The sequence below is a fragment of the Ovis canadensis genome, chromosome 8 (assembly GCF_042477335.2).
Source record: "Ovis canadensis isolate MfBH-ARS-UI-01 breed Bighorn chromosome 8, ARS-UI_OviCan_v2, whole genome shotgun sequence".
Taxonomy (NCBI): domain Eukaryota; kingdom Metazoa; phylum Chordata; class Mammalia; order Artiodactyla; family Bovidae; genus Ovis; species Ovis canadensis.
The window spans coordinates 53,601,405-53,673,493 of NC_091252.1; positions in this window are offsets into that span (position 1 = coordinate 53,601,405).

The window sequence follows — 72,089 nt, forward strand, 5'->3', positions numbered from 1 at the left end:
CATAAGTTCTATTCTTTATGTTTGTTTCTCCACTAATGCCCTGTAAATAAATTCTTCAGTACCATTTTTCTAGATTCCGTATATATGCATTAGATTATGATATTTATCTTTCTCTTTCTGACTCACTTCACTCTGACTCTAACAGGTTCTGGGTTCATCCACTTCATTAGAACTGACTCAAATATGTTCCTTTTATGGCTGGGTAATATTCCATTGTGGAGATGTACCACTGCTTTATCCAGTCATCTGTCAATGGACATCTAGGTTGCTTCCATGTTCTAGCTATTGTAAACAGTGCTCAATGAGCAATGGGATACACGTGTTTTTTTCAATTTTGATTTCCTCAGGGTATATGCTTAGCAGTGGTACTGCTGGGTCATATGGTGGTTTTATTCCTAGTTTTTTTAAGGAATCTCCATACCATCTTCCATAGTGGCTATATAAATTTACATTCCCACCAACAGTGCAAGAGTGTTCCCTTTGCTCCACACCCTCTCCAGCATTTATTGTTTGTATATTTTTTGATCGGAGAAGGCAATGGAAACCCACTCCAGCACTCTTGCCTGGAAAATCCCATGGACGGAGGAGCCTGGTCATTCTGACCAATATTCCTAGCACCATTTATTGAAGAGGCTGTCTTTGCCCCATTGTATATTCTTGCCCTCTTTGTCAAAAATAAGGTACCAGTAGGTACATGGGTTTATTTCTGGGCTTTCTATCTTATTCCATTGGTCTGTATTTCTGTTTTTGTGCTAGTACCATAGTGTCTTGATGACTGGAGCTTTGTAGTATAATCTGAAATCAGGAAGGTTGATTTCCTCCAGTTCCTTTCCTCTCTCTCAAGACTGCTCTGGCTATTCATGGTCTTTAGTGTTTCCATATGAATTGTGAAATTTTTTGTTGTAGTTCTGTGAAAAATACCATTGGTAATTTGATAAGGATCACATTAAATCTGTAGATTGCATTTGGTAAGATAGTTATTTTCACAATATTGATTCTTCCTAACCAGGAACATGGAATATCTCTCCATCTGTTTATGTCATCTTTGATTTCTTTCATTAATGTCTTATAATTTTGTGTGTACAGATCTTTTGTCTCCTTAGGTAAGTTTATTCCTAGATATTTAATTCTTTTTGTTGCAATGGTGAATGGGATTGATTCCTTAATTTCTCTTTCTGATTTTTGATTGTTTGTATATAGAAATGAAAGTGATTTCTGTCTATTGATTTTGTATCCTGCAACTTTGCTAAATTAATTGATTATCTCTAGTAATTTTCTGATACTATCTTTAGAGTTTTCTATGTACAATATCATGTTATCGGCAAACAGTAAGAGCTTTACTTCTTTTCTGATCTGGATTCCTTTTATGTCTTTTTCTTCTCTGATTGCTATAGCTAGGACTTCCAGAACTATGTTGAATAATAGTAGTGAAAGTGGACACCCTTGTCTTGCTCCTGATCTTAAAGAGAATACTTTTAGTTTTTCACTATTGAGAATAATGCTTGCTGTGGCTTATAATATATGGTCTTTACTATGTTGAGGGATGTTCCGTCTATGCCCATAAATGGGTGCTGAATTTTGTCAAAGGCTTTTTCTGCATCTATTGAGATCATCATATGTTTTTTATCTTTTAATTTGTTAATATGGTACATCACACTGATTGATTTGCATATATTGAAGAATCCTTGCATCCCTGGAATAAACCCAGCTTGATTATGGTGTATGAGCTTTTTGATGTGTTGAATTCATTGGTTAATTTTAGAGATTTTTTTTGAGTAAATTTCTTAGGGCTTTCTACATAGATCATCATGTCATATACAAATAGCAACAGATTTATTTCCCCTCTTCTGATCTGTGTGCCTTTTATTGTCTTTCTTGCCTTATTATCCTGGCTAAAATTATAGCATAGAATAGAAAAGATGAGAATGAGCTTTGATACGTTTTTCTCTACTTAGAAGAAGAGTGTTCAATTTTTTGCCATTCAATCCTACATTATCAGATGTGGCAGTTCTTTAAAAGTTTTTTTAAAAATCAAGTTAAGAAAGTTCCCTCTATTACTACGTTTCTGATAGTTGGTTTTTTTTTTTTTTTTAATGAGTGCTATTAAATTTTGTCAAATACTTTTTATGCACCAGTTTATTTTATCATGTTACTTTTTTTTAGTCTGTTAATATATATATTTTTTCTTGACTGATTTTCAAATATTGAGCCATCCTTGACTCTCTGGAATGCATATTGCATTTTTTACAGATTGAAGGTTTGTGTCAACCATGCATTCAGCAAGTGTGCTGGTGCCTTTTTTTCCAATACTATTTGCTCACTTCCTATCTTTGCATCACATTTTTGTAAGTTTCACAATATTTCCAAATGTTTAATTGTTATTATATTTGTTATGGTGATTTGTGATCAGCAATATTTGTGTCACTACTTTGGTGTAACTTTGGTGTACATGTGATTATTTTGGGTCACCATGAACTGCTGAGAGTCCCTTGCAAGGAGATCAAACCACTCAATCTTAAAGGAAATCAATACTGAATTATTCATTGGAAGAACTGACATGAAACTCCAATACTTTGGCCACCTGATGTGAAGAGCTGACTCATTAGAAAAGACCTTGATGCTGGGCAAGACTGAGGGCAGGAACAGAAGGGGATGACAGAGGATGAGATGGTTGGATGGCATCATCGACTCAAAGGACATGAGTCTGAGCAAGCTCCAGGAGTTGGTGATGGATGGCCAAGCCTGGCATGCTGCAGTCCATGGGATCGCAAAGAGTCAGACATGACTGAGTGACTGAACTAAATGGAACGGCAAGATGATGGACTTAAAAAATGTCTGTCTCCTTCAGTTCAGCTCATCCTATTCCCTGAGACATAACAATGTTGAAATTAGGCCAACTAATAATCTTATAATTCAAGACTTAGATGTCTGACTTTAAATCAAAAGCTAGAAATGATTACCTTAGGGAGGAAGGCATGTTCAAAGCTGAGACAGGCTGAAACAGTCAACCACACTGTGATTGCAAAGGAAAACTTCTAAGGGAGATTAACAGTGCTACTCCAGTGAACATATGGATGATAAGAAAGCAAAATGGCCTTATGACTGATAATGGAGAACATTTTAGTGATTTGGAAAGAACAAATCAGCTACAACTTTCCCTTAAACCAAAGCCTAAATCCAGAGCAAAGCCCTGACTCTCTTCAATTCCATGAAGGTTGAAGGAGATAAGGAAACTTCAGGAGAAAATTTGAAGCGTTTCTTTCTTGAAATTTAAGGGAAAAAGCCATATCTATAACATAAGAGTGCAAGGTGAAGCAGTAAGAGCTGATGGAAAAGCTGAAACAAGCTATTCAGAAGATCTAGCTAAGAAAATTAATAAGGGTGATTACACTAAACAATGTTGGATTCCCTGGTAGCTCAGTCAGTAAAGAATCTACCTACAGTGCAGGAGACACAGGAGACATGGGTTTGATCCCTGGGGAATATCCCCATGAGAAGGATATGGCAACCTACTCCAGTATTCTTGCCTGGAAAATCAAATGGAGAGAAGAGCTAGTTCATGAGGTCTCAAGGGTCAGACACAACTTAATGACTAAACCCACACTAAGCAATAGATTTTCTTTAGTTTTTCTACAAAGCACAAGAGAAACTATATTTGTTGATCAGGAATAAGAAAAGGAGGGCTCCTGCTCTAAAGACTACCTTTCCTTGGGTGGAGGGCAGGGAATAGAAAACTTTTATTTTTATTATTTTTTTATTTGTTTATTTTAATAGAAAACTTTTAAAGGGTAAGAAGTGAGTGAGCCATCAGAATTTGTGGAAAGGGGCAGCGATTTCCAGAAACAGCCAGAACATGTGCAGTCCATAGCACTCCATTGTACAAGACACTAATCATGTCTAGAAAAGCTCCAGTTCCCCCTTTTGGGGTGGAAATTTTAGCATGGTAATGAGGCAAAGACAACTTCTGGACACTTTTGGGTCTCATCACAATAGAATTTCAATGTAGACAAAACATTTTTCCATTGGAAGATGCCATCTAAGACTTTTATAGCTAGAGAGGATAAATTGATACCTGCCTTCAAAGTCTCAAAGTACATTCTGACTTTCTTGTTAGGGGCTAATCCAGCTGACGACTTTAAGTTGAAGCCAATGTTCACCTACCATTGTGAAAACTCTTAAAATTATAATGTTTATTCTTCCTGTGCTCTATAAATGTAACAACAAAGCCCAGATGACAGCACATCTGTTAACAATATGGTTTATTGAATGTTTTAAGGCCATTGTTTAGATCTACCATTGATCAGAAAAAATAGATTTCTTTCAAAATATTACTGCTCAATGACAATGCACCTGGTGACCCAATAGCTCTATGGCAGCTATATCCTTACAAAATGTATTTCATAAATAATGTCTTGCTTGTTCTTTTAAAATGTTCTTTCATAGCTCTCATCAGCTTCAAACATAGTAAAAATTAATTTGATGACATAATTTATCATGAATTTGGGACACTTGGGTCTAAAAGTGCTCATTAAAACAAGATCAGAAAATTAAAAGATAGGTTTATTGACCAATTGGTTCTGCTATATTAAAGTTATCTACAAAATAGGTACTGGGTGAGGTACATGACAAATATAAATAGAGTGCTCATATTACAGGTGATATTTGAGTGAAGACTTCAAGGTGAGGATATGAGTTATGTAGGTATCTGGGAAGAGAGTGTTCCAGATAGAGGGAGTTGTCATGGCAGAGACCCTGTGGCCTGATGTGCTTGAAGATCGGCATAAGGTTAGTGAGGAAAAGCATAAGATATCAGTATAAGGTTAATGGAAAAGAAACAATAGTGGGGCAGGAGGGCAGGTGGTTAGAAAGAAATGACATTAAACAGATAATGAAAGCCACAGTGGTAAATCAAATTTCGTGGGGCTAAATGGGCCATTTTAAGGACTTCATTTTTTTCTTTTTTTTTTCACTTTGAAAGGTTTTTTTTTTTAAGCAGAGTTGTGTAATGATCTGATTTATTTTATTGAGACATTCTGTTTCTGTTTTTAAAATAGGCTGTAGAACTGTTAGAGCAGACAGATAGCTAGATATGAGCAGGAAAAAGGGAGTGGGCACAGACCATGTGGAAGGAAACCATAAGTCTTATGAACAAAAGGGGTCCTTGGGCAGACAAAGAGAAGCCAGAACCTCTGGACTGACAAGAAACCATAAATTTTGAAGTGACAAAGGTCATAGAGGCAGATAAAGAAGGATGGGAAAAGGCAGGAATCTCCAGCATTAAAATGTAACCCCTTTGCTCATTATGCTCTCATTACAATAAAATTAGCCTTGTAGATAAGAATTACCTATCATCCACCAACATCTTGACACTTCCAATCAAAACTAAATAAGGGATAACCAATAAGGACCACTATATAGCACAGAGAATATGTTCAATATTTTGTAATAACCTAAAAGGGAAAATAATCTGAAAAAAACCCATATATATATATATATATGTATATATATATATATATGTATGACTATATATATATACAAATATATTTATAAAATAATTGCTTTTCAGTATACCTGAAACTAACATGATATTGTAAATCAACTATGCCTCAATTTAAAAAAAAGTGCTTTAGGGAAAATAAAGACTAAATAAGGATAAAATTCTTCCTCTTTTCAGGAAGGTGGAGCTGGGAGGAAAAATCAGGAAAAAAAATCAGGAAATATCAGACCCCAAACCCTTTCCTCTCCAATGAATATTCTGTGCATTCATTTTCACACCCCATATTACCAACTTGCCAAAGACACCCAGCCTCAGCATAGCTACTCACTTGAGTCTGCCTGCTCTTCCCTTAAGAACACACTATGGTTTAACAAGTTCTTGCTTTGCTTTTCTTATATCCATCTCTGAATTCTTTCTCAATAAAACAATAACTTGATCTCTGGGAACAGAATGACGTGTTAGCAGTTTATTACTCTAACTCAGAGAAGAGGATGAGAGAGGTAAAATTTGAAAATTATAGGCTCCACTGGACACAAGCCAGAGCCTAGACAAATGCTTTCTTCAGGAAACAGTCTAGGTCACCAGTCTGGTTAGACTCCAATTCTTAATGGAGAATCGCTCTCAGAGAGTCTCATCCTGCCCGTTCTTTTATGAAAAGCAGCCTCAATTGAATTCTCCTTCCCCGCCAATAAGATTATATTTAATGTATACATTTCAAGAGTAATCAGATTCCTTTCCTCTTACTCTAGTAAGTAAGTATATGGGTAAGTGAAAGTTGCTCAGTCATGTCCTGAGTCTTTCTGACACCATGGACTGTAGCCTGCCAGGCTCTTCTGTCCATGAAATTCTCCAGGTAAAGCCTGGTGGGCTGCAGTCCATGCGATCGCTAAGAATCGGCACGGCTGAGCAGCTTCACTTTCAATTTTCACTTTCATGCATTGCAGAAGGAAATGGCAACCCACTCCAGTGTTCTTGCCTGGAGAATCCCAGGGACGGGGGAGCTGGGTGGGCTGCCGTCTATGGGGTTGTACAGAGTCGGACACAACTGAAATGACTTAGCAGCAGCAGCAGCAGCAAGAAAACTGGAGTTGGTTGCCATTCCCTTCTCCAGGGGATCCTCCCAACCAAGGAATTGAACCTGGATCTCCTGTCTCCTGCCAGGCTGATTTTTTACAATCTAAGCCACCAGAGAAACCCTAACTAGCCCCAAAATTTTTGCTAAAATAGTATTATCATTTTGGCAGTTTGGATACAGGAATAATGAGAATTAAAATAAAAATATTCAAATGTTCACTATTGCTGTAACAGTTACCTTTCCTGTTTATCATAGCTTAAACCCTTTGCTCCTGTGTATCTATCCATTTCTTTCCTTCCTATGTCACAAAAAGACACATAGCATGTCATGAAGATGCAGTTCTGTTTGATCATAAGGAACAATTGATAATATAAATTATTGTACCTAAGTGACAACAACTTTTATGGTTTATGAGAACCACAAGAACACAGTTTTTGAAAGGAACATGATTATAGTATTGGCATTTTAAATTTCTATAACCTGCTATTAAGTTCTGTCTCAGTGGTGTATAAAATGATAATATTTGCATTTATACTAATCACTGTCCTACAGTTGACCTATATGCAACCTTCCTTTATATTCACTTAAAATCATCCTGAGTGAATAAATAATGTTCTGGTCAGTCTTCTTCAACTTTGTAAAAATATTTTTGCCTGCTTCAAAGCATTCCTCTCCTCTATTCCAATCCCAAAGAAATACAATGACAAAGAATTCTCAAACGACTGCACAATTGCACTCATCTTACACGTTAGTAAAGTAATGTTCAAAATTCTCCAAGCCAGGCTTCAGCAATATGTTAACCATGAACTTCCAGATGTTCAAACTGGTTTTAGAAAAGGCAGAGGAGCCATATAAAATTACCAACATCCACTGGATTATCGGAAAAGCAAGAGAATTCCAAAAAAACATCTATTTCTGCTTTATTGACTATGTCAAGGCCTTTGATTGTGTGGATCACAATAAACTGTGGAAAATTCTGAAAGAGATGGGCATACTAGACCACCTGACCTGCCTCTTGAGAAACCTGTATGCAAGTCAGGAAGCAACAGTTAGAACTGGACATGGAACAACAGACTTTTTCCAAATAGTAAAAGAAGTATGTCAAGACTGTTTATTGTCACCTGCTTACTTAACATATATGCAGAGTACATCATGAGAAACGCTGGGCTGGACGAAGCACAAGCTGGAATCAAGAATGCCAGGAGAAGTATCAATCACCTCAGATATGCAGATGATACCACCCTTATGGCAGAAAGTGATGGAGAACTAAAGAGTCTCTTGATGAAAGTTAAAGAGGAGAGTGAAAAAGTTGGCTTAAAGCTCAACATTCAGAAAACTAACATCATGGCATATGATCCCATCATTTCATGGCAAATAGATGGGGGAAACAGTGTCAGACTTTATGTTTTTGTGCTCTAAATTCACTGCAGATGGTGATTGTAACCATGAAATTAAGACACTTATTCCTTGGAAGGAAAGTTATGACCAAACTAGACAGCATATTAAAAAGCAGAGACATTACTTTGCCAACAAAAGTCTGTCTAGTCAAGGCTGCAGTTTTTCCAGTAGTCATGTATGGATGTGAGAGTTGGACTATAAAGAAAGCTGAGCACCAAAGAATTGATACTTTTGAACTGTGGTGCTGGAGAAACTCTTGAGAATCTCTTGGACTGCACGGAGATCCAATTCATCCTAAAGGAGGTCAGTCCTGGGTGTTCATTGGAATGACTGATGTTGAAGCTGAAACTCCAATACTTTGGCCACCTGATGCAAAGAGCTGACTCATTTGAAAAGACCCTGATACTGGGAAAGACTGAGGTCAGGAGGAGAAGGGGACGACAGAGGATGAGATGGGTGGATGGCACCATCGACTCAATGGACATGAGTTTGGCTAAACTCTGGGATTTGGTGATGGACAGGCAGGCCTGGCGTGCTGTGATTCATGGGGTCACAAAGAGTTGGACACGACTGAGTGACTGAAATGAACTGAACTGTTGGTAAAATGTATGGCTTGGGAGAGACAAAATGGGAGGAAAATAATGGTCTGATTTTATACTCTTCTATTTCTTCCTCAGCATTTGCCTACAGGATGGGGATATGGAATTCAGATAGAGGAGACAAGACTCCAATTTGTTAAATTGCATACCAGTGATGGGACAAGATCCTTGCTTGGCTTTGGCTTGGTCCTGTTTCATTCTAGTGGTTTATCAATGTAGAAAGGAGTGGGTATGTGTTTGGGCTACTCCTCAACTTCTCACAATCATCCTATCTTTTAATAAGGTCTCTCTCATACAGAGTGGCTTTGTCTCCCAGTGATCCTATGTCTCCACTTCTCTTTCCTGTTGAGGCATGACCTTACTTGAACTAGTGGCCACTTGAACAGCTCTATTTTCTTCTTCCTTTTATGATCTGCTAGCCCATTAGAGATTTTTCTTTTCTATTTGGACTCCACATTGTTAATCCCTTTCCATCCTACTGCTCATGTGTCACTCCAATATTCATGGCTCTGAAGACTTAGAAATTCAATCAGGTAGTCTCTCCTTTTATAGGCATTATGCAACACAAGTTATTCTCTTGGAGACTTTCCATTTGTCCCTTTTCTCACATTCCTCAACTTATTTTAGGCAAAGACAATAACTCTTACTATAAACACTTCATTTTCTTTAAAATATATGGTTTTCTACTTCTGTTGTCTTTTTCCACTCATTTTTCTTATAAAGTCAGAAGTAGAAGCAGTTGAGATGGTGTCTGATATTTATAGAGATGGTTCCAACATCTCACAGTAAGTCTTGGGAGGACATTTCCAGTAACATCTGTTATCTCTGTTTAAAATTAGTGTGCATTTAACATGGTAATAAGTAAAGTCCACTTAGCCTGGTAAATTTATGTGCAGGTATTATTTTTTAATTTTGTATGGATCCATATAAAATTATGGCTATTTGCTTTGTCTCTAAAAACAAATAAAACTTTTAAAATGAAGATTAATTAAAACAACTAAATTTACTAATATTTGAACTAACTTGGACACAATTTCTATAAAACATGAGAAACATAAAACTTAGAGTATATAAGTTGGAAGTATATTTAAGGTTTGACATCATTTGACAAGAAATTTTTAAGATAATTTGACAAGAAAAAGTTCAATGTCCTGAAGTCTTCCTGTTTGTGTGAGGTTGGCATCTATCAGGCAATAAAGTAATCAGTAGATTTCAAATAATGCACAAATAATGCAGTCTCACTGTCACTGCAAAGCTTTGTTGGTTACCGTATCATTTTGCAATTAGGAAAAATGGGATTTTGGCATGAAATAAAGCTCAGTGAGAACAAAGAGCATTCAAATTTCAGTTAATATTGTGAAAATTTGCCCTACATTTAATTAATGCAGACAAATAATCACCAACAGCAATTATAAAGCACTGATGGAAAAGTAAAGGGGATTTGGCATTAGATATGTTTTATCCTGATTCTGTCAATTACTAATTGGCCTTTAAAGAATTAAAGCCATTCCATGGCCCATTCACCTAGCTATGAGACAATGATATCTGCTTGGCAAAAAGATTGTGGGAACTACAGATAAAATAAGTAAGGAACATGGTACAGAATATCACTTTCTAGCAACTACTAGTACTGTTATCTTTAGAAATTTAGACAGAAAACAGAGAAGAGACATGTTCAGAGGAAAACATGGAGGGCTCCTCTTGTGAGCAACTAGCATTGAAGGTCTAGGCAAAGAAGTTACCACAGAAGGACACTTTGGAGCTTTGATCCAGCTTCACTTAGTTTAATTTTTCTGATCTAGTTTAACTAAGGTGTACTACTGTTACTAACTAGGACTCTATTGGAAGGAGTAGAGAACAGAATCAAGGACAAAATCCCATTCCCCGTGCCCTCCATCTGCATCTTATTTATAGAGAAATTTTAGCCTTCTAGGCCTTCCCTGGGGGTCGAAAATAAATTTACTCAGAGAAGTGAGAAAAAATGCAGCAACAAAGGAAAACTGTTAAGCAAGACAAAATAATAGTTTAGCCATTAAACAAAATCAAGGATCTTTAGTTCCATCTCAAGGGCTGTAGATAATATTCTGAGACATATTCTTTGAGCTGTTTTGAAGATACTGAAACTACTTACCCCTAAAATAGAAGAATTTAACTCTATGCTACTTGTAGGTATGTAGATTTCAGACTGGTTGAAACCAGAAAGTTGATGATGTTGACTTCCAATTACCTCACCACCAATCAATCAGAAAAATGCCCATAAGGTGACAACAAGCCCTAACCCCATCATTAAAAACATTTCCCTGAAGCCATAGGGAGTTCAGGTGTCTTTAGCATTAGCTCCTTGCTTGGCACCCTACAATATATAGTGTACTTTCTTTCACCACAATCTGATGTCAGTAGGTTGGTTTTATTGTGTGAAAGTGAGTAAACCCAAGTTTGGTTTGGTAACACTATTATTAATGAAAATTATCATTCTACCCTGAAAATGAGATCACGTTGTCATTAATTCCCAAAGTATATTTCTACTATCAAGTTACCAGCAGGATTTCTATTTTTCAGACTACTATTCTTTAATAGTTTTTTAACCACATTTTTGAGGCAGCTTGAATGACAGAGACCTATAAATGGTAGTGTCTAATACATCATCTAAGAACACAGCTGTTGGTTTCTTTTGCAAGTTACTTTGAATTGTGGTTCTTTCCCAGACAAAGGTTAAATTTAGAGCATCTCCTTGAATGAAATTGAGGGAGAATACTGATGCTATTCAAGAATTTTATCAACTACTAGTCTCTCACACTTTTGGTGGGTTTAAATGAAACAAATGTATCATAGAGTGAAATTATTTGGACAGATGTCAGAGTAAACCTAAAGAAAAAAAGCATCCCACTGTGAAGGACTTCTTACTTACCAAAGGAGTGCACAGGAGGTTTGCAGACAAATCCTATTACTGGGTAATGGGATTTATCCGCATGTCCAGACACCAGTTTGAAAATGTGATTCTGCTCAAGACATAAGCAAAAGAGTTCTTAAATGGGACAAAATTCTGTCTTCAGGAAAGATGGAATATATTTCACTAGAGTCAATCTGATTCCTGCTTTAATAAATTGCTTGAAGCAAAAAGAAAGTCTTTGCTGACACAGGAAATGCTGAAGCTTTCTGAGCTTAGTCTTTTGAAGTAAGGTCTATGGTTGGCAGTAGACAAGAGAACAACAGTAGGGAAGAGTGGACTCAGAAACATTAGGGATTTCTGGCTAAGTGGCATCACTTAGTCTTCCCAAGTAAGGCCTAGGATATTTATAATAGAAGATATTAAAGTACTGCATATTTTGTAGTACATAGATAGTGCAATATTTATAAGATACAACATCAAAATCTACTCATTTCCCCCAAATAAAGCCACATGACTGGCAACCTATTTTTCTCATTGCTCATATATTTACAATGATTATTTATCTTAAAAAAAAAAGTACATTATGTAGAATTATGCTATCTTAAAATAGGGATTGGAAAATTTTTTCTTTGAAAAACCAGATAGTAAATATCTTAAGCTTTGTTGTCCAAAAGGTCTCTGTCACTACTACTCCACTCTGCTAGTGTAGCACAAAAGTAGCCACAAACAAGTCAGGAATGAATGGCCATGGCTGGATTTGGCCAGAAGATTGTAGTTTGCTGATCCCTGATGCTACTCATTCAGCATCTTTATCAATACTTTTCTAACATATATTGCAATTCCTGTCATGCAATATGGATTAATATAAATAATTCATTAAAAAGAAATGAATTTATGTTTCTGGCAGTTTATCCTCTCTGCAGAGTAATCTTTTATACATTACTTCTCCTTTCATGATTCCAGTTAATTAGTTCTGAGACCACCTGAACTATACAAAAAATTTCCTCAAAATATGTAATAGACACATCATTTCTATGTTATCATTGCCTCCATCCCCAAAATATAACATGAATCTAATCATGAGAGAAAATTAGAATTATTCAAATTGTGGGATCTTCTACAAAAATGTTAAAGTGAAGAAAGACAAAGAAAATCTGAAACAATGTTCCTAATACTCTGGCTACCCGATGCAAAGAACTAACTCATTGGAAACTACCCTAATGATGGGAAAGATTGAGGGCAAGAGGAGACAGAGGATGAGATGATTGGATGGTATCATTAGCTCAATGGACATGAGCATGAGCAAACTCAGGGTGATAGTGAAGGATAGAGAAGCCTGGTGTGTTGCAGTTCACTGGGTTGCAAAGAGTCAGACATGACTGAACAGCAAGAGCAACATGAAAAACAAATCTGATGAGTAGTCCTGGAACAGACCCTGAGTCAGAAAAAAAAAGAGCTAAATATTAAAAAATGGAATATACATTATGGCTTACATAAGAGCAATGTTAAAGTTCATTAATGGCGTTTTGAAAAAGAATGACCTTGTTCTTATATAATACACCATGAATTATTTAATAATGGAGTTTGGGATAATGATGTCTCCATTTCACTCTCAGTGCTTCAGATAAAGCAATATACATATATGTTAATTGACAAAGAGAATAATAAAGCAAATGGGGGCAAATAAAGCTAAAGGATAACAGCAAAGTTCCTTTTAAAAAGAATTTAATACTACTATTGCCTACCTCTTTGTGCTCTCCAGATTTTGATACACTGAAATAAGAAACATCAAGATATTTTCAGATGATTTTTTAAGTCTACCTAATATTTTTGTTTTGAGCAGATGAATGGATACAATAATAGATACTTGCTTAAAGCTCAACATTCAGAAAACAAAGATCATGGCATCTGGTCCCATCACTTCATGGCAAATAGATGGGGAAACAGTGGAAACAGTGTCAGATTTTATTTTTGGGGGCTCCAAAATCACTGCAGATGGTGACTGCAGCCATGAAATTAAAAGACGCTTACTCCTTGGAAGGAAAGTTATAACCAACCTAGATAGCATATTCAAAAGCAGAGATATTATTTTGCCAACAAAGGTCCGTCTAGTCAAGGCTATGGTTTTTCCAGTAGTCATGTGTGGATGTGAGAGTTGGACTGTGAAAAAGGCTGAGCACCGAAGAATTGATGCTTTTGAACTGTGGTGTTGGAGAAGACTCTTGAGAGTTCCTTGGACTGCAAGGAGATCCACCCAGTCTATTCTGAAGGAGATCAACCCTGGGATTTCTTTGGAAGGAATGATGCTAAAGCTAAAACTCCAGTACTTTGGCCACCTCATGCAAACAGTTGACTCTCTGGAAAAGACTCTAATGCTCAGAGGGATTGAGGGCAGGAGGAGAAGGGGACAACAGAGGATGAGATGGCTGGATGGCATCACCGACTTGATGGACGTTGAGTCGGTGTGAACTCCGGGAGATGGTGATAGACAGGGAAGCCTGGCATGCTGCAGCTCATGGGGTTGCAAAGAGTCTGACACAACTGAGCAACCAAACTGACTGAATGCAATTAAACTTTTGGAGAGCCCTCAAAAAAAGTCTGTAAGTTTTTCCTCTAGGAAAATCATTATTAAGGAAATTCTAATAACTAAAACTATCGTGATTTTAAAAATCCAACCAAGGAAATTCTAAATAATTCTCAAAGGACTCAATCAGCAGGAAATACTTAAAATACTTCCTTCAGCTCTTATAAATTAGAATATGTTTTGGCTTTAAACCAGATTAACAAAAACAAGAACACAGTGTTTGAGCTGACAAAATAATGTGTTGAGTAAGAGCACAACAAAATAATTTGATGCGTTTGGAATACAAGTTTCCAACATGAGACTGAAAGGAAGGAGTTTTCTGACAGATGAAGGCTGAAAGAATAAGGCAATGAGAAATTAGATATTTCTGAGAGTCCAGGTAGAAGCTGGTTAGAAAGGCAAATACTTTTTTGTTGGGTTAGAAGAATATCCCTTCTCTGGGCAATTTTAGAAGTATTTTGTGTTCATCCTACATGACTTTGCCTTTTGAAGGGTTACTTTGCCTATTTTCTGTTTAGCATCTTTAACTATTATAAACATCTAAAGCTGTGTAACCTCTAAAGCTCTACATGATGATTGACAGTAAGCTCTTCCAACTTAGATTACTGAATATATATGGAAAACTTTGAATTATTTTAAACTATTTTTAAAAATAACACTTTATTGAAAGATATTTGAGATTTTAAAAGTTACAGATATTTAACTTTATAAATTAGACGACAAGTGTACCCCTGTGAAATCATCACCACAATCAAGGCCATTAATTATCCCTCACTTCTACAAGATTCCTATAAGATACTTCATTCCTCCTTTACTTATTAGTTTATTTTTATATCATTTGTGTGCGTGTGGTAAGAGCATTTAACATAAACTCTACCTGGTTAGTAAATTTGTAGGTATGTAATACCGTACTGTTACATATAGACCTATGTTGTACAGTACATCTCCAGAACTTGTTCATCCTGCCTTGTTGAACTAACTTCTATTTGTAAGTTTAAACCTAAGTCCAGACCAATTACAGAAATCATGGGTACCAAGTCTAACTATTTATAAAACAGGGAAACAGAAAGACCTTCACAGAACATTACCAGGTTTAAATGAAAAATATCCATGTTAAAAGAAGCTAACTTGTAAAAACATACTCATTATTACTGTTTCTACGTTTTGAATCATGGAATGACCTGAGACTCACAGGTCATTATATAATGTCATTTCAGCAAACCTGAAAATAGATCAGTTTCTCTAGTTACATTTTTTAAGAGCCAGTCTATTCTATTGCTGTGCACATAGCTGAAAGCAGGAAATGCCAAAGTTATAAGATTAGCTTTACAGATAAAGCAATTCCAGAGTGACTAGTAAAACAATTTCTTGAAAATTAAAGTATCCTCAGATTGTGATTTCTCCAGAAATTGCATTGATATATTTACTGGTTTGTAGCAATATCAACTATTTTGATCTGAAATTGGCCAACTGACCTCTATAAATTGCCATTTATCTTACTCCAGACCTTGCAACATTTCTTCCTCTACAAACTCTTTTCAAATTATAGATATTGTTATCACAGTGGAAGGTCATTTTAAATCTGTTTGTTGGTTCAAATAATGCTTAAAATCAATAGTATTTCCTGTGTATCTCTACACTCTGCTTGATTCAGCGGGCAAAGTGGTTGCATTCTACAGAATATAGAATTTTTGCTGCTGAAAGTCACCTTTATCAAAAGAAGTAGCATTAGGACCTTATTTATTTTTGTTTTGAGGCTCTACTTTGATTTATATCATCCCAATACCTGTTTCTGACTGATGTTTCTTGAATATTAAAACTATTAATATAATTATGGAACATAATTTGGTATAAAGAATTTTTTATAGATCATTTTGAATCCTTCTTGTAGCATTTTTTCGCAAAGGCAGGTAGTCACTAGAAATCAGAAAGTTAACTATTTATTATCAATTGCAAGTATATTTTTATACACAGAACACACACACATGCACACTCCTACATGTAACTGTAGGGAGTCATATTTTCAAAGATTCCTGTTCTTTATTCCAGTTCCAAAGGCATTTTGATCTCAGCTGTTGAAACATGCCATTTACAGCACTTGGACTCCAACCCGTGATTTGTCATTTTCATCAGTAACAGCAAGTATGGAATTACAGTGGTTGTTTCTCCTTAATAAATTGCATAAAATTATTTTTTATTATATATTCTTTGCTCCAGGATCAGAAATGCACATAGATATGACATTTTCATTATACATGAGAAATGTATAATGTGTATAAATTTTAGATACACAAAATGTATACAATTGTTTCTATACATTTGTACTGAGGAATCAGAGAGAGAGAGATGTATGTATATAAAATACCTGTTTTTGATTATTTAATTATACCTACTTTTTATCTCAAAATTATGATAATGAAACTATTTATCATCTGATTTTATAATTAGTTTCAAAGTATAATATTTCATTTTTATAACAAACATAAACACTTATACAGCCTTATTTTTCCAAATAAAATTTTTGAGATATTATCTAGTATTAATAATAGAATGATTCATCTTTTTATGTACAATTTTGTGGCTTTTTTGTTTCAGTCACCAACTTTTGTAGCTTTTTTAACAGCTTTTTCCAAGTCAATAAATAAGTTTCTCCAGTATCACTGGTAGTTTTCAGTTTAATGGGTATGCCATAGGCTTGGTCAGATCCCTGCCACCAGTTTTGTTTGATTTTGTTGCTTTCATTTTTCTCTTGACCACAAGGAGTCTTATTTTTTCTATTATACTAATGTAGAGTGAAAACATGAGAAGAAAGGGCATACTTGCAGACCTGAAGCTAGTTTGCAAAGATTTGGTTTGCAATATACACCTGGGCACTGCACAGTTGCCCAGTAATAATTAGTAATATAATACCACAATATATAAAGTACATCTTCAGAAGTGTAAGACTCTACTTTTAAAATTATGTATATATTCTTCTACATTGTGCCAATAGTGTTAGCAAACTGACCTTGGGTTTGATTGCCCAACATGCAGCAAAAGTAATCTGCTGATACGGGCTTGTGGTAAAGGAAAGTACAGGGCTTATTGCAGGTACCATTCAAGGAGTATGGGCAGCTCAAAAGTCATGCTCAAAAGACACACACTCCCAGATGGCTTTCAGTGAAGGGTTTTTAAAAAACTAGTGAAGGACAGAGTCACAGGGTGTGTGATTGGTTAGTACACAATTCTCAGCCTGTTTGATGGTGAAGTAACAGGGCGATCTTTTGAGAATCTCAGTAATCAACCTTCTGGTTCCAATTGGTCTAGGGTCTACATGCTTGCCATTGGAGTCAGTAGTTTCCATCTGGTGAGAGTCTGGCTTCCATAAAAACCAACTTATATATGTGTGTCAGACATTGTTATCTATGTCCTTCAGGTAGGAACTAAAGGTCCTGTAACTGTGCTATATGGCTAATCTATTGTATAAAATGTTACCTGTTCTTCTGCCAGACTGCTATTCTTTGTCTTTACATGTTGTCACTCATCTGATTATTAACACTTGAGCCAGACTTTTTGAAACTCAGGGAAGGTTCAGGAACCTAAAGATTTCGTTAAGCAAGAGATGAGAGACAAAAAGTGGTCTGTTACTGAGAAAACCCCATTAGGGAATTACTTGGTTGCAATCTCTCCTTCTCTTTGTTACTTTTAATCCTGAGAGTAACAGGGGCAGGACAAGAAAATGAATAAAGTATTGGATAGAGAGGTTAATCACAAAATCAGCAGGAGAAATCAATTTCATTAGTGTTGGTAATGAGATGATTTATATATCAATATCTATATCTATATATATTTTTTTAATTTTAGTTTTTTATTTTTTAAATTTTAAAATCTTTAATTCTTACATATTTTTAAGAAGAGAAAAGCATTTAAGTCTCTCTCCCCTTGCTAACCAGGTACCTGGGCTGAACCAAGACTATGTCTGTGCAGGTGTGCCTTTGGGGGCAGGCTGAGATTTCTAAATCCATTCAGTTCAGTTCAGTTCAGTCGCTCAGTCGTGTCTGACTCTTTGCAGCCCCATGAATTGCAGCACGCCAGGCCTCCCTGTCCATCACCAACTCCCAGAGTTCACTCAGACTCACGTCCATCGAGTCAGTGATGCCATTCAGCCATCTCATCCTCTGTTGTCCCCTTCTCCTCCTGCCCCCAATTCCTCCCAGCATCAGAGTCTTTTCCAATGAGTCAACTCTTCGCATGAGGTTGCCAAAGTACTGGAGTTTCAGCTTTCCTTTACTCATCTAATTTCTGGGGAACTGATATAGATAATCAAAGTCAAAGACCTTGAGGTTAAGGTTATTATTTCAGGACAAAATTCTATAAAATCAGAATCCTGTTTAGCTTTGTGTCACTTATATTGGTCACCTTGAAATTCAGTCATCTCAATAAAACAAGTAAAATATTTTAAATATTCTTTTTAAACTCAAAAATGAGACAGGAGGCCCACTATCATCACTTCTATTCAACATTGCATGTAAGATCTTAGCCAATTTAGTAATATGAGAGAAATAAATTAGAGGCATAATGATGGGGATGTAAATATTTGTTGTATATTCAATAATGGTATTTTTTTAACTTGCTCTTTCTTATGAAATAATTGCAATCACAATGAACATATGTTTGGCTTATAAAGAAAGGTTATTCCTTTTCAAGGATTTATCTTTAATATAGGCAAAGTTGAATATATTTCAAAACAAAGTATGCTAAAAAGTGTTAATGGACTATAAATCAAGTGCAAGTGATTGTTTTCTATGTCTAAATTTAACTTTTCAAATTCACTTATCATTTGATGCCATGCATAGGAAATTGCCTGGTGGCTCAGACGATAAAACATCTGCCTACAATGAGGGAGACTGAGTTTGATCCCTGGGTCAGGAAGATCTCCTGGAGAAGGAAATGGCAACCCACTCCATTACTCTAGCCTGGAAAATTCCATGGACGGAGGAGCCTGGTAGGCTCCAGTCCATGGGGTAGCAAAGAGTCAGACAGGACTGAGCGACTTCAATGTCAATGTCAACAGGAAGTTGTGTTTAACTGATTATCTGAATCTTTTAAAACATCTCTGTTTCTTTATATCGCTATTTGTGACCCCATGGACTGCATCCCACCAGGCTCCTCTGTCCATGGGATTTTCTAGGCAAGAGTACTGGAGTGGGTTGTCATTTCCTTCTCCAGGGGATCTTCCCAACCCAGGGATTGAACCTGCCTCTCCCACATTGTAGGCAGACGCTTTTACCGTCTGAGCCACCAGGGAAGTCCTATTGGGTACATTAACTGAAATTAAATATATAAATAGGAAACTAAACTTGCTTAATTTTAAAATATGGCAAAAAATAAATCTGAAAAAAACAACAGTTTCTGTTGATCATTTAAGCTTCCAACAGTATGATGCATATTTAGGATTAGCATAATAATATCAGCTAAGGGCAATGTAACAGAAGAGTTTTCCTTTTCAAGTCTTTCATTTAAATTTAAATCAGATCACCATTGAGGTATCTCTTAGTATTACCAGTAAACTAATTTTGGACACAGAACTCAAAATGAGAATGGAGTCCTTTTTCTTTGCTAGCAGTCTCACAATGATGTGCCAGATTGAAATAATGACAGTTACAAACATTACACAACAATAAGTAGTACAGATGTTATTAACTGTTATTTTCTATTAGGATTTAAGGTTATTTAATTGCTTAAACATATATATTGAATTCAAATCAAAAGTATCCTGCAGTAGCAAGCTTTAGGGTAATTGCAGTCAGGGACATAAGTGTGTCTGTCCATAAGGAGTTCTCAGTCCAGTAAATGAAGTAACATTTATCTTCCCACATGGAAATTCTACATGATCTGTTAAAACAGTCACAACTTGACTTTTTAGTTGTGTGAATATAATTAGAGGAAAACAGCACTTGATTCCATTCAGTTCAGTTCAGTGCAGTCACTCATTGATGTCCAACTCTCAGCAACCCCATCAACTGTGGCATACCAGGCCTCCCTGTCCATCACCAGCTCCCAGAATTTACACAAACTCATGTCCATTAAGTCGATGATGCCGTCCAACCATCTCATCCTCTGTCATCCCCTTCTCCTCCTGCCGTCATCTTTCCCAGCATCAGGGTCTTTTACAATGAGTCAGTTCTTCACATCAGGTGCCCAAAGTATTGGAGTTTCAGCTTCAGCCTCAGTCCTTCCAATGAATATTCAGGACTGATTTCCTTTAGGATAGACTGGTTGGATCTCCTTGCAGTCCAAGGGACGTTCAAGAGTCTTCTTCAATACCACAGTTCAAAAGCATCAGTTCTTCAGTGTTCCACTTTTATAGTCCAACTCTCACATCCATACATGGCTACTGGAAAACCATAGGTTTGACTAAATGGACCTTTGTTGGCAAAGTAATATTTCTGCTTTTTAATATGCTGTCTAATTTGGTCATAGCTTTTCTACCGAAGAGCAAGTGTCTTTTAATTTCACGGCTGCAGTCAACATCTGTAGTGATTTTGGAGCCCAAAAACTTAAAGGCTGTCACTGTTTCCATTGCTTCCCCATTTATTTGGCATGAAGTAATGGGACCAAAGCAAAGTAATGGGAGCAAAGCCATGGCTTTGCTTTACTGAATGTTGACTTTTAAGCCAACTTTTTCACTCTCCTCTTTCACTTTCATCAAGAGGCTTTTTAGTTCTTCTTTGCTTTCTGATATAAGGGTGGTATTATCTGTATATCTGAGGTTATTGATATTTCTCCTGGCAATCTTGATTTCAGCTTGTGTTTCTTCCAGCCCAGCATTTTTCATGATGTGCTCTGCATATCAGTTAAATAAGCAGGGTGACAATATACTACCTTGACATACTCCTTTTCCTATTTGGAACCAGTTTGTTGTTCCATGTCCAGTTCTAACTGTTGCTTCTTGACCTGCATACAGATTTCAGAGGAGGAAAGTCAGGTGGTCTGGTATTCCCATCTCTTTCAGAATTTTCCAGAGTTTGTTGTTGTCCACACAGTCAAAGGCTTTGGCATAGTCACTAAAGCCGAAGTAGATATTTTTCTGGAACTCTTGCTTTTTCATTGATCCAGTGGATGTTGGCAATTTGATCTCTGGTTCCTCTGCCTTTTCTAAATCCAGTTTAAACATCTGAAAGTTCACGGTTCATGTACTTTTAAAGCCTGGCTTGGAGAATTTTGAGCATTACTTTAGTAGCATGTGAGACAAACGCAGTTGTGTGGTAGTTGGAACATTCTTTGGCATTAACTTTCTTTGGGATTGGAATAAAAACATACATTTTTCAGTCCAGTGGCCATGGCTGAGTTTTCCAAATTTATTGGTATATTGAGTGCAGCACTTTCACAGCATCATCTTCAGGATTTGAAATAGCTCAACTGGAATTCCATACCTCCCCTAGCTTTGTTTGTAGTGATGCTTCCAAAGGACCACTTGGCTTCTGATTCCAGGATGTCTGGCTCTAGGTGAGTAATCACACCATCATGATTATCTGGCTCTTGAAGATCTTTTTTGTATATTTCTTCTGTGTATTCTTGACACCTCTTCTTAGTATCTTCTGTTTCTGTTAGGTCCATACCATTTCTGTCCTTTATGGTCCCCATATTTGCATGAAACTTTTCCTTGTTATCTCTAATTTTCTTGAAGAGATCTCTAGACTTTCCCAATCTATTGTTTTCCTCTATTTCTTTGCATTGATAGCTGAGGAGGCTTTCTTATCTCTCCTTGCTATTCTTTGGAACTCTGCATTCAAATGGGTATCTTTCCTTTTCCTCTTTGGTTTTCACTTCTTTTCTTTTCACAGCTGTTTGTAAGGCCTACTCAGACAACCATTTTGCCTTTTTGCATTTCTTTTTCTGGGGGAGGTTCTTGATCCCTGCCTCCTGTACAATGTCATGAACCTCCATCCATAGTAGTTCAGGCACTCTATCAGATCTCCTCGCTTGACTCTATTTGTCACTTCAACAGTATAATTATAAGGGATTTGATTTAGGTCATACCTGAATGGTCTAGTGGTTTTCCCTACTTTCTTCAATTTAAGTCAGAGTTTGGCAATAGCAATTTTATGGTCTGTGCCATAGTCAGCTCCTGGTCTTGTTTTTGCTGACTATATAGAACTTCTCCATCTTTGGCTGCAGAGAATATAATCAATCTGATTTTGATATTGACCATCTGGTGATGTCCTCGTGTAGAGTCTTCTCTTGTGTTGTTGGAAGAGGATGCTTGCTTTGACCAGTATGTTCTCTTGGCAAAACTCTATTAACCTTTGCCCTGCTTCATTCCGTACTCCAAGGCCAAATTTGATTACTTGAGCACTTTATTACTATTTATCTAATAATGCATTAAATAAGAAACATCTAAAACTGTTTTAATGCATCTATATATGCATTAAAAAACTAGTTAAGACTGATGAGCTAAGAATAATAGAATTCACTGAAGAGAAGGAAAGAGAAAATATGGGTTATGTGCCTTTTCTGCAGAGTAATGGCATTTGGAGAGAGGAAGGTCAAGCTATAGCAGAAACAAACCAGACCATCGAGGAAAGAAGACTGAATACACACCAAATCAAACAAAAACTTTGCCTATTGAATACTTTCCAGAGAATTGGCCTTGAGAACATGTCCTAGCATCTTCCCAAGAATATGGACTATCTACCATTTATTTTTATTTAATTCTACATGTTACCTTAAGTAATGTTCTTTGTAATTGGCTCCATTTTTCTGAAATATGGAGATATTAATTTCTTCATTCAATGAACATTTACTAATTATGCCAAGCAGATTTTTCTTTTTAATTTGGAAAAGAAGATATGAAAAGTTTGATTGTTGTTTTCAAGTATCTTAAACTTTTGTGGCTATTACAGAGACATTTATAGACTACTTTATGAAAGGCACAAACAAATTTAAAAAATTATGTTAGCAGGCAGCATCAGATCTGTGCTCAAAAAATCATGATTACCTGATTGAAGAGTAGAAATACATTACACTTATTTTTCTAAGTTAATCATTAAATCTAAGGATATAGATGATTAGTTTTAATTGTACTTTACCAAGGATTTATGTTTTAAAATTAGCATTATTAACAACTGTGAAGAACATTAGTGTTGCTGAAATATTATCAAAATTTATGAATAAACTATAATCGTCATCCATCCTAAAAGAGCATTCAGTTGAGTATGTAAAAGCAATGTTTGTCCTGGCACTTGAAAACCATGCAGAGAGATTACCACTGTGAAATGCTGTTGCTTTGATTGTGGGTTAAACTGCTACCAACTTTGAATGTTTGCACCATTTGTTGTGGGAAAATTCAAGAAACGATTTAGTATAAGAAGCCATACCTAGCTCATTGACATCAGTGACTGGCTGAAGAAGTTCATTCCCTACTCTCCATACCTCACCAGGAACAAATATATGACAACTAAAGTTTTGACAAATGTATAATTTCAGACTTTGGAACTAAATATAAAAGTGTATTTTGACAGTTCAAGTAAATAAAAATAAAATCTCTTTAATAAAAATAAATAAATAAAGTTGTATTTGAAAACTCTATTTCATTTGTGGGAGAAGAAAAATGATTAAATAGTATCATATTTTTTTCATCTATAGCAACTCATGTATACACAAACATATGAATATAAACTAAACAGTCATTATAATTATATATACACCAGGAGTATACATATACATGTATATTATATGATATGCATCATATACAAACACATAATATAATTTAAACACATAAACATAGACATGTGGGATATATAACTATGTAATAAAACCTGCTGTTTAGATATGTTAGGGGAGTGTGTATTTCCTCAGTTCTGTCTCACTGCAGCAAAGATTTAAAACAGTACCAGTGTTACAGCTCAGATACAATTCAGTTTTAAGTAAAGGGTAGTACACCCCTGAGGCCTGAGGGCAGGCCATCCCCAAAAGAAGAAGCATCAATCCTTCTTGGCTTCTTGCTTTTATATGCTTCTCTCCTCCCCCATTTGAGCCTGCCCTATGCATGTTATGCTAGCCAAGAAAGGGACATGTTTGTTTCACCTGAAGTTCTCACACTCCAGTCTATGGATTTTCTTTTGTTCCATTTTCATGGGCTTTCCCCTTTCTTTGTCTTTTAGCCACTGCCATTTTGGATTCCTTTTTCCTATTCTAACTACTTAACACTTTCCATGAGATAGCTCATTTCATGTTTATAATAAAACTATGAATCATTAAGTCTTTAAGTAAATAAGTATGCTATTCTTATTCTCTTGATAATGAAAATGAGGGACAGATAAATCAATTGCCTGTAAGAACATAGTTTAATAAAGGAAGCATCAAGACTCTTTGCTGTTTGAGATTTTAGCCTATATTATTGCTAAAGTGTTTTCCTTGTTTACCTGCTTTTATATATACATGTACCAATATAAAATATACGTATAAGGGGTGATGAATGTAGGAGATTTGGATTAGAAGAATTTATAATATATAGTTAATCTCTATATAATACATATATATGCTCAGATGCTCAATCGTACCCAACTCTTGGTGACCCCATGGACTATAGCCTGCCAGGCTCCTCTGTCCGTGAGATTCTGCTGGCAAGAATCCTGGTGTGGGGTGCCATTTCCTCCTCCAGGGGATCTTCCCAACCCGGGAACCAAACCTGTGTCTCTTTTGTCTCCTCCATTGCCAGACAGTTTCTTTACCACTGGCACCACCTCGGAAGCCCACATTATACATGGAGGGATATAATACCCATGTTATCAGTAATTAAGTGATGAGAATTGTAACTGAGGATTATAAATCACTTTATAAATGTATACATAAGTCATCAAAAACTCTTCCTTTCTATAAATACACTGAGATAGTGATTCAATCATTTTCCTCCTTAACTCTGTTTAGTTAATGAGAGTCAGCTACTCCTTCATTGTTGAACCATGTTCTTTTCTTGCCATTAACTGTACTTTAGGGTTGCTCCTTCTCTAATTCCTTCAGTTTCTCTGTCCTTCATTCAGACCTTGGACTTCTGCTCTTTTTCTATACTTACTGATTTTGAATGCTTATCACTTCCCTTCCATCTCCTCTCTGTCAATATGATCTTTACAACCTTTAGATTCACCTGTCTAGATAACAGCTACATTTATTTGTCATCACTAACAAGTCAAAATACCTAAAAGAAAAAAATTTGTGCCTCATGATGGAACTCTCTTCTTAGGCAATAGCTTTATTTTTATCATTAGTACTGTAATCTTTGTCTCCAAATTTCTAAATTTTGGAGTTAATTTTTCTTTTTTCCATCCTCCATAACATTATACCATTCCTCTTCATTTTCTCAGTATTTTTCTTATGTCACACTATAAACTCATGACCTTCTACCTTGTCTTCTTGTCTTCCAATAATGTTGTTTCTTATAACTTATTGCTGATCTTGCACTTTCTTGATGAATTGATATTCCCCAAAGCTTTTCACATAATATGGATTCCTTTAATAGGAAATTTACTATGGGGCCCTATTATTCTTCATCGGGGGAAAAAATTGATTTTCCACATAATACTGAAGGCAATTCATAGTGCCACTTTAATTTTATTAACTCTCTCAGATTGAGCCCTCTTTTTGAGACAAGCCACCTTCAAAATTGTGCTAATTCTCACTTTGTTACTTCACTTATCAGAAACATTTCCACGTCTAATTCAAACTGTATTCTATAATTTCTTCAACATACAGGAAAGACTCACTTTGATTTATGTTCATCCATGACCACCTCTCCTTGCTTTCAGTTCCTTCAACATTTGTAAATAAAGTTGCTTAACTTTATACATCTTCAGCATATAGCTTTGGAATTAAACTTCAAATGTTCCTTGTGCCATAAAGGACTTAAATATATAGATAGATAGATAGATAGATAGATAGATAGATAGATAGATAGATAGATAGATTCTAGTTTTCTTTAGGACAATAACTGTTCTTTCTGTGTCTTGGGAAGTGATTTTTTTCAGAATTTATAAGAGATACAGGTTACAAAATGTATTTTAAAACTTCACTATAGTTATTGCTGATAAGAACATTCCATTTACATTTTGATTCTGTGAAGATCATTTCCCCTTAAAACATTCATTTGTATTCCTCAGCTTTTTTGTTTGATTTCTTTTTAATTATTTGCCAATTTTTAACCAGAATAAATGGAAAAGAAGAGAAAAGGCTATAACTCATGTCCAAATCTATTATATATATTTTTGGTATTTCTAATGGAAATATTCTGAGAACATAAGAGCCTTATTAAAAGAGGAAATCAATAATGTTTGTGAAACTGTACTGAAATAAAATTAGCTATAACAGTTCCTTATAAATGTTCAATGCCAGCTAGATGTTTAATGAGAATGGTTAGATTAAAATAAAAATTAGGATATTTTGTGGATTTCTTTCCTCAAGTTTTTCCTTATAACATTTATGTCTTCTTACAGCAAGCACATGCCCATTCACTTGCCAAGATTGAGAAGATCCTAATAAATAAGCATCTGGTTAGTTGCCATTTACTGATAGGAAAGAAGGAAAGAGAGAGAGTTTTTCTCCCCATTTGTCATGCCTAAAAGACTCTGATGCTGGGAGGGATTGGGGGCAGGAGGAAAAGGGGACGGCAGAGAATGAGATGGCTGGATGGCATCACCGACTCGGTGGACGTAAGTTTGAGTGAACTCTGGGAGTTAGTGATGGACAGGGAGGCCTGGAGTGCTACAGTTCATGGGGTCGTAAGGAGTCAGACACGACCTGAGTGACTGAACTGAACTGAACTTGTTTTTAACCTCCCTTCTGTCTACTCCCTGTTATTCCATCTTCATTCCCAGGTACTTTAGGAAAAAAAAAAAATATATATATATATCCATTGTTTCCTAGTATACCCCCGACTCCCTTGAGTAGTAGCACTAATAGAAAAGGAATTACATAATCTGACCTAGTTATGGTTTTATATATATAGAAAAGTCAGCTATATCAGTTTATATTCTGGTTTTGCTTCTTAAATTCTGCAATTTAACACATGGTGTCCCAGTTTATTCCTCTATCAAATAGGGATGATAAGAGGACTTAACACAGAGTGTTTTGGGAGCATTAAATAATATGATCTATGTAAAGCATTGGATAATATGATCCATGTAAAGAATTTGAAATATTGATGGATATATATAAGTATGGCTAAAGTTATGATGCCATTGTTTTATTATTAATTTGCAGGGAGATTGATACACAGGAAGTAATATTGATATCATGTTCCCAACTCTTTCTAAATCACTTATGAAAGTTCTTTCAAGTTAAGAGGTTGAGAAAATTTTAAGTGAGTAATTACAATTTCCTTAGTTCTACCAAGAAAGAAGAACAGACCTGCTGCAGTCACTAGGTAAACACATCTCTAAAATCCACTTCTTTATTTCTTTTTTATATTATCTGTAAACCTTATTCCTAATTGCAGATCCTCTCAGCTTCATATAAGAGTATGCAACTAAAGTGATGCACACTCAGCATGAATTTATATACAGATATTCCAGCTGTGTTGATGGTAGCAAACATATGTTGCCTATTGCATCTGGGATGTTCAGGGCCACTTTGCTTTATACCATGGGAGTAATTGGGTTCAGTGGGAAGCATGACTTACTGAGATAGTGTATCTTTCAGGTGAGGATGCAAATAAGATGTAGATAAAAAGAAATCACTATATCTGATAGCAGAGAAGTTAGAGGAAGGAGAATGCACAGCAATCATAGGTATTTTGACAACAGACAATTAGAAACAAATAAAGGCAAAAGGAAGAGGTAAGGACATGCAAGGCTGACTAAAGAAAACACTTGCATTGCTTCAAAATTAACCCTAGCATCTTTGTCAAGCATTATGATATTGCTGTTCCACTGATTTATTAGAAAATCAGAGTATGCCAATGAGATCAATGAGTTAGCTGTAAACAGGAATTTACACAAGTCAAAAATCAAGAAAGTATATGGAGGAGAGATTTTAACAAGAATATTGTTAAAGCAGAGCTAAGAATAGATAGATGACAGCTGATATCCAATACCTTCCTGAAAAGCACTCAATACTGAAAAGGGGAATCCTTACAAGGACCCAGCAGTGCCATAACTACGCAATACATAACCCATTACTTAGTTAATCAGAGATATCTCTAAGATACTGCATTTCTAAATGCAGATTTAGCACATTAACTCTGAAATTTATTTGGCATGCGCTTCTAAAAGGAGTGACCAGATTTATAATGTAGATAGAAAATTATTTAAATTCTCTGAAGATATGGGTAGTCATTGCACTTGTGCATCATTCCTGGTTGAGCATTAGTTAAGGATATTTATAATGCAAAACATATCACTATTGAATCTGAAAGAAAATTTCTGCTTTCTCCTAAAGAGGGCTTTTAAAATTTTTCTTCATATTTGATTTGACTGATAGGAAGAAATTATAGTTTTGAAAAGTTTATACATTATTGTTGAAAGTCCATGATATATGCAAGTGTGAATATGCAAATGAAAAAGTTGCTTTGCTTTAGTTTAGATAAAGGTAATAATGGCATCTTGCATTAAATTGAACATATTATCATATGTCTCAATTGTCATAAGCAGTGTATGTACTAAGAATGCTATAAGGCCCATGTTTCTCTTTTATATAGCCTAAAATTTAAGAAGAGTTTTTACATTTTTAAAAAGGTTGGATAAAAATCAAAAGAACTTAGTTTGGGACAAGGAAAAATTATAGAAAGTTCACATTTGTGCTCACAAAAAAAGTTTTGTTTGAGCACAAAGTGTCCTTTAAGTGTTGGCAACGGCTGCTTTCCCACTACAATGACAGAGTTGATTGGTTTGGACAAAAACCTCATGATCTATCCAGAAAAAGTCTACTAACCTGTATTATAAGGCAAAATTGTTGTGGTTGTTCAGTCATTAAGTCGTGTCTGACTCTTTGGAATCCCATAGACTGCAGCACACCAGGCTCCCCTGTCCTTCACTGTCTCCCAGAGTTTTCTCAAATTTATGTCCATTGAGTCAAATTTACCCAACCTTCTCATCCTCTGTCACCCTCTTCTCCTTTTGCCCTCAATCTTTTCCAGCATCAGGGTCTTTTCTAATGAGTCAGCTCTTCACATCAGGTGGTCAAAGTTTTGGGGTTTCAGCTTTAGCATCAGTCTTTCCAAAGAATATTCAGGATTGATTTTCTTTAGGATTAACTGGTTTGAACTCCTTGCAGTCCAAGGTACTCTCAAAAGTCTTCTCCAGTACCACAATTTGAAAGCATCAATTTTTCAGCACTCAAGCTTTCTTTATGGTCCAACTCTCACATCTGCACATGACTACTGGAAAAACCATAGCTTTGACTATATGCACCTTTGTTGGCAAAATGATGTCTCTGCTTTTTAATATGCTGTCTAGGTTTGTCATAGCTTTCCTTCCATGGAGCAAATGTCTTTTAATTTCATGGCTGCAGTCACCACCCACAGTGATTTTGGAGCCCAAGAAAATAATATCTGTCACTGCATCCATTTTTCCCTGATGAGATCAGGTGCCATGATGTTAGTATTTTTAATGTTGAGCTTTAAGCAAGCTTTTTCATTCTCCTCTTTCACCTTCATCAAGAGGCTCTTTAGTTCCTCTTCACTTTCTGCCATTAGAGTGGCATCATCTGTATATCTGAGGTTGCTGATATTTCTCCTGGTAATCTTGATTCCAGTTTGTGATTCATCCAGCCCAGCATTTCACATGATAGGAGAGCGCATTAACCCTTCTTTAGTAAGCTTATTGGTCCAAGATTTGGTTCTGATAAAAATTAAGGGTGAGAGGATTATAGAATAGAGCAGCCCAGTGACTGGAGTGGTAGAAAAGCCACAAACTTCAGTGTGAAGTATCATGTCACCCACCATTCAGGATCTTATCTTCCTATCTATATTTATATCAAAACAGCCAGAAATGCCTATGGCTCTCTTTGAGTTGTCTCAGGCTATTTTTTATTTTTATTTTTCTCATTTTTAACTTCATGAACATTAAGAGTTAAAAGGTAAATCTTGTATTTTCTGACAGAATATTTTTATTTATTTAAGGATAAGAAAATAAGAGTGTGTCAACCCCTCTGATGAACAGAGGTCATCCATCACACTCCTATTACAACGATGGTCCATTAGTGCCAGGGTAAAGATGTAGGGCAAGACTACATCATCCTCTTGGGGCCTTCAGTCACTTACCCTTGACCTATGGATAAGTTGCTTTGAAGAAAAGGTAAAAGTTCATGAAGAAAGGTTATATTTATGTGCTGCAGCTACCCAATTAGTGGGGCACAGTGCTGAGCTTAAGAAACAATTATAAGAATTAAACAGACTTACCTACCCATAAGTCCCTTCTAAAATAGGAATGACAGAGTAATTGATCACAAAAGTCACAAGAAAGTGAAATGTCAAAAGATTATAACATGTTTACCACAGCAACTTTAAGAGAACTCAGGGAATGGGAAATGTGATCATATGAATATGGGGTTAAGATTAATTTAAGGCTGGGTTCATAAGATGTATTTTTTGTTGTTCTTTTGGTTTTCATGATTTTAATACCTACACATGAGTTGTTTCCTACTTTTCTATGTTGTTCATTCATAAAGTGTGAAATACAAGAAGAAGAAGTAAATTTATTGCCCAGCATGTGCAATGATGATAATGGTGATAATGCTGATAATGGTGTTTATTAGTAAGTGTATCTAGTGGCAATCATTTGGACCTGATATGATTCCTCTTGTAATTTGTTCAATGGCAATTGCTTACACAGATTATTTTCTAAACATCTGAGAGCCTCTTGACTATGACAATACTGTCTGATCTAGCAAGCAGTCACTAACAGTCACTTAAGTTCCTTTGGTGCTATTGAATAAAATACTTCATTCTTTGTTATTTTATCCATTGGTCAGTTACAAGTGTTTAAAGGCTACGTCAGAATTTAGTCTTTAACTTTCCTTGATATGCAGTAGAGGATAAATGATTCTGCACTCAGCTAGCCAGTATTTTACTTGATTTTGTCATATTGACAGCAAAGAGCTTACTCTGAACCAAACATAAAATGAACAGTGTCTTGTTAAATATATCTAAAGTTTAAAAGAAGAGCTCAAAAGAATTCTTTTGAAAGGGCATTGTCTACTGTTATACTATCTATAACATTATATATACCTACCTCTATCCAAAGCTTATGAGACGTGATAGTATGCTGCTAACTCGTTTCAGTTGTGTCTGACTCTGTGTGACCCCATAGATGGCAGCCCACCAGGCTCCCCCATCCCTGGGATTCTGCAGGCAAGAACACTGGAGTGGGTTGCCATTTCCTTCTCCGATGCATGAAAGTGAAAAGTGAAAGTGAAAGTGAAAAGTGAAAGTGAAAAGTGAAAGTGAAGTCGGTCAGTTGTGTCCGATTCTTAGCGACCCCATGGACTGCAGCCTACCAGGCTTCTCTGTCCATGGGATTTTCCAGGCAAGAGTACTGGAGTGGGGTGATAGAAAAATGTTAAAAGGTGTTTGCTTATAAATTAAAATCCCCAAGAAGATGAAAATATCCACCCTATCAAATTAGTAAGTATGCATTCATCATCTTCTTTGTAGTTAATACTTCATCCCATGAATTATAACTTCCTATAATATATTCATAAATAAACATACAACATCAGGATCATAGTAAGCAGTGCTACATGGTATATTTGAAAGTTACTAAAAGAGTAGATCCTAAAAGTGCTTATCACAAGAAAATAAATTATTATATAAGGTGATGGATTTACTAAATTTACTGTGGTAATCATTTCATGATACGGGTAAGTCAAGTCATTATGCCGTACATCTTAAATTTTTTACAGTGCTTTATGCCAATTATATCTTAATAAAATTGAGGGAAGAAAAGCAAACAACTACTCATTATACAAAAATCAGTAAAGAAAATTTCTTACCTAGGCACTGGGAAATTTTATTGAAAATATATAAATATATTTCTTCCTTATATTTTTAACATGATATTTGACATTTATATAACATGTATACAAGGTTATCAAGAATAATGATATACAATATTGTAAAGTAGTTAACCTCCAATTAAAATAAATAAATTTATGTTAAAAAAAAAAGGAAGAAGAGCTCACTGCCAAGTCTAACAAGAGCATCACCAGGTAATTGTCTTCTAAATGCATATTCTCTCATATTCCTCCCTACCTTGACCACAAGGCAAAATAGTATCTCAAGTTTTGTATATATTATTCTTGTGATTCTTATAATTCTATATGATTTACTTGCATGCCAATAGATATAATAATTATTTTGTTTCTGATCTTTATTGAAATATATCTCAGGTAGTGTTCTGGCAATTACTTTGCTCAATGAATGCTAATTTAACATTAATATATATTGTTGTGAGTAGTTGTACCTTATTTATGGCTTTTTATTTGTGTATAATTTCCCATTGTATGTTTCTACTACTTTTATTTGTTTACTTTTTGTCAACATATTTTTATTATATTCAGATTTTTGATATCACAAAAATTGCTACTGTAAACATTGTTTTATATATCTTCTCAAAGATATATGCAAGATATCTCGCATATATAAAGTAAATATGAAGATATTTACTTCATGCAAGTAAATATTATAGAGTTATAAGAATCACAAGAATGAAAAATACAAACCTTGAGATACTATTCTACCTTGTGGTTGAGGTAAGGAGGAATATGAGAGAATATGCATTTATAAGACAATTATTTAACACATATAATTGGTAAATCTAGTGATATGTTTATTAAGGTAACAGCAACCATTTTCCTAAAGTATATACATCAATTTACATACTAACTAAAGTGTATTTAAAGTTTCTTTAATCTACATCTTCTCCATTATTTGTTATTATCAGGTTCCTTGTCTATTGACAATATTGGGTATATAAAAACGGAATTCACTGTGGTTTGAATTTCCATTTTCACAGTTAATAATTATGCTGAGAATATGTCTATTTATTTAATGAGCATGTTTAATCTTTTATATAGCACTTAGCCATGATTTTTTCCCCATTATTATGCTGAATTATATTCTTGCAAACTCTATCTCATTTCCTTAGAGAGTGTGCTTTTCCAATATCTAATTATATTACAGCAAGATCCACCAGATCGCTATGTCAGAAGCCAGCAGAAATAGTTTTGACTACATATAAAGAATAACAACAGTATGTAAGTTAAGAATTAGAGAGATTTTTCTGCAATAACACACAAACTTTACATATAATAAAGGTTAAACCCCAAGGGAAGACAAAAAAAAAAAAATTAGGACTGAGATGTTATTTAGGCCTCCCATGAGCTAGTACTTAAGATGGGGGCTTGTCATTACTTGTCATTGATAGCAGAAGATGCAAAAATCAGAAATTCAAAAGCCAAGAGGAAATCTAAGCCTCAGAAATTCAAGAGAGCTTTCAAAAAAATCATCAAATGGGAGAACAAAAACAAATATAAAGTCAGAATATGGAGTCTGATAACAAAGACCAGTGCAAGGACAACAGACAAAAGTACCAATCTCAAAAGTGGGAAGGAGCAGGACAATTGCCTAGAAATCAATATTTTTGCCAGAGACTTGTTCTTATGCTACTGCCAAAGGTAAAACAATTGGACAGCTGAAGCTAAAAAGCCCAAGAGATGATGAACATCATAATGTGATATGCTTAAGTTTTCATGGCTTATTCAGGGCCAAGACTGGAATAAAATCAAGTCATTCTAAGTCCCTATTCTTTGGTCTTCAAGGAAAAAAGGAGAAAGTTGTGCCAGTTTCCAGGGATTCATGTGATATTTAAGCCAAGGGACAAGCTGAGGAATGAAGAAAGATTTGAGAACTCTTACAGGATACAGAGCTGGCAAAGATGCTCAGGGTGAGAATTTGGTAACTTGAGGACAGGTATTGGAATGTCCATGGAGAGAATATAGTGAAAGGAAATCAATAAGAAGTGGCAGCAAATTGGTAGTTTTGGTTTCAACTAAAACACATGACATATATTCATTCTGGTCCAACTGGTAATTATAATACAAATCACAAAACTACTCATATTGAATAATCTGTAATTTTTAATCCTATTAATCAAAACAAAAAGAAATCCCTGGGGTCTCCATCTACGATAACCTACAGTTGCCCTAGGAAATATCTTAAGCTTGAGGTACTCCTATTCTATTTAGTGAGTATGAAACAGAAAGTGAACTTCTGTGTAATGTAGCAGATATCATAAATTTAAATCCTGATGATGTGATGTGGATGTTGCTTTCAACCTTTTATTCTGTGAAGTGAAGTGAAGTCATTCAGTCGTGTCCGACTCTTTGCGACCCCATGGATGGTAACCTACCAGGCTCCGTGGTCCATGGGATTTTCCAGGCAAGAATACTGGAGTGGGTTGCCATTTCCTTCTCCAGGGGATCTTCCCAACCCAGGGATGGAACCCGTGTCTCCTGCATTGCAGACAGACGCTTTACCGTCTGAGCTTTATTAATCAAATTTTGCTACACAAAAAAGCATTATTTATGTCTTACTCTATGAAACTTCCATAAAAATTACACAGATAAAAATCACAATGCACTTTATTCTTAGTATTACTGAGTAAACTACAAATTATTTGGTCTCTCTTTTTTTTTTTCTATGCTGCTAAATCATGTCTGTTTGCCTAAAGACACTAAAAGAAGATGAAATGGAGTTGAGTTTTTTTTAATGTATTATCATTAAGGTGGTTGCCAATATTTTTTGAGTTCTGTTTAATATTTCTGTTCTTTTACTCACTGCATTAATAGGTGGACATGTAAGATATAATAAGATATAATACTAATTTTAAAATTAATTTCAATAATAAAAAAGAGAGCAAAAATGAATGGGAGAGACACCAAAAAAATGGTGCTTATCATTGGCTGTCTTACCTTTTATTTGTGTTCAAATTTCTAATGCAATAGAAAATGTTATTTAACTGATCTCTTTTTCTAAAGTTTTCATCATAATCTGACACCAGGTAATCATCCAAAATATAAGATGTTGTATTTTACCTAATCATAATTGCTAGCAGAATATGTTTTGAAACAATGAATGTATATATAACATAGTCTTCTGGAGATCCAGAAAATCATCTTAATCTTGCTGAGAGGATCTGGTTTATTTACCAGAATTCTTCTTTGTAACTTTACTTATGGTATTGACATTTTATTACTACTTTGAAAAGACCAAATCCAGCACAGTCTCATAAATCTGTTCATGAGAGGAAAAGCACCAATTTCTTCATTTGTACTATTTGTCTTCCAGTAGCAATGTTAAATAAAGTTGCCCATTTTCCTAGGACTTTTTTCTGCCACCACTTCTGCATTGGACATTCAAAGCTACAGTTTCTTTGTCCCCCCTCCCCTCTTTTCTTTGTTTTGAATGAAAGAAAAAAGCAACTAAGATAATGACATTTACCAACAAGAACTATTATCTTCCCAGGAGCAAACACAATTAAATTTATAAATCCTGTACCTCAAGATTTGAACGTATACTTTTTTTTAATATCTATGAACATTTTAAGCTTTCTATAAGAATAAACTTTAACTAGTTACAAAATGATTAGGTAGTACAATTAAACATTTTTACTTAAAATATAGTCATGTTTCCAAAATGTGATGAGTTATTATAATCCAATCATACCAGGCTATCTAGAATACAAATAATTCAGTTATATCAAAGAGTAATTTTTTTATTTCTAAAGTATATTAAATGAGGCCATGATTGTATTTGAGGAAGGCCAAACTTCCATACAGAAAGAATGTATACATTATCATTTTTCTTATTTTAATGTGTCTATGGACACATGTAAAATCGCATGTAGGGAAGCAAATATTCAGTCTCCTTTTAACAATAATACCCATAAACATATTGAACATATCAGTTTGAGAAGGAAGGTTTACCAAATTTCCCAACATAAAATATGAAGGTATGGCCTTTTAAACTTCTCAAAATTACTGATAATTTAAATATCAGGGATTGTGTAACATAATGAATTACAATTCAAATGAGCTATAACCTGAGTGACTGCAGAATGAAAATATAATATCCTAAAAGTAAGGTTAGCAGGTTACATTCTGGGTAAGGCTGATAACATTAATTATAGAGTAATTTGATTAATGCTGAATTTGCAATATTCTCAGTTTGCATAAACTTTGTAGTTTGTTAGAGATTGTGCAAAGCTGATTTTCAAAGCATGACCTGCTATTTAAGATCACATTCTCAGTAACTTTGCTTTGGCTTTATTAACTCTTTATTTGCCTCAGAGTACAGTGCTAGTACAGATGGCAGAGATAGCTATAATTTCAAGTCAATTTTGTTAAAATATTTTCAGAAGAATTGTTCAATAATTTCTTCTGTAGAATTAAGCATTTAATATTTTATTTTTGATGTTGCATATTTTTACATATATTTTTCATGAAGAAAGTGATAAATTTATACTACTAGTCAAATAAGGAAAGAATTTCTATAATGTGCTGTCTTTCCTATATAAAGATCATGCTACTGACTTACTGAAAGAGTAATAATAGATTTAGATTGAGTTTAATATTCTAGTAAACACACCTCACTGAGATTTTTGGTACATGAATTTCATAAGGATGAAATACTTTACAAAGTAGTTAGCAGATTATTCTAAACATTGAGTCAGACTTTTGACAGATAAACATACCACTCTCAAATTGGAATCTAAATGTTATGGCAAAAATCTCTCCTGTTCCAAGGAATAGTTGAAGATTTAATAAGATGACTTTGTCACCAAGACAGTCTCAAGAGTTACTACATCTTATGACATTAGTGTTAGCAACGATGTTACTAACATTTCTTTACATTGAATTATTCTCAATATACTATTTAAATTTCTTTAGGAGTAGGTTTTTATTCCAACAGCAAGCACAGAGTATTACTTCATTATCTACCATCTGAGAGGGCTTTATACTATACAAGACTTCATACTACCTGATTAGTAGTCAGTTTCAGGTTTCCTAAAAATTGTACTGTGCTTAGTCACTCAGTTATGTCCAACTCCTTGTGACCCCCATGGACTGTAGCCCACCAGGCTGCTCTGTCTAGGGGGATTCTCCAGGCAAGAATACTGGAGTAGGTTGCCATGCCCTCCTCCAGGAGATCTTCCCAACCCAGGGGTCAAACATAGGTCTCCTGCATTGCAGGAGGATTCTTTACTCTCTGAGCCACCAAGGAAGCCCCCAAATCATACAGTCATAATAAAAATGCTGATTTAAAAGATTTTAAAAATCCAGATTTTAAAGAAAAAAAACAGTATCCTTAAATTTATGATTATCTTTTTTATATGGATTAAATCAATCAAAACAAAAGCAAAAAGAAAAAAATTCTTCCATGGAATTCTCTAGGCCAGGATACTGGAGTGGGTAGCCTTTCCCTTCTCCAGGGGATCTTCCCAACCCAGGGATCGAACCCAGGTCTCCCACATTGCAGGCGGATTCTTTACCAGCTGAACCACAAGGGAAGCCCACTATTCTACTTAGCTGTGGAATTTTTTTTTTAAAGTTCCTTTTTAATAAGTGGTCACTTTTTTCCCAGCTATCCATTGTACATCACCCCTTGGATCTCCCTTGGAAGGTCCCTGGTCATTAAATAATAATTTGTCCACATTTTAAATCACTGCCTGTACCCTTCAAATATGTTCCATCTTGTCTCCTCTAACTAGGAACCAAAACTAGAAACCCAGAATTAACCCAGGTCCCTGTCTCTCTATACCCCTCAAACCCAATTTTTCAGAAATTCTAACCATTTCCACATACTAACATCCCTCAAACAAAGCCTTTCTCTTTCTTTTTCTTCTAAGTATGTCTTATTTCCAGATCTCATTTCTCTTATTCCTCTTTTATTTTCAATTCATTCTGCACACTCTTGACTTACTGACCTTTTTAAAATGATCTTTTTATATCATTTACATTATATAGCTTCTTCAATCACTCCCTGTAGTCTTAGGATAAAATCTACTGTTTAGCAGGACATACAAGAACTATGCCTACCTCCCCAGCTTCCTGTCACTCCTCTACATTATATAAATATTCATTATGCTGTGTATTTTTTTTGTGTGTGCTATGTTCTGCTTTCTATAGCCACATATAACCATCTCATTCTTTACTAATAAGTTTTTAATTAATTCTACTAGAGATTCAGGTTTATCATCACCTCTTTCCAAATTCTTTTACTGGTCTTCAGTCATACTAGCTGCACTTCTGCATGGCATTGATTACAGTCAGTTACAACAGTCTGTGTACCACCCCATTGCCCCACAGTTGATTGAGTATCTTGGATGCCAGTACTGTGATGTTAGCATCTATCCCAGTGACCAGTATAATTTTCACTTAATGAATATTTGTTTAATGGATCATTAAATGAATGAACCTTATTAATTTGTCAATAATTGCACTGTGAGTCTAACAGCTATCTCATTTAGCTCCAGAATTCTTTAGAAGATCCCTAAAGCTAGCTTAATTAATCAAAGCATAGAAAATAGTATGGTATATTTAGATTTCAATAGTATATTGAGTTCATGTGATAAAATCACTTTAAAATAATTTACTTGGAATTAGGGATTCATATACAATCAAGGATTTCTTTATGTCATTAACTATTTAGCGAAAGATGGAGAGAACCAGATTAAATTTACTATGTCAAAGGAACTTTTACATTAACAGCATTACTGCTTCAAAACATTGGAAAAGTAGTTCTGAAGAAAACTGAAAGTTTCTTTATTGCTTAAACATTTAAGTTAGTAGTTTGATGGTCAGATTTTTCAGCAAGTTAAACACCAAGAGATAAGAGAATCTATACCCAAATACTCCTCAAAAAAGGCAGAACCAACAACAACAAATAGAAATACAAAAACTTCTGTAAAGTACTTGGATTGTTAAGGTAAACCATCCACCAACATGAGCTTTAAGTCAATTAAATGGCATGTTTAAAGTATACAAAAAATAGTTATAAAAAGCTATTATACTTTAATGTGAAAGTATATGTCAATATGAGTTTTTTCTCTATTTGTAATGAAGCTAATTTAACTCTATGATATATTTGTGAAAACATGGCAAAACATGGTTAGAATTTTTGTTCTATAAGTTAGGTGTCATATTAACTTCTATAAACTATCTGTTACTCACTTGTAAAATGCAGAAAGTAATAATACATAAAGAAAAGTTGTGAAAATTAAATGAGATGATCTATGTGACCAGCTAAGCACAGTGAATAGCATATGGTAAGCACTGAATTTATGTCAACTCTTTGTTTACTATAAACATAAATATAATCTATATGATAGGCAGTATATGAATATATGACTAAAACTAGTAACAAATTTTTGTTTTAGGTGACATATATTAGTTTGAGTAGTAAAATAAAATAAATCCACTTTTTCAATACTTTTACTGTATTTTTTTTCCTCAATATTTTGTTTGGCATTATGTAGCCCTTTCCCTGCATCACTTTCTAAAATATCAGAGGGCTTATTCTCAGAAAATGACTCAAAGTAATATCTTTATTTATGAATTTTTTATTGTTTCCAATGACATAGCTATTAGCATATGTAATAAGGAAATTAACTACATGATTTCCAGACATAAAATGAATAATTAACATTTCTTAGGAAAAATGCATTTGCTTTCAAAATTGCATCACTTATTTGTATTGACCATTTATAATAGCTAAGTTATATAAGTATAAAAATGCCACAGAGAAGTCTTCTTAATGCTTAAATTGAAATCATCATAATGAAAGATAAAAGAATAAAAATGTTCCACATAAATAAGTCTATCCACAACATTTTAAAATTCAAATGTAGCTATTCTCAAAGAGGTTGAAGTATTGCTTTAAAAAAAAATCTCTAGGTGATACAATTAAATAGTTTTATATTGTTTTAAATGTACAACTATTGTATGCTTTCCACTTCATGTCTTGACAATTATTTCACTGTTGAGTCTAAATCAGGCAATAGATGCCAGTAAGCTGAACTATTGTTATGCTTACAGCTGCAGCTGCACCGTCTCAAAAATAGCTATGAAAAAGAAAAAAAAAAGCAAAACAAATAATAACAACAAAAAAAAAACACTGTAGAATGATTTGGAAAAGATATGGAAGTCATCTTAGATTTCTAAGAAATTGCAGTCAAACCACTTGCACCTGGGTTCCCTGAGGTACATTTTCTTTTAGCTGACAATAGTATAGTTGGGAATTTCCTTACCATGGGCACAGGGATAGGTTATAGCTACTTAATTTTTTGTTTGTAATTGCTATCTTTTCTTATCCTTCGAGATGGTAAAAAAAAAATCACTTATGCTTTTTATTTGTTTGCTTCTTTCTGACTTTAGGTTAAAATGCATTTGCGTGTGTGTTTATATACGTGTGTTTTATAAAAACCATTTTTGTTCCAGAATTCATATCTTAATGGGTAACAAAGAAAATGCCAATGCTTAATCATATTAGAATAAGGGAAGCAAAATAAGTTTTGCATATACTCTTAAGCTTATGAGTCAGTCAATTAAATAAGAAATTTTCATTAGAGTTTTACTAAATCTAATGCATTTGCTAAGCACTTTGTGGGATTGATAAAAGTGTAGAATTCTTATTTTGTTCAAGGAGCCCCCAATATTTTCACAATGTGGAGACAGTAAAAGAATAAAGATAATGATAAAAGGAGAAGGTGACATACCAATTTTCTAATAATCTAGTGTAAATAATCCTAGATTTGGCTAATCCAAATCTAGTATTTCTAGGGAAATCCAGGCAACTGGAGGTTCTGGATTGTTTTTGTAAATATAAAAATGCTCTTAAGATATCTTAAATAGCCTAACTAAAATAAATCTCTCTCTCTTTTTTGTCTGTACCTCTAATCTTCCTCAGCTATTTCTAGCATCTCCTCACCGTCCTAGTAACCAATTTGTTTTCTGCATCTCTGCAGAAAATTTTTGTTATTTCCATTTGTTTTATGCTTTAGATTTCACATACCAACAAAATCATTGTTTGTTTTCTCCCTCTGTCCGAGGGAGACTACTACACTGAGCAAACTACCCTCAAGGTCCATCCACGGCAAGATTTAATTTTTTTATGATAAGCAATATTTCATTTTATACATAAACCACATCTTCTTTATTCTTTATAATAAAGCCTTATATATCTCAGAAGAAGTGACAAGTACTTCAGAAAAGAAGTCTACAAAGTGAGTATGCAAGTAAATTGCAAGTCAGTAGATCATTTCTGGAGAAGGCAATGGCACTCTACTCCGGTATTCTTGCCTAGAAAATCCCATGGATGGAGGAGCCTGGTAGACTGCAGTCCATGGGGTCGCTAAGAGTCCTAGCGACTTCACTTTCATGGCTGAGTGACTTCACTTTCACTTTTCACTTTTATGCATTGGAGAAGGAAATGGCAACCCACTCCAGTGTTCTTGCCTGCAGAATCCCAGGGACGGGGGAGCCTGGTGGGCTGCTGTCTATGGGGCTGCACAAAGTCGGACCAATTTAAGTGACTTAGCAGTAGCAGATCATTTGTAATCAAATGTTTCATGATTTCTTTAAAAATCATTAAAAAATAAAAATTAAGATTGGGTTAAATATTGAAAGTTTTCATTTCTTTTTCAAGAAAAGAGTTTAGGGACAAAGAGATTAGCAAATTCTAATCTATGCACTGTCACAAGCTTCTTATCTATGACCTCCTTTTATTATAAGTAAAATGAAGGGATTCATTTTGTCATTAATATTCCCATTCTCTTTCATTTACCTGTTGTGCAGAATAGTACATCCTTTGACTTGTCCTAAACTAGGTGGCTTCATTAATTTTGCCATAACTTTTAATGTGGTCAACATACTATTTTTCGTTTAGCAAAAACATTGTTCATTTGTGTATCTCACAAAAATTAGTTGTAGGTGAGGTACTGTGGATAGAGGGCATCACACCTAAATAGAAATCTGCAATTGACATTTCCTACAAGATTCTAGTAGATAGTTTCCCTAATTGCCCTCCACACACACTTCCTGCTTATATGTTTCTTTGTTAACTCCTAATTACTTGAGCCTGAGGCTTTACCTGAGTGAAACAGGAACTAAATTTTCACTCCCTCAGTAAAGTAGCTGAGTATAATTTTCTTAAGTTTAATAGGTTGTCCAGTTGTATTTTAATAAAACCTGTAAGTTAAAATGTTATGTGATTTTTATAAAATGATTTTCATAATAATTATTATATGGTTATTGCTTGTGCACTAGAATGTTGACGGAAATGGGTGGATGCCTTTTTATAGATCTATGTATAATTAGAAAAAAAAAAAGTTTAGCCTAAGATTTTCTGTCAAAACCAAAATACCCTCATTCAGAAATAATGTCCATTTGCCTGTTTTATAATCCTATTGTTATTCGGATAGCATCTTCAATTAGAGTGTTCAAACTTTAAGTAAATCAGTTCATGTCAATGGACTTCTCTAAAATGCTGGATGCCTGCTTTACCTTTTACACACACACATACACGTGTTTTTGTTCACATGACTGTAGTTTTCAATATAAATTGATCCCATTTTCTTGACTTGCCAGCTTCTCAATTATTATTAGTCCTCTGTACCCTTGACACTGGACAAATCATCATAAACTTCTTTTCACTGAAGAATCATATGATATTAAACTTAAAAAAAAAAAAGAAAGATCATTCCATCACAGATCTCTGAAATACCAGCAGTGTAGTATCTTTTGTAGTCTGCTATTAACAGAAGTATTGTTATAACATAGTATGGCAAAAGCTATGGTGGCCACACTTGTATTTCAGGTTTATTAAAAAAAGATTATTCAACATTAAGAAACAAACAGCCCATTTAAAAAATGATCCATGGATTTTAAAAGGCACTTTACTAAAGAAGATATGCAGATAATAAATAAACAAATGATCCACAGTACATGTCATAATGAAATGCAAATTAAATCAGCAATGAGATACAACTGCATTCCTGTTAGAACTGCCAAAATCTAGAACATTTGCACCACTAAATTCTGGTGAGGTTGTAGAGCAATAGGAATTCTCATACATTCCTGGTGGGAATGCAGAATGTTTGTGCCACTTTGGAAGACAGTTTGACATTTCTTATAAAACTATATATACTGTTAATTTTGTGTGTGCTAAGTCGCTTAGGTTGCATTTGACTTTTAGCGACCCTATGGACTGTAGACCACCAGGCTCCTCTCTCCATGGGATTCTCCAGGCAAGAATATTGGAGTGGGCTGCCACTCCCTCCTCCAGGGGATCTTTCCAACCCAGTGATCAAACCTGCACTCTTATGTCTCCTGTATTGGCAGGCAGGTTCTTTACCACTAGTGCCACCTGGGAAGTCCACTGTTAACCTTATGACAAAGCAGTTGTGCTTCTTGGTATTTACCTAAAGGAGCAGAAAACTTATGTCCACACAAAAGTCTGCACATGGATGTTTATAGTTACTTTACTCATAAGTGTCAAACTTTGAAAGCAACCAAGATGTCCTTTAGTAAGTAAATGAATAAACTCTAGTACATCCAGACAATGGAATATTATTTAGTGCTAAAAGAGATGAGCTATCAAAGCCATGGAAAGACATGGAGGAAGCTTCAATGCATATCATGAATACTAAGTTAAAGAAGCCTGGAATAGGAAATGGCAACCCAGTTCATTATTTTTGTCTGGAGAATCCTATGGACAGGGGCGCCTAGCAAGTTATAGTCCATGGAATTGCAAAGAGAGTCAGACACGACTTAGAGATTGAACAACAAGCCAATCTGAAAATATTCTGTACTGAATATTTCAACTATATGACAAAGAAAATGGAAAACTAGGGAGATGGTTAAAAAAAAAAAAAAAGAAAGAAAGAAGTCAGTGGTTGCATGAGAGTGTTGCCAGAGGATGAATAGACAGAGCACAGAACATTTTCAGCGAAAATACTGTATATGATACCATAATGATAGACATACACCTTTAAACATTTGTTCAAACCCATACAAAGTACAACACAAAGAGTAAAATGTAAACTGTGGGCTTTGCATGATTACGATGTGTCAGTGTAAGCTCATCCTTGGTGAAAGTGTACCATTTTGTGATGTTGACAATGGGGAAGGCTATGCAGTGTACAAAATATGCGGGAAAGCTCTATATTTCCTTTTTAATATTTTTGCAAACCTGAAGCTGTTCTAAAAATATAAAGTTTATCATTTTCACTTTTTGTAAACTGTGTGTGAATCATTTGTTACTTTACTCTTTTTTTGTTCTATAACTAAATTTTTATATAGTTTTAGTAGCATTCAATCTCCAGTTCGACGATACTTTTATCTCACATAAAGTCAAGTTCAGAACTAAAATGTGTAACATAGCACCCTTTTTTTTAAACTACATACCATTTTTTTTTATTTGTTTACCAATTATACAAACACATAAAGGGAAGAACATATTGAGATTTAGATTTAGGAAGTATTAAAGCAAGTTTTAAGACAGTGTGTTACATCTTAAATCCAAAGTTCCGTCTCATTTAGCCACACTAGTGCCCTTTCAATTGCTTGCAATGAAGTTGGCTTTTAATGAGAATGGTGCTGCGTTTAAAGACTATGAGTACCTTTCTCAACACTTATAATTTTTTGCTAAATTTCACTGCAGAATTCACCAAAAATTCAACAAAATTTTGTATTTTTAGAGAACTTTCTGTAATGACTACATAGTGCTTTCTAGCTAACATTGGAATGACCAAAGCAGTCTGTCTACATCTAGGATGAGCAGTTTGTCAATGACAAAGACAAGCCTTGACAGCCACTTTCTCTTTTCTCACCCCTACTGCATTCTTTTCCATGAATGAAAAAGACTTGAAAGCTCTCCTTTACCCCAAGAAAGGGTTAGTCTTGATTCCAGCCTTTCCCTATTTGTATTCCTCAGATTTATTCTTAAGCATAAAGAAACTTTACAAAATAAAAATGCTACAGAAGGAATCATGTTCAGAAAATATTGCCCTAGTGAAGACAAATTTCTTTACAGCAGGACTGTTCAGTGCCTACATTCTACACATGCTGATGCATATTATGATTCTCTAAAAAGAGGAAATAGTAGTTTTTCTCGTTTATTTGATATTGGAAATTTCACTTAGTTGAATACCTGATTTGGCAAATCCAGTTTGAGAAACACAGCTTTAGCAACTATTTATACTTTCGCATTAAGGAAGAAGAGGAGACTAGGATTTGGTAAGAGTAAATTTAACTTAATGTCAGTGAGATTCCAAATATAAATGCTAATTTTGGTGACAAATTTATTTAGGGCTTATTCTGCAGAAGCTCACCGGCACTGATGTAGCTGAGGGGCAGAATAGTAGAAGGAAAGAGATTCTCTTTTTTTATGGAAGTGTGTGCTGACAGTGTAAGTGCAGTTGTTAACTTTCACCACGAGATTGTAACAGCTACATAAATACTTTAGCCAACATAACCTGCAATGGAAGAGTAGAGTAATAGATGTCTTTTTGTGCAACAGACAGCAAATAATCAGTTAATAGAATAATCTTACCTAAATGTGCTAATAATAGGCAACTTAAGAAAAAAAAAAAAAGGAAACAAAAACAGATCCAGTTGAGCAATTTCTTATTGAACCAGTTTGTTTGTAATGTCAAAGTCACTTACAAAATCACTCCCTCTTAGTAAACTAGGAAATTAGGAAGTTAGTAAGCAGCTGGAGGAGTCCACTTAATTATCTCGTTAACACATATGTACTTAGTTTTTGTGTCAATAAAGAGGTGATAATGCTGGAGTTTATTTTCATGTGCATATGCTCTCTGTCCCCAGTTACGTGGTCAACTTAGGGTGATGTCTGCTTGTCTATTATTTTTGACCTTTTCCAGTGCTACATTGCTTTTTACAATTTAAGCATTTAACACTTTTGGTCAACTTGCAGTTTAGGCAAATAAAACAGTCTCTCAGAGCTATATTTAATGAGCAGGATCTTTCTAGATTGAAGGAGTTCAGATGTGTTTGCAAGTACATATTTTAATGTCTGGACCCTTAATTTGTAGATTGAATCAAGAGATTTACTTCTATTTTGTTTTTCAAAAGATTCACTCATTGCTTTTCCCACTGACATCACATTTTCTAAATAAATGCTCCAGTATGAAAAATCTGGGACTGATAAAGTGTCTGCTCACACACAGAACCAGAAATTTTACCACTAGACAGAGTGAGCTGTTGAAAACATTCTTTACACTGTTAATTTTCTGTTAAAAAGTCTTATATACATTGGTGTGATTTTCTCTGCATAGAGATCATAGTGGATCTCACAATTATCTCAAAAACATGGACAATGCAATAAACTGTTTCTCTTTGACCTGATTCTTCAGTCACATAGCTACACAAACAGATAATCACCATTCAGTTACAGAAGAAAAATTCTAATTTTGTATTTTGCCCTGCAAAACGTGTATACTAACTTTATTTAATGACCATCTCAGGCACTTTTCTGAATCTGTAAGGTCTAAAAACACCTAGTGAAAGACCAGGCCCTCAGAGCTCTTGTGGGTGAGTTGTACTCTTTGCCCTAGTCAAGCTGTTGTTGCTCTTCCTTTTCTTCTTTATTAAAGGTACTAATGGACTTAGAAAGATTTGCATTTCTTTGGCAGCTTTATTCTGCCTCATTTTCTTAATGCTATCCTGTGGGTTTTGCCAGCTTCCTCTTTGATCTATCTCTTCAACCTAAATTAAATTCAAACAAGCATACATCATTCTCTATGAATATTATAAAACCTAGAAAGCGAACTTTCGTGAACATAGTAAATAATAATTTTGAAGGTAATATTTAAGTGCCTTTTAAAGCAAAGTCATTGCACTTGGTAATGGAACTAGATAATTAAACAAAATAAACTGCTTAAGATAACATTAAGACGTTGGCTGCAGGAATACTTGGCAAAGCAAGATAATTGAACAAAGTTTTTGTTTATTTTTCTTTCCTCCTCATTAGTTCAGGTGAAGTGCCTAGGTATGTCACTCCTCTCACAAAGACACTTTTGCCAGGTTTCTGACTAGTCGTCTCTGCTTGTGAGGTTGCTTAGTAAGCAAGATCTTCAGGTACAGGAAACTGAGAGGGCTGTAGAACAGAAATCATGACTTATTTCTACCCAATATCCTTCTCATCCCACCTCCCACTTAAGTATTTTCAGAATTCTGACAAAAATTGGAAAGCAGGCCTCAAGGAAGATGTTATTTCTCTGAACCACAGATTTTCCTCTCAGGAAACCTAACTGCATATCTTAAGGCCACTTGGTAGGTACATGGAGCTAGAGCTAGTTCCCAAACAAAAGGCTATTTTTCTTCTTCATGTGGCTCCCTGAGGGCATGGACACACTTGAGGTTGTCTTCCCTTTGTTCCATATTGGAAAGAGGACCTGTGTCACCAAGGCGACCGACTTTGACCTAAGGCATGAAAAACAAAAAAGATGTTGGTTGTTCCCACTGGACCCGCCTTTTCTAGAGAGCTGGCAGATAACTTTGGCTTTTGGCATTTCCCTCATCTTCTGTGAGGCCAGAATTTAATCAGAGGCACATTCACATTCTAATCTGACTTTCTCTGCTTCTTTACTCTATCCTCCACTTGCCAACAAAGACTGCAGCCCATATTGGGCTTTCTTTATAACTCAAAATTTTATTAAAAAAAAAAAAAACACCTAAAAATAAATTTACACTTTTGCACCTATTCTTCCAAAACCCAGTGTTTTGGCTCCCTTTTCTTACTGCCTGAGAAAGGCCAGGTTTGTCAAGGAAAAGACTACCTAGGGCTATCCCATAACCACCAGAATCCAGGCAACTGGAATTAGGGAATACAGATATTTCAGGATCAATATAGTATTCGTTGGGCTTCCCTGGTAGCTCAGCTGGTAAAGAATCCTCCTGCAATGTGGGAGACCTAGGTTTGATCCCTGGGTTGGGAAGATCCCCTGGAGGAGGGCATGGCAACCCAGTACAGTATTCTTGCCTGGAGAATCCCCATGGACAGAGGAGCCTGGAAGGCTACAGTCAGCACAGTACATAATATTCTTTGCTATAATTCACTCTCTTTCACCTAATTATTTCCCTTTTTCTTTCAATATAAGGTAGCTAGTTTTGTGCTTTTATGTGTGGTAGCTACAGAGAGAGCTTAGAGTTTCAGTATATAGAGGCAAGAATTCTGAGCTATGACTAAATTATTTACAAAACTGAAGGACCAGTTTCTCTTCACGGAACCACAAACAGGACAGTTAGGAAGCCATACGCAAAGATAAAATTAGGAGGCAGAAAATTTGGTGGCTTCTGAACAGTACCTCTTTGAGCCATCTGAGGCCTTCTTTACCTGTGGAAGCTCATGCAACCATCTCAATTCTGAGGCCAGAGTGAGGCAGCCCTTTCCAGAGTTCCTGATGGCAGTGTTCTCTTGACTGTTGTATTTCAAACCTTATCTCAGATCTAATTTTCTTCCTATTTTGGAGACTTGCTTGGATAAAGAGGCATTTGAAATCACTTCTCAGAGAGTCCTTCACCACATACCTTATAATTTTTCCAACTCTTTTTCCCCCAGACTCCCCATGTGGAGGAACCTTTTTCTATTATGAGGAAGAAAATGAATGGATGTCCCTCCAAATATTTTTTTTGTCCTATATCTCAGTTAATGTTACTAAACTTTCCAGTAAGAGAATGCAGATGGTTGAGATTCCTATTTTTGCCGAGACAGTTCTTTTCCCTTAAAGGAAAGGTTACAATATAAGCAGGGCATACGAGGAGAAGGTGATAACTTGATAAACTACTGATGCATGACAGTTGCTTTATTGGTTATGACTTGTTGATTGTGTGAAACAAGTGTTAGAGCAGTAAAAGAGCAGTTGTTAGAAGCCCAGAGAAGGCTCTTGACTATCAGAAAATTCATTATCTTAATATTTAGGATTGGGGTGAGGATTGACATATATCAATTATTCACAGAGTACACAACACATGGAGGAGTGGCTACTAAAAATTATTAATAATGACACAGAAAAAAGTTAGTTTCAAAATAAAGCATGACTTCTGTTGCTGCTTATACTTCAGTAAAAGTGTACATTTGTAACAAATAATACAAAAAACACATGCGTACTAATCAGTTCAGTTCAGTTCAGTCTCTCAGTCATGTCCGACTCTTTGCGACTCCATGAATCGCAGCACGCCAGGCCTCCCTGTCCATCATCTCCCGGAGTTCACTCAGACTCACGTCCATCGAGTCAGTGATGCTATCCAGCCATCTCATCCTCTGTCATCCCCTTCTCTTCTTGCCCCCAATCCCTCCCAGCATCAAAGTCTTTTCCAATGAGTCAACTCTTCGCATGAGGTGGTCAAAGTACTGGAGTATCAGCTTTAGCATCATTCCTTCCAAAGAAATCCCAGGGCTGACCTCATTCAGAATGGACTGGTTGGATCTCCTTGCAATCTAAGGGACTCTCAAGAGTCTTCTCCAACACCACAGTTCAAAAGCATCAATTCTTCAGCGCTCAGCCTTCTTCACAGTCCAACTCTCACATCCATACATGACTACTGGAACAACCATAGCCTTGACTAGATGGACCTTAGTTGGCAAAGTGATATCTCTGCTTTTCCATATGCTGTCTAGGTTGCTCATAACTTTTCTTCCAAGGAGAAAGCATCTTTTAATTTCATGGCTGCAATCACCATCTGCAGTGATTTTGGAGCCCCCCAAAATAAAGTCTGACACTGTTTCCACTGTTTCCCCATCTATTTGCCATGAAGTGATGGGACCGGATGCCATGATCTTCATTTTCTGAATGTTGAGCTTTAGGCCAACTTTTTCACTGTCCTCTTTCACTTTCATCAAGACGCTTTTTAGTTCCTCTTCATTTTCTGCCATAAGGGTGGTGTCATCTGCATATCTGAGGTTACCGATACTTCTCCCAGCAATCTTGATTCCAGTTGTGTTTCTTCCAGTCCAGCGTTTCTCATGATGTACTCTGCATAGAAGTTAAATAAGCAGGGTGACAATATACAGCCTTGACATACTCCTTTTCCTATTTGGAACCAGTCTATTATTCCATGTCCAGTTCTAACTGTTGCTTCCTGGCCTGTATACAGATTTCTCAAGAGCCAGGTTAGGTGGTCTGGTATTCCCATCTCTTTCAGAATTTTCCACAGTTTATTGTGATCTACACAGTCAAAGGCTTTGGCATAGTCAATAAAGCAGAAGTAGATGTTTTTCTGGAACTCTCTTGCTTTTTCCATGATCAATCGGATGTTGGCAATTTCATCTCTGGTTCCTCTGCCTTTTCTAAAACCAGCTTGAACATCAGGAAGTTCACGGTTCACGTATTCCTGAAGCCTGGTTTGGGTCTTCTAAAACTTTCTCTGTGAGAGGGATTGACTTGGCTCACTTAATACTGATAATCTCATCATAGAAGACCGTTATATAATACTTCTATGAAGTAATGTTTCTATGAACCACTCATGGGGAAGATAACATGTATCTTTTTTTTACTGAGCATGGGGGAGAGTGTATACAGATTTCTATCCGTATTTTCAATATTCTCCAATCCCCCTTTATGCTCCCAATAAGTAAAATCTTTTACATTTTTCTAGCCAAAGGAGGATTGTGTAAGGGAAAATTTTACTGGATCCTTTCCTTAAGACTCAAGATGCTAGATTTGGAGGGGAGTCAGACATGGGAATGAGGAAGAAAGAGAGAGAATGAGTCATTTAGCTACTGTGTTCCAGAAGGAGCAAAGCAATTAGTTAATTGTATTCAGTTCACATCACCTGAGAGAGGTAGAGAAAAAAAAAAAAGTCTACCTATTCTTATTGCAAGGATTTAAGATATTAAACCAAGCCTAACTCAATCTAGAATAACTTCTGGGCTTTTGAATTTGATAAAGGGGTGGCAGGGAAAGAACCTGCCTGTGGTGTATCACAAACATTTGTATACATCTCTTATGCATTAATCATCATAGCTCAGTTCAGTCACTCAGCCGTGTCTGACTCTTTGTGACCCCATGGACTGCAGCACCTCAGGTGTTCCTATCAATCACCAACTCTCAGAGCTTGCTCAAACTCATGTCCATCGAGTCAGTGATGCCATCCAACAATCTCATACTCTGTCATCCCTTTCTCCTCCTGCCTTCAGTCTTTCCCAGCATCAAGGTCTTTTCCAATGAGTCAGTTCTTCGCATCAGGTGGCCAAAGTATTGGAGTTTCAGCTTCAGTCTCAGTCCTTCCAATGAATATTCAGGACTCATTTCCTTTAGGATGGACTGATTGGATCTTCTTGCAGTCCAAGGGACTCGCAAGAGTATTCTCAAACATCACAGTTCAAAAGCATCAATGCTTTGGCACTCAGCTTTCTTTAGAGTCCAATTCTTACATATATACATAACTACTGGAAAAACCATAGCTTTGACTAGATGGACCTTTGTCGGCAAATATCTCTGTTTTTTAATACGCTGACTAGGTTGGTCATTTCAGAGAAGGCAACGGCAGCCCACTCCAGTGTTCTTGCCTGGAAAATTGCATGGATGGAGAAGCCCTGTAGGCTGCAGTCCATGGGGTCGCTAAGAGCTAGACACGACTGAGCGACTTCACTTTCACTTTTTACTTTCAAGCATTGGAGAAGGAAATGGCAACCCACTCCAGTGTTCTTGCCTGGAGAATCCCAGGGACGGAGGAACCTGGTGGGCTGCCCTCTATGGGGTCACACAGAGTCGGAAACGACTGAAGAGACTTAGCAGCAGCAGCAGCAGCAGCATCAACAGTAGCAGCAGCAGGTTGGTCATAGCTTTTCTTCCAAGGAGCAAGTGTCTTTAAATTTCATGGTTGCAGTCACCATCTGCAGTGATTTTGGAGCCCAAGAGAATAAAGTCTGCCACTGTTTCCATTGTTTCCCCATCTATTTGCCATGAAGTGATGGGACCAGATGCCATGACCTTAGTTTCCTGAATGTTAAGTTTTAAGCCAACTTTTTCACTCTGCTCTTTCACTTTCATCAAGAGCCTCTTTAGTTCTTCTTCCCTTTCTGCCAGCAATCTTGAGTCTAGCTTCTGCTTCATCCAGCCTTGCATTTTGCATGATGTACTCTGCATAGAAGTTAAATAAGCAGGGTGACAATATACAGCCTTGACATACTCCTTTCCCAATTTGGAACCAGTCTGTTGTTCCATGTCCAGTTCTAACTGTTGCTTCTTGACTGCATACAGATTTCTCAGGAGGCAGGTAAGGTGGTCTTGTATTCGCATCTCTTGAAGAATTTTCCAGAGTTTGTTGTAATCTACACAGTCAAAGGCCTTGGTGTATTCAATAAAGCAAAAGCAGACATTTATCTGGAACTCTCTTGCTTTCTCGATGATCCAATGGATGTTGGCAATTTGATCTCTATTCCTCTGCCTTTTCTAAATCCAACTTGAACATCTGGAAGTTCTTGGTTCACGTACTGCTGAGGACTGGCTTGGAGAATTTTGAGCATTACTTTGCTAGGGTGTGAGATGAGTGCAATTGTACAGTAGTCTGAACATTTTTTGGCATTGCCTTTCTTTGGGATTGGAATGAAAACTGACATTTTCCAGTCCTGCGGCCACTGCTGAGTTTTCTAAATTTACTGGCATATTAAGTGCAGCACTTTCACAGCATCATATTTTAGGATTTGAAATAGCTCAACTGGAACTCCATCACCTCCACCAGCTTTGTTTGTAGTGATGCTTCCTAAGGCCCACTTGACTTCAAATTCTAGGATGTCTAGCTCTCAGTGAGTGATCACATCTTTGTGGTTATTTTTTTTGTACAGTTCTTCTGTGCATTAATCATACTATCAAAAAACCCAATTGTCCTTGATATCATCAGTGTTTGTAATTTTTTGCTTATTTAACTTTTTGCCCATTTTCTTAAATTTACTGTATACTTTACATATATCTAAATATACAAATACTTTCATTATAAACCAATATGTTCTCACTAAAAAACATAATCCAGTCACAGAAAGACAAATACTGCATGATTTCAGTTATCTGAGGATTCCAAACTGTGAAACTCACAGAAGCAGAGAACAGAATATTATCTGAAGGCAGGAGGAATTCGGATTTGCTATTCAATGAATATGGGACCTCCTTTGTAAATCAGTGGTAAAGAATTTGCCTGCAATTCTGGAGCTGCAGGAGATGCAGGTTTGGTACCTAGGTGGGGAAGGTCCCCTGGAGAAGGAAATGGCAATCCACTCAAGTATTCTTGCCTGAGAAATCCCATGGACAGAGGAGCCCAATGGCTACAGTCCATGGGATCATAAGAGTCAGACACAATTTAGTGACAATACCACCTCTATTTGATGGATATGTTTAGGCTATGCAAGATAATTAAGTTTTAGTGATCTGCTTTACAGCATTGTACCTATAAATAACAATACTGTATTGTATACTTAAAAGTCTGTTCAAAAGGTAATTATTATATATATATATATGAAACCTATGTATATGCAACAGCAAAAAGCCTCATATTTCTTCTATACCTATCATGTTCTCTGTTTTTCAGCAATTGGTGTGCAAACAATACATTAAAAGATGTGTAATTATAACGTATGTGGATTTTTGCTTGGTGCTTTTCTATGCTTTCTGTTTCTGCGGTTGTTATAACCGTGACTTGTTTTACTGGATGGGTGTTTTATTATATGTCTCCTACCGAGGCACATAATGGTACAAGGCTATGTTTCTGAAAAGCTGGGCTAAAATTCTTACTCCTCATTTATTACCTGTGGGATCATGGGAATTTTTCATATTCACTCACCTTTGGTTTCCCTAAATCTAAAAGAGCAGTATCTCATTTTAAGGTTTGTTGTGAGAATGAGAAGAGTTACTAAATGACAAATACTTAGAACAGTACTTGACACATAGTAAGCCCTCAACACATGGAGCTAGCATTATTATTATTTTACATGAGTGTGAGTTCAATTTTCAATAATTGCCAATGCAATACTGTCTTGAAAAAATTTAGTAGAGTTATATACTTTATATTAGATATTATCTAAGATATTAGATTTTTTTGCATCCAAATTATTATTATGCTTTTAATGTAGGGAGTAGAGGAGCTTTGGGAGATATCTGCCATCTTCTAAAATGTGTACAAAACTGCAAAACATGAAGTTTTATGTAATGGAGTTACTGAAGGTTCTTCATGAGGTTCTTAATCTTTTAATATATTATAAAATTATCTATCTGTACTATAACATTTCACCTATTTGGCGTTCAGTAATTTTCCAAATATATCTTGTGGATACACAGAAAAAGTGTACGGAGTATGAACAAAAAACTTTTGAAGATCTATAATTCATGTCACACAATATATGAAATAATGCTCAAGTACTAAATACACTCAAATTCTTATTCACAGCTATGGAATATCATTTTATATGAATTCCTACTAGTTTTTTCTGGGTTTCCATTAGAATAGAAGCAAAGTAAAATTAAATTTTAAAAATGCAAAATAACATAAAACTTGATTGAATTAAATTAGAGTAAATTGAAATACAGAATAACAGTTTCAGTGAGAGCAGTAAAATATGCAAGCCAGGCATCAGAGGAAAGTATGTAAAATATCCACAGAATCAGAATGTAAGAATTACAAATATAGCTCAGTGTAAGTTCATTTAACATAATGGCAAACTGCCTTACATAACTCAGTATGCCCTGGGGGCATTGCTATATTATAACACAAGACAATAATTTAAATTCTTACTGAATCACCAGTGACCATTTAAATGGTTTTCAATGTGCTTTCTTTATACATATAAGAAAGTATACAATAAATTTCAAATGTATATGGCAAAAAATGCCTATGATTTTTAACTGCCTTTGTTTTAAGTGTTAGAAAAAATAATAAAAACAAATTATTCAAAATGACTTATTCACAGAATGTTTGTATTTTGTTTCAGAGACAGCCACAACCTAGTGAAGTTCTGTGCCTATTTCCCTTCATGGTTCCTCATAGACAGATGGCTGGTAAGCATAGTGGAGAGGGAAGACTGAAGAGGGCAGCTGTTACAATGAACCAGGAGCCTCAGCAAACTCTCCTGTGCTTTACCCTAGCATTATGTAATGAAATGTTAATCTTTGAATATTATATACATTGTATTCTCCATGTTCTATTTTTTACAATATTTTATAAATAATGGTACAGTTGCTATAAAACATTTCTTTCTGTCACTTATTTAAACAAAAATATTAACACTGTATTTTTAAATTTTATTTTTCTTTTGTTTGTTCACTGTAAAATATCCTAGTTTTATTAATAAAATGATTCTTTTAAGATCTATCATCCCACAGAAACCATAGCAGCTTAGTCAAGAAGAGACCAGAACTATTGGTTCTATATTTTGTTCCATTAAGCAAAGCAAGAGTGTAACATCATAATGAGACACTCAGCTGTATAATTTATTCAGTGAAAAGAATATTATGGTTATATTTATCCATTTCAACCACATTACAATGATAATTATCAACCCCTTCCAATGTTTAGATTACAAAACTGTCTTTCATAAAATATATGTCAGTAATACTTCTCATTCATGGCTTTCTCAATATAGTAGTAGGTTGTTTAAAATCTTAAGTATAAATATAAAAGGTTCCTCATTTTTAAATTTATTTTGTATTTAATTGAAGCCAGATCCTAAAGACAGTATCTTAGTAATGCAATAATGATGCAAAATTATTTATTATTTGTAAATATACATTTAACATGTCTACGATGCTACAAAAACTGAATAAAACTAACCTACAGATATTTATTTGATAGTTAAGATAGTGAGTAGAATTTTGATTTTTTTTCCCCTTTAAGTGCTATTTCTTAAATTGCCTGAAAATATTGCCTCACAGAAGTGCTCTGGCTAATACTGTAATTTAGAAGAGCACTGAAATGTGCCCTCAGCTAGGAAAGTCACAGGTTCTTGGTTCTCTTGTTACTCGTGCAATAGGGAGTTTATAATGGAAATGACAACAGACCATTAACTATAGTACTGCTTGCGGGCATTGATATAAATATCATTACAGATTAAAGACCTCTGCAAGAATTTAGTCAAGTTGGATTAGCAAATAAACTATTAAAGCTGAAGATTAAATTTTGATAGACCAAATAAATTTCCTGCTATATTCTTAATTTCATTTGTTTCCTAGAGTGGCAATGAATCTTTATTATTTGGAAAATGCCTCACAAGTGAACCCTGTGGCTAGAGAATGCAGCTAAGAGGTGTGGGAAGAAATGTAAGGTTATTGTTGGCAAAGGATGGTAAAGGAGAATAGGGATCAATGTGTTTCAGCTAAGTTTCATGGTCCTTAAATGGGTCAGAGAAGCTGGAATATCTGAGCCATAATTACTGTGCATATCCACCAAACATAGGCAATATATAATGAAGATTCTAATATTTTGGAATCCATGATCTTGTCAGACCTCAAAGAAAATATTCCAGGCTTTGAAATTTCCTGTGATAGTCACAAGGAGATTAAAATTACAAAGATTTGAATAGATATTTACAAGTAATATCTACCTGATACATAAAGATGTAGTAATATAAGTCTGTGAAAATATGTATTTGGGAATATGTGTATATGTTCTCTTTAAGGAAAATTTTTTTAAATTTCTTTTTGGCTTCCCTTCTACACTGATTTTGTTTTTACAGATTTCATGACTCAGGTAAACAATGATATTTTCATCTTATTGAGTGAGTGAGTTCATCTTATTACTGACAGATAAAAATTTAAATTGTATCCATGTTTATACTCATCTTTATGTGCTCACTGTGTTAGAGACTTTATTGGCCTTTGTTTATATTTACACTTTTGGTTCATGTGCTATATTTCTACTTGTTTCAAATTATGCTATAATTCGGCTATCTCTCTGAACACATCAAATAACACAGAAATATATTGCTTATGCTAATTTATACGTGTATTTATCCTTTTGTCATTTTATTCCAGATATTCAAATCCGAATACACTATAGCTTCAAAGAAAATCTCAGGTCAGCTCTGCTTTCTTTCAAACAATACTATGAATCAAGAAGAAAGAATGGCACTAGTGTCATAGAGCTTCTGCAGGAAAATTACCTGCTTCTAGGGATCACTCCATTTCAGAATAGAAAGTAAAAGCAATAGAAGATTCTTGCACAGCAGCAACATACTGAGATTTGAACTGATGAGTGAAATAAAATATATACAATCAAAACACTACTTGGTTTTACATATTTTTTATTTTTCTCAAAAAGATATGAAAGTAAGTAAAAATTCAGGGGTTAAAGTCTCTCAACAAAAGCCTAGAAAAATGACAAAGAGCTGCAATAAGAAAGCTCAGAAGGAAAGATAGGTATCATGTTAAGAAACAAAGAGAGGGAGAAAGGAAGAGACACAAAAATGATTTATGATGATAAGGATTGGCTGGACCCATGAAAACTGATCAAGAAACAAAGCCATACAAAAATTAATGTAAGAATGCTCTTGGTGTCTAATGTCAGGCTAAAACTGCTGGTGGGGATAAGAAATCAGTGACAGTGATGGATGCAAGATTGATAGCCCTAGCTTCCAACCAGCAGGAAGAACTATTTTTTCCATATCAAAAAATTTGGGAGTAGTATGTATTTTGATTCTATGTTGGGATAAAACTTTTGAGGAAATTTAATCCCCTTCCTTGTGATTTTAAAGAGCATGTTTCAGCTAAAATAAGCATATTAGATAGTCAGAAACTCATTTATATGTTAACAATGATATAAGAATTCTGAAGGAAAGTTATGATCAACATAGATAGCATATTAAAAAGCAGAGACATTACTTTGCCAATAAAGGTCCATCTAGTCAAGGCTATGGTTTTTCCAGTGGTCATATATGGATGTGAGAGTTGGACTGTGAAGAAATCTGAGCACTGAAGAATTGATGGTTTTGAACTGTGGTGTTGGAGAAGACTCTTGAGAGTCCCCTGGACTGCAGGGAGATCAAACCAGTCCATCCTAAAGAAAATCAGTCTTGGGTGTTCATTGGAAGGACTGATGCTGAAGCTGAAACTCCAATACTTTGGCCACCTGATGCAAAGAGTTGACTCACTGGAAAAGACCCTGATGCTGGGAGGGATTGAGGGCAGGAGGAGAAGGGGACAACAGAGGATGAGATGGCTGGATGGTATCACTGACTCACTGGACATGAGTTTGGGTAAACTCCAGGAGTTGGTGATGGACAGGGAGGTCTGGCATGCTGCAATTCATGGGGTTGTAGAGTCGGACACAACTGAGCAACTAAACTGAAACTGAAGAATTCTGAAGCACCAAAGAATTGATGGTTTTGAACTATGGTGTTGGAGAAAATTCTTGAGAGTCCTTTTGACTGCAAGGAGATCAAACCAGTCAATCCTAAAGGAAATCAGTCCTGAATATTCATTGGAAGGACTGATGCTGAAGCTGAAACTCCAATACTTTGGCCATCTGATGAGAAGAGCCGACTCATGGGAAAAGACCCTGATGATGGGAAAGATTCAGAGCAGGAGGAGGATTATAGAGGATGAGATTGTTGGATGGCATCACTGACTCAATGGACATGAGTTTGAGCAAGCTCCAGGTGAAGGACAGGGAAGCCTGGCATGCTGTAGTCCATTAGGTTTCAATGAGTTGAACACGACTGAGTGAATGAATTGAACTGAATGATATAATCTCAATATGTCTAATATCATCTTATAAAAATGTTGAGCATTTATATTTTTATTAAGCTAAAAAAAAGATATATTTCTTGTTATGTGCCAGGTATTGTTCTCAGGACTTTACAAAAAAATTAACACATTTAATTCTTGTAACAGTGATATGAAGTTGATACTATTAATATCCTCATTTTACCAGTGAATAGCCTAAGGCCCAGGCCCTCACTAATAAGCTATAGAGCTGAAATAAAACCCAGGCAATTTGATTCTGTATACCTAATAAGTCATTTGTGATGGCTTCTGGCAAAAGAGCACTTGAGTATACACTTATGAAATGGTTTTTATATTCCTGGAATACTTAAGAGTGGGTTTAGTCATTTTGCAGAGTGGTATAGGGCCAGAACTAGGAGAATTTGGAGTGTATATAATTGTTTTTTTTTAACTTGTAGCATCTCAAGTATTCACTGATATAAGAAACTAAATATACTCTATGCCTGAAAGCATAATGCATAGTAATAGAGGGTCAGTTATGTGGTAAAAAACAAAATGAAAATAACAGTAATTAAAACAATTGTAGATGAATGTGCTACAATAGTCTCTGTTTTCATAAAGTCTGAAAGTATTGTTTTTTATTGCACACTACTATTTTATTATACTGATTTATAAACTGCCATATCTTTTCTGTCATAGATAGACATGTAGAATTGTATATACAGATGTATGAATAGGACAATTGCATGAAGTTTGTCTGTATATGTGGGAGGAGGGGTTCTCTGCCTCTAACTGCTTTGCTACAATTTATTTTTTGTAGTTTAATCATTCATAATGTCATGGCTTTATTATAAATGTATACTAGAAGACTTTATTTCTATTTTTAGTGTTGTTTTGAAATTTTATGAACTGATATAGAGTCAAGCTTATTTAGACATCTTGAGAAAATCATTATAATTAAAATTATATATGAACAAGGGTTTATAGTCAAGATCTTGGAAGAGGGCACAGTCATATATTTGGAGACTGCATATTGGTATATTATACAGAATAGGTTAGGCCATGCAGCTGTAACAAATTAGTTCCCAAATACCATTAGTTTAATCCTATAGATATTTATTGCTCATTCAAGTAAAATGGATGTCCAATGACCTTCCTTCAGTTTATACCTATATTCTCTGGAACAGTTGGCTTCTGATATTGCTGTGACCTGAGAATAAAGTGGTGGAGAGAACACATTTCCTAATATTCTCAGATTGCGTTAAACACGTTGTTTATGCTCTGTGTTCACTGAGTAGAATTAGTCACAAGACATTAACTTAATTTCAAAGGGATATGGGAAAAGTAGGGAAGAACATGGAAATACTGAAAGATTGAGAAATTATTTTTCTCTCTGCTACAAAATAATATTGAAAGAAATGTCTTAATAGAGAGCTAAAAAAGAACTTTTTAAAAGTAAAACATAATTGATTCATATCATTAGTTATATGGGTACAACATAATGATTCAATAACTTTGTATTCCATTTAACATCACCACAAAAGAATGGCTATATTTCCCTGTGCTGTGAAATGCATCCATATATACTATCCATTTTATACATAGTGTTTTGTATCTCTCAATCCCCTGTGTGCATGCTAAGTCACTTCAGTTGTGTCTGACTCTTTGCAACCCTATGGACTGTAGCCCGCCAGGCTCCCCTCTCTATGGGATTCTTCAGGCATGAATACTGGAATGGGTTGCTGTGCCCTACTCCAGGGGACCTTCCCAACCCAGAGATTGAATCCATGTCTTCTGCAATGCAGGCAGATTCTTTACTCCTGAGCCACCAGGGAAGCCCCTCAATACCCTATCCTTACTTGAACTCTCCCCCTCACTACCCACTGGTAACCACCAGTATGTTCTCTATACTTGTAAGTCTGTTTGTTATATTAAATTCATTCATTTTATTTTTTTAGATTACACATGTAAGCGATAACATACAGTATTTGTCTTTTTCTGTTTGATTTATTTCACTGAGAATAATACCTTCCAGGTTCATTCACATTGTTGCAAATGGCAAAATTTCACTCTTTTTTTGGTTGAGTAATATTCCATTGCATATACATACATACATACATACATATATATATATATATATACACACACACCTACCATATTTTCTTTATCCATACATTGTCATTGTTGGATACTTACCTTGCTTTCAGTCTTGGTTGTTGTATGTCCATTGGGGTGCATGTATCTTTTCCAAGCAGTGTTTCCATTTTCTTGGTATTCATATCCAGGAGTGAAATTGCCAAATCTTATCATAGTTTTATTTTTAATCATTTGAGTATCTTAGCTAGAGATTTCCATAGTAGATAAACCAATTAACAGTACCACCAACAGTGTACTAAAGTTTCCTTTTCTTCACATTCTTGTCAACATTTATTATTTGTAGAATTTTTGATGATAGCCATTCTGATAGGTGTGAGGTATTTGCATTTCTCTGGTGATTAGAGATGTTGAGCAGGTTTTCGTGTGACTATTGACCACTCATAAATGTTCTTTGCGGGGGGAAGGGGGATGTCTGTTCAAATCTTTTGTCCACTTTTTAATCAGGTTATGTGTTTTTTTTTTTTTAATTATAGAGTTGTATGAGCTATTTATATATTTTGGATATTAACTCCTTATCATATCATTTGCAAATATTTTTCCGACTTAGTAAGTGGTTTTTTTGTTGTTATTGTTGATAGTTTCCTTTGGTGTGCAGAACTTTTTAAGTCTAATTAGGCTCCCTTTGTTTATTTTTGCTTTCGTTTCTTTTGTCTTAGGAGACAGATTAAAAAAAAAAATTAGTGCAGTTTATGTCAAGGGTGTTCTGCCTATGTGTTCTAGGAGTTTTATGGTTTCAGGTCTTACATCTAGGTCTTTACCTATTTGGAATTTATTTTTATTTATGGTGTGAGAAAATGTTCTAATTTCATTCTTTTACACATAACTATCCAGTGCCACATAAAAGACTATCTTTTCACCATTGCATATTCTTGACTCCTTTGCTATAGATTAATTGACCATAAATACCTGGGTTTATTTCTGGCCTCTATAGTTTGTCTCTATTCTTGTCCATTGATATAGGTGTCTGTTTTTCTGCCAGTATCATAGCTGTTTTGATACTGTAGTTTTGCAGTATGGTCTGGAGTCAGGGAGTGTGTTACCTCCAGCTTTGTTCTTTTTTTCTCAAGATTCCTTTGGTGAAAAATATTTCATTACTTTTAAGGACCTTATAGTATCTTATAATGATGTAACTTGCTTACATATTTACACAATGAAAGTTAATGAAGTTCAATTTGCTAATTTATGTGTCAATACTACTTTGGCAAAAATTGGGTAAGCAAAATTCATGAGAGCTGACAATCAGACAAAGAGGCATACTGAAAGGAGTAGATGTAAAGGGGGATCACGAAAATATTAGAACATGGTCAGAGAGTAGTTTAAAAATGATTGAAATTATTCAGTCAGCCTCTTACCTACGAAATTAGAATTTTCCATTAATTAAGAAATTATTGTTGATAGAGAAATATGAAAAACTGAAACTAGGTCTGCTATGCATATTAAAAAGCAGAGACATTACTTTGCCAACAAAGGTCCATCTAGTCAAAGCTATGGTTTTTCCAGTACTCATGTATGGATATGACAGCTGGACTATAAAGAAAGTTGAGTGCCAAAGAATTGATGCTTTTGAACTGTGGGGTTGGAGAAGACTCTTGAGAATCCCTTGGACTTCAAGGAGATCAAACCAATCAATTCTAAAGGAAATAAGCCCTGAATATCATTGGAAGGACTGATGCTGAAACTCCAATACTTTGGCCACCTGATGCGAAGAACTGACTCATTGGAAAAGATCCTGATACTGAGAAAGATTGAAGGTAGGAGGAGAAGGGGATGACAGAGGATGAGATTGTTGAATGACATCACCGACTCTATGGACATGATTTTGAGCAAGCTCCAGGAGTTGGTGATAGAAAGGGAAGTCTGGTGTGCTGGGTCCACAGGGTAACAAAGACTCAGACACAAGTGAGTGACTGAACTGAACTGAACTGATGATATATTAAACGTTACAAGGCAAGAGGGAAAACATATAAGGCCCCACTGCTTTCCTTGAAGTAATCCTATTTTTATAAAAAGCAAAAATAGTTAAATTAAAATAAATGATGTCTCTTTTTCAACTTTCCAAAGTAGGTCAATTTCAACTAATAAACTACTATATTAAGTCCTAGAAATGAGAAGCCACATCCGGAATATTATTTAGTTCAGTTCAGTCAATCAGTCATGTCTGACTCTTCGCGACCCCATGAACCACAGCATGCCAGGTCTCCCTGTCCATCACCAACTCCCGGAGTTCACCCAAACCCATGTCCATTGAGAAGGTGATGCTATCCAATCATCTCGTCCTCTGTTGTCCCCTTCTTCTCCTGCCCTCAATCTTTCCCAGCATCAAGATCTTTTCCAATGAGTCAGCTCTTTGCATCAGGTGGCCAAAATATTGGAGTTTCAGCTTAAACATCAGTCCTACCAATGAACATCCGGGATTGATCTACTTTAGGATGGACTGGTTGGTCTCCTTTCAGTCCAAGGGATTCTCAAGAGTTTTCTCCAACACCACAGTTCAAAAGTGTCAATTCTTCTGTGCTCAGCTTTCTTTATAGTCCAACTCTCACATCCATGCATGGCCAGTGGAAAAACCATAGCCTTGACTAGACAGACCTTTGCTGGCAAAGTAATGTCTCTGCTTTTTAATATGCTATCTAGGTTGGTCATGACTTTCCTTCTGAGGAGTAAGCTTCTTTTAATTTCATGGCTGCAATCACCATCTGCAGTGATTTTGGAGCCCAGAAAAATAAAGTCAGCCACTGTTTCCACTGTTTCCCCATCTATTTGCCATAAGGTGATGGGACTAGATGCCATGATCTTAGTTTTCTGAATGTTGAGCTTTAAACCAACTATTTCACTCTCCTCTTTCACCTTCATCAAGCAACTGTTTTGTTCTTCTTAACTTTCTGCCATAGGGTTGGTGTCATCTGCATATCTGAGGTTATTGATATTTCTCCTGGCAATATTGATTCCATCTTGTGTTTCCTCCACCCCAGGATTTCTCATGATGTACACTGCATATAAGTTAAATAAGCAGGGTGACAATATACAGCCTTGATGTACTCCTTTTCTTATTTGGAACCAGTTGTTCCATGTCCAGTTCTAATTGTTGCTTCGTGACCTGCATACAGGTTTCTCAAGAGGCAGGTCAGGTGGTCTAGTATTCCCATCTCTTTCAGAATTTTCCACAGTTTATTGTGATCCACACAGTCAAAGGCTTTGGTATAGCCAATAAAACAGAAATAGATGTTTTTCTGGAACTCTTTGCTTTTTTGAAGATTATTAAGAGTATCAATTCTTACCATATAATAGATGAACACTGAAGTTAAGAAGGATTCAGTATGATGACACAGATAGGCATACATCTCAAGTCTACCATTTAGACATGTATACATGGGTGTAATGCTTAAATACATGGATCCTCATTAGAACACTATAGATAGTCCTCAAAAGTTAATAACACAGCTACCATATCATGTAGCTGGAAGGGTACTGATTTGAGAAAAACAAAGTTGCTAATTGGAAAACATATACACCCTAATGATCATTGCAGCATTATTTGCAATAGTCAAGACATGGAAGCATCTAAGTGCCCATCAATAGATGAATGGATGAAGAAGGTGTGGTATATATGTACAATGGAATATTACTCAGCCATAAAAAGGATGAAAGCTTGCCATTTGCAACAACATGTGTTGGTCTAGGGGGTATTATGCTACATGAAAATAAGTCTGTGTGCACGCTTAGGTGCCTCTGACTCCCTGTGACCCCATAGACTGTAGCCCACCATGCTCTTCTGTTCATGGAATTTTCCAGGTAAGAGAGAGACAAATACTGCATATTTTCCTTTACACATAGAATCTAAAAAACAAACAAAAAATTAACAAGTATAACAAAACAGATAGATTCATAGATACAGAGAATAAGCTACTAGTTGCCCAAGGTCGGTGGGCAGGGGATTAATGAAATAGATGAAGGGGATCAAGAAGAACAAACTTCCAGTTATAAATAAGTCATAAGGATGTAATTTACAGCACAAGTAATATAGTCAATAATATTATAGTAGATTTGTGTAGTGTGTAATCTATAAAAATATCAAATCCCTATGTTGTACACCTAAAACTAATATGTCTTCAGTTAATATTTCAATTAAAAAAATAGATTTTGGTGCTGAGCATATTATGGTTTTATTCTTGTTATTGTTCTGTCATTTTACTGAATATTCACAGGAGAAGAGAAAATTATATACATTTAATCAGTTAACTGGAATCCAAGGCTTTCTTTCTAAACAAGTAAATATAAATATATATCTATATATATTTTCACACATACACACACACAACACTACAATCAGAAAGTCAGATGAAGATGTAAATTGTCACTAGTGAAATGTATATAATGACTGTTATTGTATTTAACTTTCTAATATTTTCTGGAAACTCTATTCAAAATACTTAGTTTCTACAACACTTAAAATTATTTATTATTTTATTTTCACTTCCAGATATGAAAACTGAAATATATTTGAAGTCAAGGATATTTAAATAACTTACCCATCACACATTTTGTCATACATTTGTCATGCAGTCATACAGTTTTTCAGTATTTGAGCTATATTGGACATGCATTTATCCAGATTTAAATTCAATGCCTTTAGTGTTAAAGTGTCTTAGGATTTAATAATGTATAACCATGCAAGAATGAAAACACAGATCTTTTTTGAATGAATAATTTTGTTTCAGACTAAAGTGCTCATACACGCATATGAAAGCTTTATTTGTAAGCAAATGAAAATAAGCCTTCTCAGTATTACTCTATCAAGTGTAAACATTGTGTTCTAATGACATATTATTTTTGAATATGCATAATAAGGCTACGTATATCTCAGTCCAGTACTGAAAATATTCTGATAATAAAACTCAGTGATTCCAAATTTTTCCCGTATCTTTCCAAGATGTCACAATGTAGAGTTCACTGGTGGTTCAAGTAGTGAGAAGTCTGCCTACCAATGCAAGAGATGCAGGTTCAATCCCTGGGCCGAGGAGGAAGGATCCCACAAGCCACAGAGTGGCTAGGGCAGTGCTCCACAACTATTGAGCCTGTGCTCCAGAGCCCAGGAGCCCAACTACTGAAGCCCATGCACCCTAGGGTCCATGTTCCACAAGAACAGAAGCCTCTCAATAAGAAGCCTGTTCACTGCAATGAAGTCACCCCAGCTAGCCACAACTAGAGAAAAGCCCTCATAGCAACAAAGACCCAGCACCGCCAAAAAAAAGGGTGTGGGGGGAGGGTGTTACAATGTTCTGATTATCCAAAATCAGAAAAAATAGAATGACTAATATAATCTTTTTGAGCAAAATGTTTTTCTTTATGTTATTGTAAACTGAAAAATGTCAATTTTATTGGTAGTGGAGAAAACTAAATACTAAGAAAGTAGGGTCAGTAGTCAATACTGCTCCATGTACTTATACATCATTGGACTTTCATGTAATAAGTGTTTTCTTTTTCAATCTGCTAGTGTAATGCTGTGGAAACAAAACAGTAAGTACAAAGAAGAAAAATATTTTTGTCATTAGAGTTATTCAGATTGTTAGATTCATTTTGTACAGAGTGAAAATTTCGGTGAAACTTGTTGACAAAAGTTCACTAAGATCAACTTACTGTTTCTTGTTTGATCAAATTCTTTCCTAAAATAGTTGGAGAAGAGAAACATTTTTAATAAAAACACTGTAAACCAATATCTGCAAAACCTTCAAGTTGCTGAAATTGTGATTTCATCATAAACTCATTAAAGGAGAATGATTCAAGAAATATTTATTCAAAGATAAAATCTTCCCTAAAAAGTAATAACAAACTAAAGTTTCAACTGCAAATATGCAAAAGTTCTAGTAGAAATTATGATGAACAATTTTAATAAACAGACTCATGGCAGTACATTTAATCTCTCTAACACATCTCTCAAATTCTGAATTCCATTCTTTTCTCATCTGAATTAACTGCTACTTGACTCTACAAACCCTTTCTTCAAGTCCCAGTCAAAATTCTTCTGCTTTCTCTGAATAAACCTGTTCAATAATCATTCTTCCTTCCTTCAAGCACTTTTCGTGCTGAGAGGGTAACAGGCAGGAAGGCCAGGGGTCTCCAAACGGAGGAATTAGGCTGCAAGTGTCTCTTAAAATTCTGTGTTGCTACGAAGACACCTGGTTCCACCTGAACATAAGTTTTCTCAAACCTTGAGCTAACCAATGCGTTTTCCTTATGGAAATGTATTTTTTAAAACTATGTTAATGAAACTATGTATTTACTTTGGGATTTGCCTTTTTTCAAAATGGTTCCACCTAACACTAACTTTTTTCCTTTTCTCAAACCTTGAGCTGATAATAACTCAACAAACCAGTATTCATATCAATTGTTTTATGGCTGGGGGATGGCACACCTCATGCCATCCTATCTCAAAAATGCATATTGTAGGAGAGGCACCTGGTGAAATTCCCTCAGCCTTGAGGCGTCTCTCTTATCTGGTTAATAGCTTTCTAACAGACAAGAAACAACTTGCTAAAACTATCAGAGGGGCACTCTCCATCCCCCTTCTGATGCCTATGTCAGAGGTTTTCTCTGTCCTTTTTTCATTTTAATAAAACTCTGCCACGAAACCTCTTGAGTGATCAAGCCTGGTCCCTGGTCCTGAAGCTAAATCTTCGGAGATCATGAATCCGACTCCATTCACTGTAAGCTATCAGGACTTACTGTCTTTATTGCTTAGAACATTTTATATCTTCTGCCTTACGCAGTTGTCTGTGTGTGTCTTGTGGCTCCAGTTAGGGTTCATACTCCTGAAAGACAAGGTCTCTCTGCCCATTGGTGCAATACTCACTACCAACCCCACAAATCCACAGAGAACCATGTGTATTATTAACCAGAAAGCTGTGCATATAATAAACACTTAGTGGTTTTTCTTCAAAAAACATAATGTAATTAAATTAAAAAATAAACTTTATATTTGTTAATAGACATGATAAATGTGCATAGGAAACAAGGGAGATGAAGCAGGCTTTGGAGGGGTTCCTTTGCTTTTAAACTAAATTGTTATCTTCTAGAAGAGTTAGCAATAAAAAAAAACCCTCTTTGATTCATATTCTAATGTTGTGTGCATGGTATGTAGTTTGAGTTCTTAAAACTGAGAAAATATGGACCCAATAATCTAGTATACTCAAGAATTTCTGTTAGATATAGAATGAATAGTGTCAGATCTAGAACATTTTGGACATACAGCAATGACCCCTTGTGGGAAGGAATAGACACCTTAAGGAATAAATGAAGTGCACTTAGCAGACCACTAAAATCCTTTCACTTAGAGGCATTAAGACAGAAGGCACTATTGCATCAAATTAAGAGAAACAAATGAAAATCAAAAGGAACATATAGATTCATCAGTAACCCTAGCAAGAGACTCAGATACAAGAGTTTACAGTCTTTAGAGAATCTGAACCTGCAATTGCTACTGGTTTATAATCTCCAGAGACAGCTATAGGTACTGCTAGAGATGTTTTTAAGGCTAACTACCATGCCCCATAAACAGTGGAAACAATCATCTACCAAAGCAAGAAAACCATGCCAAACACAGTGGTGGGGAAACCTAAAAGAGAAGACACTTTCTATTCAAATTAAATTGAGTTTCAGCTATCTTACCTTTCTCCTCAAGCAACTGGGTATATGAAGCAGATAAGTGTGCTATAGAAAATCTAACAGTTTCCCTCTTCATTCATCTGGATCTGAAAGATACAACAGATTAATTTCAAATATGAATACCAGGAAACTAAAATAAAATAAGTAATAAGAAAAAAGAGCCATATGAAAAATACAGCATTTTAAAAGAAGGAAACTACTCTGAAAGACAATTGTAAGCAGTATTATAATAAGAAACCACTTTTAGAAAATGTTTTAATAATTTTTATGCAAGACTAATGATTTTCTAATTAGGAAATAGAAGAGACATCATATGACTATATGACTACTTAAAAACCACAAATGAGATTATACCATCAGATTTGACATTTAGTAAAATGAGACTTAAAAAATAAATAACACTATTATGAAATTATCTCAGAAGTCAGAGGGGGAAAGAAAGCAATACTCATTAAGATGACTCAGCCCAGGAGGAGGGAACAATACTGACAAATTATACTATAGTGGATTGATAATAACTTTTAAAATCTCCCTGTGATAAAGACTTGAATTTGCACATTGGAAGAGTTCACAGAGGATTAAGCAACATTAATTAAAAAATAACAGATTTTAGGTATAGCTTTTTCTAAGTGTTGCACTCTTAAATAAGTTCAAAATTAATCTCTAATTAATTAATCTCTTTGTAAAAAAAATAGAATCTATGAAAGGGGAAAATATCTAGCCAATTTCAAGCTCCTTGAAATAAGAATGCCAAAAGACAATGAAGGCTGCTATATAAGATTCCTAGATTAAGCCAATCTGATTTTGATGTAGAAACGCAAAAACTAAATAAAGGTAAAATTTAAAAGTTGTTCTTAGGTAACCGTGTCTTGTAAAATATGCTATTCATATATATTTCCTAGGAAAAAAAATCAGCACTCAAAAACACACCACATAACAAAGATAAATTAAATCCTAGAATCCTAGAAATGGATCTTTGCATATTAAAACAACCAGTAATCTTCCAGGTAACCAGTAAAATACAGAGAGAAATAGATGATATTACTTTAGTGTGATGATAAAACTTTATCCAAATATGCAAAATAATTACTGTAGAAATTTACTTATTTAAAATAATGATATTAACATGGGTCATATCTAGTTATAATTCTGTTTATATAAGCAAAACGTTGTAATTTTAGCAAACAGAATACAAATAGAACTACAATATAACATTAAACCATGATACAGACTATAAATCATACTATTGAAAGATAAATCATACTATTGAAAAATAAATCATATTATTGAAAGATACATAAGATGTGAAAAATGCTCAAAATAAATTAAGGACAAAGTCAATTCCTCAAATGATAGAAGCACATAATCACCAAATACATGTACACATATACATAAATACTCACAAAATGATAGCATCCGTTCACTTTGGCTAGTAGGAGTACTAGCATTTTCATACTTTTACAATTTTTTTTACATACTTTATAAAATTTTCATATTTTACAATTTTCTAAAATAAATACATAATCCTTTTATAATTAGAAGTTTTAATCAAAAGCAAGTTATTATAGTAGTATAGATATTTTAATATATATCACAATTTATATATATAATACTTATATATATTCATATATATTTTTCATAATTTTGTTTCATTCTCCTTACTGGGTAGAAATCAGATTATTACTCTTGGTCTAATGGATACACATTTTCTATAAATGTCTCTGTAATTGGTCAAGAGAGCTCCAGGAAGAGAAAAACTTCCCAGTTTCTATTAGCATTTTTGTGCTTTTCACTTGGTTGTTGTTGCTTAGTTGCCAAGTCATGTCCAACTCTTTGCAACCTCATGAGCTATAGTCCACCAGACTCCTCTGTCCATGGGATTTTCCAAGCAAGAATATTGGAATGGGTTGCCATGTCCTTCTCCAGAGGATCTTCCTGACTCAGTGATTGAACTCGCGTCTCCTGCATTGGCAGGCAGAATTTTACCACTAAGCCTCTCAACTTGGTAGTCAGATTCTGTTTTTAGCTTTGGCTCCTTTAAATATCCCTTACCCCTTTTTCTGGTATACAGTACAGTTGTGATATCTTTTGATTGTCTTTGCCCAAGACTGCATGTGTATAAGCTACTCACAATAAACATCATAAATGTACTTTATTGAGTTGTCTGCTTCCTTGGTCTCAAAGCTCTTTCTCAATTCTGAGGTTGTTATTCAATATCTTCACCTTCCAAGAAGGAAAGATAGAAGCTGTCTGCAGATAAACATTTCCATGAATGAGAATAGAAACATGATGAACAACAAAAACAACAACAAAACACTGTCTTGCAGTTTCTTGTGCACAAATTAGAACAGAGGAGGAAAACTTAGGAAAACTTTTTTGATGCTAATCATTAGAATGGTTCATGACATGTATTTGAGATTCCCAGTGGTTGTTAGTGACATTTTCAATACATTTAGACTAATGGCTTAGTGCTAACAATGGCCAATCCCTTTTTATAAGTCTTCTTCATCCTAATTTGTTACCTATTCAACCCACACTCTTATGAATGCAATTTTTTCTTGCTCCAGTGAAAGCTGTTTTTTGTTGTCTGTTTTTATTTAAAAACTTTCTTTTCCCTTGCATTGGCTAGTACCTCTAGATCAATATTAAAAAATGATGGTGCACATTTTTCCTTCCCTGTAGAGTTCAACAGAGATAATTTTAATGTTTCATTGTTTTAGTGTTTCAATAATGTTTTCAATGAAACATTAGACTATTATAGACTGGGGTAAAGTGTTTACATTTTCAGTTACATTAAGGAAATAGTCATCTACTGTTATTTTGCTAAAGGTTAAAAATCAGGAATGATTTTAAAATTTTGTCATATACCTTTTTGGCATATACTGAAATGATCATATAGCTTTTTTATTTTTTGAACTATTTACATTTGTAACACCCATTTATATTAGTGGGTTTTCTAATACTTAATTATCTTTGCATCACTGGAATGAACACTGCTCATAGTTTATCTTTCAGAGCATTTCTAATTGAAAAGAGCTCTTTCTAAAAAAAGTTGTCTTTTATTTCCAGAATTCTGGGAGGTGGATCATAGAGGATCCTGCTGTGATTTATGTCTGAGAGTGTTTTGCCTATGTTCTCCTCTAGGAGTTTTATAGTTTCTGATCTTACATTTAGATCTTTAATGCATTTTGAGTTTATTTTTGTGTGCGGTGTTAGGAAGTGATCTAGTTTCATTCTTTTACAAGTGGTTGACCAGTTTTCCCAGCACCACTTGTTAAAGAGATTGTCTTTACTCCATTGTATATTCTTGCCTCCTTTGTCAAAGATAAGGTGTCCATATGTGTGTGGATTTATCTCTGGGCTTTCTATTTTGTTCCATTGATCTATATGTCTGTCTTTGTGCAAGTACCATACTGTCTTGATGACTGTGGCTTTGTAGTAGAGCCTGAAGTCAGGCAAGTTGATTCCTCCAATAAAAGCAAAAATAAACAAATGGGATCTAATTAAAATTAAAAGCTTCTGCACAAC